Source organism: Saccostrea echinata, unplaced genomic scaffold, assembly GCF_033153115.1.
Source record: "Saccostrea echinata isolate AGI-Se365-2 ecotype Australia unplaced genomic scaffold, CSIRO_AGI_Sech_v1 ptg000012l, whole genome shotgun sequence".
NCBI classification, from domain to species: Eukaryota; Metazoa; Mollusca; class Bivalvia; order Ostreida; family Ostreidae; genus Saccostrea; species Saccostrea echinata.
In genome coordinates, this window is record NW_026889761.1 from 22,318,306 (window position 1) to 22,390,394 (window position 72,089).

Here is a 72,089-nt window from a genome sequence, read left to right on the forward strand (position 1 = left end):
TTAATGTAATTTATAGATTCTTTTCCACTTTATCGTCTGCACATGAAACAAACAATCGAATTCTTCTCTATCACCTTGTGTGTTATCCATGGATCTTAAGTGTAATATGAAGCACCCATTAAGGATTGCAATTGATTATCAACAATATTATCGATTCTTGAAGGCATCAAAATAAACTGATATATTTAAAGTCAAATTTCGTATTTGCCACAAGCAGGACCAACGATAATAATGGGCATGTACATTTGTATTTGTGGTATTTATACAGATGGTAAGTATGACAATTGTTCTTGCCTGTAGCCTTGTCTTTGAAAAAAAAAAATTGTCGAAAAATCGACATTTTTTATCGCATTTTAGAAACCATCAGTTCACATGTTCTAATCGTCAGATGTGCCTATCGGTGCATCATATAACAATTTTTTTTACATGTGAGATAGAAGTGTGTTGTCCACTTACCCAATAAATATAATACCACTCTTGAATCGATGCAAAACACGTAGGAAATACATGTATATGATAGTTTGTGGCCATGATAGTTCTTTCACACGCAATGATTTTTTTCTTATTTCAACACGGGCACACTCGTTACGGTTAAATATTTTCATTGGAAAACATTTCTCGAATAGTGATTGTTACTTTTCTGTTTTAATATTTTTCCGTAACGAATGTGCCCTATGTGTAAATCACGATTAATTGTGCAATTTTCGGCATTTTCCCGGAAAACCTCGAACCATGGTAAGGTTTAGAATTTAGTTTGACATCATTAACATCCGGTTTCGACGAAATTGTTACACGTGTGAAATGTGTCAGTGTTCTAGGGTGCGAATTACCAAAAACATTTATTCTAAAGCCCTCTTTAATTTTTTCATATTTGCTAGGCCATATAAGGCATATCGAGTTCTTTACGAGTACCATTTTAATTGAAAAAGCAGCTGTCAATGATAAATCAAAAAGTTTGAACTTTAATTCATCGTGGAGAATGGTTGTATATAAAGCTGATGTCCAAAGTTTTTATGTTGTTGATTTTGGTAAAATTTTGTGATTTCAAATTTTCCAAAAGTTCCTTGGAATTTTAAGTATCCATAATTGATTTACACCACTTCTCGAATATATTGTTGCACAGTACTCCTGAAGTTTCTCCATCATTACTGTTAATATTTTAGTGAGGAGTAAAGAAAGAGGCTTGGTAGAACATTTAATGGAACCCACTATGTATCTTCGTTTGTTTAAATATAGTGAATTTAATACCCTAGCTCGATCCATTTAATAAATGTGAGGCTCCATTTATAATTTCCAAACTAAAATCTTTATTTAGATATGAAATTTCTCTTTAAAAAGCAAGATTACACCCCCGTTTTGATACAGTGCATGCATAGTGAAATTCTCTTTTGCAAATGTATTAAAAAAATTTGGAACCTACATGTAACCAGTCGCCCACAAGATGAGATTTTTAAGTTTAGACAATTATACTTTTATATCAATCAAAAAATGTACGTTCAATTTGTAAATTAAAAACGTACAGAATGTGAGACGTGTATACCGTCATTGCTGAGATTGAAGCAGGACTTTTTCATAAGTCATATTTGATGCTTTTCAATTAAACAGCCAAATATGATCGTTTTTTGATCGGAAAATTTGGTGGAGACTTGACTTTAATGGATACTAAAATCATTTAATTTCTATAAAATAATTGATTCTGATTGGATAAAAAATTCTTTTGATAACTGCATCAATAGAATTTGGAGTTCGCTTGCACTTAGCAGCCGGAACTACTTTGCCTGTCTTTGCATGTATATTTTCCGCTTCCAGAAGTTCATGAAGGAACAATTGAATACCTTTTCTCTAATAGATATATTCCTGAATTTCGAAACTTGTCCGTTACGTTCCTGACTTATTGTCTACTTTCGTTTCTTTTTGAATTACCCCCCTTTGCTAAACAAATCAGATCATCTGCATGACAACAATACAGTAATGGGAAAGAAGGAAAGAAATCAGCATACCTATATTAAATGTCTGACTTTGAGATAACTGGTATGAACAATAGAACTGTGAAGAAATGTTTTTATGCTACCAAAGCGGGGAAATGCCGTTAATCTGTTAATTCTTAGGAATCGAATGATCGAGAAAAATGACACGGCATGAAGGGCGCTGCATGAATGAGGACGGAATTCTTTCAATTTTAAACAGTAGGCAACAGACTCTTTCAGATTTCAAAAGGTTGGTAGTGACACGACAATATTTGAGAACGTTGTTTCTTCGTTAGGCCTATCGCCATTTTGAATTTCAGCAACATTGTTGTGATATATTCCTACGCACTTTTTTTGATGCGTAAATTTTGTAGTAAACTGAGATTTTTAAGTTTAGACAATTAAACTTTTATATCAATCAAAAAATGTACGTTCAATTTGTAAATTAAAAACGTACAGAATGTGAGACGTGTATACCGTCATTGCTGAGATTGAAGCAGGACTTTTTCATAAGTCATATTTGATGCTTTTCAATTAAACAGCCAAATATGATCGTTTTTTGATCGGAAAATTTGGTGGAGACTTGACTTTAATGGATACTAAAATATAACAGTTTTTTTCCGAGTGTTTTCTTTTAACTTTCCTATTAAATCAATGAAAATACGGATTTCAAAATCCTTCGATTAAGATTTAATGATGATTATTAGAGGCCTTCACATTTTCAGATGATTTATAAAATTTGATATTTTTAATTTTTTTTTAAACTGCTTCTTTTGAAAAGTTTGCTTTTAAAAGTCCTATGTCCGAAGTCCGTTGTGTGATATACGCTATTTAGCAAATTTCAAGTAAAGCAATGTATGACTAAATGTGCAATTCCACTGTTCGTGAATATGATCAATTAAAAAGTAAAATTATAAAATATTTCTTTTCCATATATATATTTGTACTTGTTCGGAAAGCAAAGTAGTTAAACACTCTATCAACATGGAAAGGATATTTTTTTTTTAAATATTTGTTAGATTTTTACACAATTGCTTTGAAAATTTATATCAGAAACTGCATTTTATTATAATGCAGTCTGTTTTACAATCTATCTTTGGGATTACAAGTATTAAAATATCATTTGTGTTTGCAGTCATTTGTGTTTTTTAAATGATAATGCAGGAACGTTATTTTACGTCATCGCTTTTGCAAAGAGTAGACATATATAAAGTGGAATATACATAAAAAGCAACATCCTTAAAGGCTTTGGTCACAATATTAATATCAACTCTATATTTTGATTTACAGCTCAGCTTTATTAAAATAGCTCTCAAATAGTGTTGTCTAGATTGACAGTTAAGTTTAAATGCAAATAAGCGTTAGATATGACAAAAACTATTGAAAATAGCATTGGACAATCGTAAAAGCGTAAAATCTGTTTGAAAGACGATGGGAAAATGTTAAACAGTTTTTGATAATTGAATTCATACTCCTGCTGCTACTTTTTATATTCCTGGTTTTATTTGAAAATACAGCGGAGCAGCATCTACTTACTGAGAATGGTTATCATAGTCATAATTTTATGTCATTACTTTGAGGTAGGAGTTTCATTTTCGCAATTCTATACGGCCCTACCAGAGTCAGACATCAACGTTAAACGCAGTATTTCTCAGGTATATGCTAATTCTCGATTAACATGCATTGCAATGTGTCACGGCAGATGCACGTTATTTGGGTACAACGAGAACGAGAAAATATGTTACCTTCATATGCAGTCTCAACAAAACTTCTTGACAGGGTCCGTCATATGCAGTCTCAACAAAACTTCTTGACAGGGTCCGAAGAAGAATGGGCATACTATCAGAAAACAGAGAAAGGTAAGAAATACACTATACGGATCTGATACTTTATATTGCTTCTATTGAACGTTGGAGGAATACGTACCCGATAATACAAAAATATAGTATGTTTCAAATTCTTTAAGTTGGTGAGCTAATGAAAAATGAAGCTAACTAACAGAAATCAAGTTCAAGAGTCCACTGGAACAAAACAAATGGTAGCAGAGCAAACACGATCTCTAAAAATATCAGAGCTGGGATCAGGTGTCATGAAGAAGTAAGCATCTCCTGTCGACCGGTCGCACCTGTCTTCTGCATCTTGTCATAATCGGGGCACTGGAAAAATCCGAGCATAATTCAGTGTGAAAATAATGGCCTAACAATTTGTATGCAAAACGTCAGACAACATTTGACTTGACGATAGATTGTATTTGCTAACAAGGTCATTGTGCCGACCATAGAATTTGAAAAATGTCGACTTTATACAAGACTGTTAATAAGCGTGTATCATGAACGTATTTGTCAATAGCTTGTACCGTTTTAGATATTGTTTGTATGTAGAGCATGCTCTTGATATTGAATCAACTGGGAGAAATGAATTCCATATGCAGATTATATTTTGGTAAATTATTTAAGAATTCAGCTATCATTATGAAGACCAGATTAGGTTCTTTACCAAGTCACGTTTAAGGGTAAATTGAAATTCATAATTGAATGAAGAGATAAAACACATACACAGATCATTCTCACGTTTCACGTTCATATAATTAGGTTGTGATTCACCGTGGCTGGAGATACTGGGTCACTGCTACTTGCATAATAAGACGAAAGTCACATGGGTTGAGGCTAGGGTAATGTAAACCAACACAATGTTTTTTTGTTTTACATTTTTATATAAGATGATTCCCATGATACACAACGAAACTCTAAAAAATATTAAATTTGCAAACGGATAACAACTTAAGAAAATAAAATTTAATTATATACGAGGGGTTATCAAAAGTTCGTGGACTAGCGCCATAAAATTAAAACCGCTTTAGGTACATCAATGAATTTTAATACATTTAGTTAGCATCATATTTTCTATCTAAAGAATAAACCATAATTCATAAGTTTCTATAAAAAAAAAATTAAATTGTTAATGTTTTTGTAAGCAATGGTATGTCCAGGCGGCGCAACCTCAAATATGACGTTTTTTCTACCTGAGTGTAACTCATTTGATATGAACATTTGTCAAAAAAAAAAAAATCCCGTTAATTCAGGATTGTGGTACGACACAATTGTTCCGTAAATTACGCAATTTTTACCCCATTCTTAAGTTCTATGAAATTTTATTATAAATCTTATATGGAGTATCCAGACAATTAAGAGCTTGGAAATGACGTCAAAAGGGGGCAGGAGTTTTTTTTCCCAACATTCTATAAAGTTTCGCACCTGGAAAAACTGGTATAGATTTAGGGGATACAGAAAAATAAAATGATTCTAGAGTACTTTTGTTAAATGCCCAGAAAGATTCAGAGAGATGAAAGATGCACCGTTAATGTCGATTTGTAGTCAGGGTGTCAAAAGTCAGTCACGTCGAAAAGTGATGTGTGGTAGAAATTGAACTCCTAAAAGCTAAGTATTCTGGCATAATCAAGTGAGGATCTTTCCCTATGTATCGATCTATTTCCAATATCATTTGCATTGAAAGCAGGTGTTCATTACATTGTAAAGTCACATAAAAAAGACAGGCGTAAGTCCTTCCTGAAGTCCAGGTAATCTCAGTAACATAAGTGTATAAAGTATAGATAGCGGACAGCTGTCGGGCGTTATGAAATTAAACGGCGACAGCGCCAGGTGATCTTATGATGTCTTTTTAATTTTAGAATAATTCGGCAAATTATCAACATATCAAGCTAAAATTTTTCAACATTTCTTAAACTTTTGTTGTTTTATGTTCCGTATATATGTTGTAAGCATAGACTACATAGTATTAATTTTATTGCATCAGTCCACAAACTTTTTGATAACCCCTCGAATTATATATATTTTCCTGGTAGGAAAATATAACTTTTTTAGAATGATCTGTCGAAAATTCTTAGGAAAAAATAAAATATTTCGGATTTTTTTTTTTACAAACTATAAGCACCGACTGTAAAATATGATTTTATTGCCAACTAATTTAATCTTAGATATGGTGCGAGTCCAGAGATGCTTACCTGGTAGAAATAGAAAGTGTAGTGGAATCTTCATTTGTTGCCTTGACTGCGTCAGTTACATTAATTTTCATTACAATAATACACATTAAAAGTAAAAACATTCAAAATAACACTTTTTGAATCAAAATAAGTGCACAAACCAAATTGTTACTGAGAACTTGTAAATGAGATTACTCAATCATGGGTCATGGAAATTTTTAAAGAGACACCTTAAATTTATGTATACCATTAGTAGATTTCTGGCTTTGTCCTTTTGTTTTTATCTTATTCATATGTTTGAAACATACATTATGTATCTGCAATAGTGGCCACTAATCTAACAGCTTTTAAGCAGCTGTTTATTTACTGTCAAATTCAGAAGTTCGCTTTCTCAATTAAAGTCAGGAAAAAAAAATCTTTGTCTTGCTCATCCATTCTTGCTTCAAGTCTTTTAATATGGTGGATATATCTTTTTCTGTCTTGTGTCAAGCTTTAATAATTCATGAACAGTTCTCTCTAAAGTAAGAATTAGATCTTCACAGGTCTTTAAAGTCTCTAAATCGTGCTCCTATCATTTAGTTGAGGGAGTGCCCTGGAGCGTTTTTGTATGTATGAAATATGAAAATAACAAACAGTATTCAGGATCAAGGCCCATTAAAACAATACAAATTGGAGGCAGAGTAAACATGGACCTCAAAAAACATCAGAGGTGGGAACAGATACCACAGATGAGTAAGCACACCCTGTCGACTAGTCTTAACTAAAAATCTTAAACAGTTGTCTTGCATCAATAATTGTCTTTCATTTTCTAAGTTCATACCGATGACGGTAGCCTAGTGGTAGGGCTCTCGCTTCGTGATCGGGAGGCCCGGGTTCGATTCTCGTTCTCGGCGCTGCGTCAAACCTAAGATGTAAACATAAGTAGTGACTGTTCCTTCGCCAAGCGCCCGGCACTAGAAAAACACTGGTCTTTCGGATTAGACCTAAAGAAAAACCGAGGTCCCGTGTCACGGTAGGCGTTGGCACGATAAAGAACCCTCACTACTCGATGGCCCTAATTGCCGAGTATAGGTCCAAAATTTGAAGCCCTTCACCGGAATACGGTGACATCTCTATATTAGTGAAAAATTATCGAATGGGACGTTAAACAACATACAATCAATCAATCACTTTCTAAGTTCAAAGAGTTCAAAGTGGGAAGGTTTTTTTTAGAGCAATGTAAGGTATTTTTAGTGTTATTTCGTGAAATTAATACACATTTTCTGTTGTTTTACATGATGATAAGGACCTTTAATTGATTGCATTCTTTCAAAAATCTTGTTACTTGCCTTGATCTGTTAGACTATTTGCTAAAATAGCAAAAAAGGAGCTTAGTTTAGATTGTATCTATCAGACTAAGAAAACCTTCAAAGATATATATTTCTTTTTTTATATATAATTTTAAAAGTAAGAATTAAGTAAGAATGCTTTTAAAAGTAAGAATTAAAGTAAGAATAATAATTTGAAAAGTAAATGTTTAAACTGATCTCGAAGCTCAGAGTCCGTTATGTATATAAACAGAAGCATATAACGGAGTATGTACGTTGTTCCACTTCTAGTCTCAGCACTTCAAGTTGATATAATTAGATAGGAATTCAGTAAGGATTGGTTTTATATTTTGTCATTTTCATTCAAAAGAAGACTACACTGATCATTCTCAAATATATCTTGTTTCAAAATCTTTTCAAAGATTTCAAAAATTTATTAATTAAGACTAAAAGTGAATTTTTATCTGATTTATAACTGAAGTCCTGCTTCATTAGTTGGCTAAGAAAATTTTAATTTTTAATACTTTGGGATTCAAATCAATAGTTAAAGCTGAAATATTTTCTCTGTTTGCGGATTTTCAAACTATTCTGTGGCATTTGTTTAACAAGGTGTTCTTCAGAATAAATCGTTGTGTTACAAATATATAAATCGTTACAGAGAAGTTATTCCCTTCGCAGTCAAGATCATATACTTGTACGATTTGTGATAATCTTAATTTTTATCTAAACATTCTATCCAATCGCAACTATGTTTAGGCTTCCCAAAGCTTTAAAGTGCTTTTTAACGATAATATTGAGTTGTTAGTTAGTTTTTTATTTAATTTTCTAAACTATGTACTCAAGTACAGCCAATTCATATAGAGCCATCTTTAGCCTATAAATTAAGATATTAATATCAAATAACTTGGTCACCTGAGGGTCAATTATAATTTTGCTCATAAATCGTTTCTGTGCAGGTGATAAACATAATTACATGTATAATTTACTAATTGTTAAATAAATAAATTCATTATCCTTGTGTACCCGAAATGTGCTTGCGAAAAGCTATAGTATCATATTGGGTTCAAAATCTTTCATGAGAAAATCATCTCACCAACTTTTAAAGGAATGTTTACTCTATATCATAAAATAATCTGTCACACATTTCCCCAAACTAGATTTAATTAAATAACGTATTCGTATTATGGATTTCCAGAAAGATATTAAATGAATCTTTATAAATTATCTGCGGTAGTTTCTTTTATACACACATAATAAATTCTATTTCTAACGACATATATGTAACAGAATACATTTCAAAAGTATTATTATTTGAAGCATTTTGAACATGCTGAATTTCAATGAAGGGTAATTAAACGAAGTACAGTACCAACCAGACCCAACCTGACACCCAAGAAGTTCCAGAAAACAGTCCCCGGGACTGCTCTAGGACCGCTGTGGGATTGCCACACAGGGACTGCTGTGGGACTGCTCTTGGGCCGCTTTTGGACTGCTCTAGAAAGCAAACCCAGCAGTCGCGGCAGTCCCTAGGACTGCTTTCTTCGACTGCTGGTGGTGCTTTCTGGGACCGCTGGGACGGCTGTGGGACTGCTCTGGGACCACTATGGGACTGCTCAGGGACTGCTTTTGGACGGCTTAAGCAGTCCCAGAGCAGTCCCAGACAATAGTCCCCGGGACTGCTCTGAGACTGCTTTCTGTCAGGTTCGGTCTGGTTGGTACTATATTATAATGAAATATATGGAGATAACGAACAGTATTCAAGCTCAAAAGTCCATTAAACAATACAAAATAGGAGCAGAGCAAACACGGACCTCTAAACATCAGAGGTGGGATCAGGTGCCATGGAGGAGTGAGCATCCCCTGCCGACCGGTCACACCCGCCGTGTGCTCCTTGTCATGATCGGGAAATAACGGAAAAATCCGTCAACAATTCAGTGTGTAAATAATGGCCTAACAATTATTATGAAAAAACATCAGTCAGCATTTGACTCAATGATAAATTGTATTTGCTGACAAGGTCATTGTATCGACCATAGAACTTACGAAATGATGACTTTAAACGAGACAGCTGATATTTTTGTTTCATCAACTTGTTTGTCAATAATTTACCTCGTTTTAGAAATTGTTCATACGTAGAGCATGCTCTTGCGTATCGAATCAACTGAGAGATATATACCCCGTATGCAGGTGATGAAGGTATATTGCTGCATAAGTAAGGGAAGTTGACGATTGAAAAGCTAAAGTCATCACGTTTATCATAAAGCTTGGTTGTTAGATTACCATTAACGTCTTTTTCAAGTAAAATATCCAAATATGAAACAGATGTGTCAGACTCTGTGGTATCTTTTATCTCAAGCTCACCAGGATATATCGTATTGACATGAGAATGAAAATAGCCATTGTTAATTGACAATACATCGTCGATATATCTAAATGTCGAGTTGAAGGCCACAGCAAGTGTTTTCTTCTTTTCACGTACAAGATTTTGGACAAATTCTGCTTCATATGAATACAAAAAAAGGTCTGCTAATAACGGGGCGCAATTGGTACCCATGCGAATTCCAATAGATTGTTGAAAGACCTGGTCTCCAAAAACCACACAGATATTGTCAATCAGAAACTCAAGCATCTTTTTAATGTCAACTTCAGAGTACTTGTGTGTACAATCAGAATGTTTTTCAACAAAATAATTTTGCAAATGACCAAAGACAAGGTAAGTATAATTACGAGTTCCATTTTTATTGAAAAAGCAGCTGTCAATTATATCAAAAAGCCTGGACTTTAATTTATCGTGGGGAATGGTTGTGTATAAAGTAGAAAAGTCATAAGTTTTTAAGCTGTTGATTTTGGTAAAATCTTGCGATTTCAAATTTTCCAAAAGTTCCTTGGAATTTTTAAGTATCCACATCTGATTTACACCACTTCTCGAATATATTGTTGCACAGTACTCTTGAAGTTTCTCCTTCACCACTGTTAATATCTTAGTGAGGAGTACAGAAAGAGGCTTGGTTGAACATTTACTGGAACCCGCTATGTATCTTTGTTTGTAAGGATTTTTATGAAGTTTCGGAATCCAATATAAATATGGTAATTCAAATACATTTTGGTTGTTTGGAATATTAAAAATATTTAAAACTGACATATGATTTTGAAGAATTTCTTCCTTAGAAAGGGAACTGCGAGTATAAGTTGGATTACCACTTGTAGAATTAAATCCAAGTTCCTCTAAAATACATTTAATATAATGAGCCTTACAAACAAAGACAATGTTGTTACCTGCTTTGTCAGCATGGACCAGTACATATTGATCATGTAATCTATCTAATTCTTTTTTCACTTCTGGATTATTGAATACAGAAGGATAGATGGTTCTCATATTGCCCCTCAATCTTTTAACATGATTTTAACATGCATCTGATACATTTAATCCATTCTGACAAAGTGTCAAGGTCTTCTTTTTCATGTCTGGCCCATCGCTTGGCGTAGTCCTCTACAGAATCCATAATCCATAATATTTATGAAATTCCGACGCCAGTTGAAGGATCGGGGTTCCCTAAATTTAGGACCTTTTAAAATTAGTGATCTACAGTACCAACCAGACCCAACCTGACACAAAGCAGTCCCAGAGCAGTCCCAGCGGTCCCAGAAAGCAGTCCTAGCGGTCTCAGAAAGCAGTCCCAGCAGTCCCAGTGGGCGGGGTTAATTAATTTAATGGGCGGAGCTTACTCAGAAATGAGATTACCAATAAACAATGTAACTATAAAAGGCAGTTGAAATTGATTATGCATTTCTTTCTGAGCAGTGTCAACAAATGTTTACAATTCTCATGCGACAGTTATTTCTGAACTGTTAAAAAATAACACTAGGCGTATAGAAACAAATAATATTGAACAAAGATGACGTTCATACCTACTAATAACCTGAATATTTAAAATCAGTTATGTGGTATATTAATTTTTCACCAAAATAAATCAATTTCTTAATTTACTGTGATTGATATTGGTTTCCATATTTATTATTTTTTTTTTATAGAAAATTAAACTTGAGTTATTTATTTTCTATCAGAACTAGCTTTAAATAAATCTTATAATTATAGAATAAGGCCGATTCCCATACTATACTCTGAATGCATTTTTCCTAAGTACTGGAGTTTTTGAAAAATTCTTTGTTAAATTTTGCAAAGTATTATATTTCAGTTATGATTATTTTCACTGACTTTTCCAATTTTATTATCGTTAGATTCTCTATGTAACAGAAAACAATAATACTCTTATTATATAAACGTTCGAGTGTACATCTGTAAATCACGCGAATGGAACCCTCAGATTATGTTCAAAATAAATTAATCCCGAAATAAATTTATACACATTTATTGAAACAAAGATTTTGGGCAGTGGATAGATTGAAAATAGTGTCATTGTTGACCAGCGTGTTCACTAATGTGTAACACTAGCTGATACCCAAAATAACATGCATTGACTTTCTGCTAATCATGCCCAAAGGCGATTGAAACCTCAGGTATTGACACCATTTTATACATCTGTATTGCTTTTTATTATTTGGCCAGGAAAACACAAACAAAACAAATAAGAAATAAGTCACAATTCCCAATATTTTCAAATGTTTATTATTTTTTTAAAAAAAATTTACTCTTTTAATAACTGGTTTATAAATCAAAAACAAATTCATAAATAAATCCCCAAATAATTGTTCACATTGTTTAAATGACTAAAGAATGGTAGAATAATTTTATTTCATTGTCATTTAAAAAATTATTGGGTTTTATTTGAGGGCGGTAAAAAAAGAGCCTGCTCTTTTTTAGCATGGTTTTAGCCTTTTCAATTTAAAAAAAAAATCCAGTACAGTATGTCCCTCTGAATATCTTACTGTAATGACATGTTTGTTTGTTTTCTAAATAGTGCTTATGCAAAAATTGAGTACATAATTTGACAGCATTAATTTAATTAAATAGGCCTAGATTTTTTTTTTCAAAACACCTGTATTGAAGTTTTAATTAGCATTAATTAATTAAATAGGCCTAGATATTTTTTTTTCAGACACCTGAATTAAAGTTTAATTTAAGGAATAAAAGTCATCTCCTGACTTCCTTTTTTAACTACTTTCTTCCCTTTTTAACTACTTTCATTTTTTAAAATTAATTCTAGACTACAATTGTGTAAATTTACAGCCCCTGAAGACATTTAGTAATTACATGTAAATCTATCTCTACTTATTAAGAAATTTCTAAGAAATCCTTGTTGTTGTTTTTTTTAATTCTTTATCTTAAACACCTCTCTGCTGAAAGTAAACAAAACAACAACAGGGAGCCTGCAAATTCAGAATACACAAGGGGCGGAGCTATCATGTCACTCAGAACCTTTTTCATGCATGAGTGAACAAAGCAGTCCCAGAAAGCAGTCCCAGGGACTGCTGGGACTGCTGGGTCTGCTTTCTAGAGCAGTCCCAGAGCAGTCCCACAGCAGTCCCAGAGCAGTCCCACAGCGGTCCCAGAGCAGTCCCACAGCAGTCCCAAAGCAGTCCCGGGGACTGCTTTCTGGGACTGCTTAGGTGTCAGGTTGGGTCTGGTTGGTACTGTAAGAATTAAGATACGGCAATTTTGCAAGAGCATTATTTTGCATGTATTTTGAAATAAGTTGTAAAGTTTAAAGCACTTTAAAGTAACAGTGCAAAATTGCAGGGAGTTTGCATATTCCATTACGACGTTATATTTGGTAGTTCATAGAGTCTATGGGAAATCTTTACCTACAAATTTTTAAAAAACATTGAATGTTCATTTGGTCCCTTCATTAGAAAATTGAATGTTCATTTGATCCCATAATTTTTATCAACAAAATTAAAAGCGTCATGTAAGCATTAAAATATTTTTTACCACAACATTGTATTTGAATGCTTGTTTCCCCGATTTCACTTGTCTTTTCCAGCTCCTTGTCCAGCAGATATTTTTACAGAATGTGTAGCATGGACGGGTGGGAATGACCTTGTCATTGAAGGTCATTATCAGTGGAACGACTCACCCTTGGCCATGGTCTATACAAACTGGCTTCCAGGTGAACCGAGTACTGTTAATCCAGCACAAGGAGAATCGTAGGATTGCGTAGACATACTAAAAAATGGCCAATGGAATGATAGGCCCTGCTCGTTTTTAAACTCATTCATCTGGGAGATGAATTAAAAATTACACTAGTAAATTTGGGATGATATTTATTTCAGTTTTTTATCTGATGGCTTTCACTGTTTTTATTGTCTTCTCTGTAACACAATTAGATTCGTTGTCTTCAGAAACTGACTGATTTCAGGGTTGATGTATCGAACAAAAGGCTTTACAAAATTTTATCATTCCATATTTCGTAATTAATCAAACTGATATATTTAGACAGAAGAGTTTAGGATCGTCATTAAAAATGTTCCAATTACTTTTCCCCCTGGCGTTATCATTACAAAACACCGCTATTAGTTGAACACAAACCCAAGCCTTTTCAGGCACTGTTAACTGGTGCAAAAATTGTCATACAAGCCATCTTCATAATTATAAATATTTCCTTTTACTGATTTTAATCTTAATTTTGATTTCAAATGACTAAGTTAATCGCTATATACCTCCGTATCCACCGCCCGTAATTTAAATATTTAAGAAGGTTATGTACGTATATAGTTCGTAGTACACTTACTATAAAGATGATTAATTTGAATATGTATCTTTTTAAACTGCTATATACAAAGGGGCCGTTTTGCAGAAATTTATGCTTTAATACTTGGATAATCACTGGGCTGAAAAATTGCTTGTTAAACTTATGCAGTATGTGGAGATAACGAACAGTATTCGAGCTAAAAAGTCCATTAAACATTACAAAAGAGGAGCATAGCAAACACGGATCTCTAAAACATCAGAGGTGGGATCAGGTCCCATGGAGGAGTGAGCATCCCCTGCCGACCGGTTACACCCACCATGTGCTCCTTGTCATGATCGGGAAATTACGGAAAAATCCGTATATCAACTGCTTCATTGCTTCACTGTAACCATGGAAAGAAATAACATTGTTTTACAATAATTTTTTGCAGCTTTATAAATTTAGATACGTTTTAGTCAAGAGACATTTTATTTATTGACTCACCTTCAATTGTCCTTATCTGTTAGAACAAATAAAGTTGAATATCGTATATATTGATAAATTGTGATGAAGAAGAGAACACTTGCTATGGTCACAAAGAAGGGAAAGTGTTAAGTTTTTATCATGAACTGATCTGTAGAAGTTTCCTTTCATGCAACAGTGAGCTTTTCAGTTAGAAGTGTATAATTCTTTCCACAGTTTTCTTAACGAAAATATCAAGCAATGAGAAATGTACAAGATAATGAGTAATGAGAAAATATATTAGTAATTAAATTGAACGTACCGTCATTAGAAATAAAGATTTAGTCTCTTTCAGACAATCAGGACGTTATCTAACAAGTTTTTGAAGGTGCCCAAATCTTCTATATAAAATTAGCTTATTGTGGATTGAAATGTCTTGTATTAACAGTAGTAAATTGACATTGGTCAGCTCTATTTTTCTCTTTTTTTTCAGAATCTCCTCTAAGAACTGAATCAACCTTTGTAAGATTTTTATTTTAAATTTTGACTTCTACGTGTATTCTTGTTAAAGGACTTGTCCCATTTGATAAAAAATCAGTAATTTTATGAAAATCTTTTTCAATAAAAGTGGAACTCGTAAATATACTTACCTTGTCATTGGCCATTTGCAAAATAATTTTGTTCAAAAGAATTCTGTTTGTACACACAAGTACTCTGAAATTGATATTAAGAAGGATGCTTGAATTTCTGATTGACAATATCTATTCAGTTTTTGGAGATCAGGTCTTCCAACAATCTGTTGGAATTCTCATGGGTACCAATTGCGCCCCCTTATTAGCAGACCTATTTTGTATTCATATGAACAGAATTTATTCAAAAAACTTCTACACGAGAAGAAGAAAACACTTGCTAGTGCCTTCAACTCGACATTTCGATATATCGACGACGTACTATCAATTAACAATAGTTACTTTCAATCGTATGTCGACTCGATATATCCCAGTGAGCTTGAAATAAAAGATACCACAGATTCTGACACATCTGTTTCATAGTTAGATATTTTACTTGAAAAAGATGTTAATGGTAACCTAACAACAAAGCTTTATGATAAACGTGATGACTTTCAACTTTTCAACTTCCCTTACTTATGTAGCATATACCCTTATCACCTGCATATGGGGTTTATGTCTCTCAGTTGATTCGATACACAAGAGCATGCTCTACGTATGAAAATTTCTAAAACGAGACAAGCTATTGACAAACAAGTTTATGAAACAAGAGTATCAACAGATTCGTTTGAAGTCATCATTTCGCACGTTTTACGGTCGATAAGATGACCTTGTCAATACATACAACCTATCATTGAGTCAAATGTTGACTGACGTTTTTCATACTAATCGTTAGGCCATTATTTATACACTGAACTGTCTACGGATTTTTCCGGTTTTTTTTTTCGATCATGACAAAGAGCACACGGTGGGTGTGACCGGTCGGCAGGGGATGCTCGCTCCTCCATGGCACCTGATCCCACCTCTGAATTTTGAGGTCCGTGTTTGCTCTTCTCCAAATTTGTATCGTTTCATTGGAGTTTCGAGATTTAATTCTGTTCGCTATCTTCATATTTCATCTACAACCTTGTTTATTAAAATACTGAATAAAATAAAGGTCATTGTAAACATATTTTAAGAGAAATTTGTAGTTGAAATTCAAATACGGCGATATGCATATTACAATCGGATCTCGGTGCCATACTACTGTGACGTCATATGCGACAATTCATTGATAGGGAGATGAGAAACTGCATTCTTTTAATGAAGTAATCAACGACAAATGCGGGATAATAAGGAAAATACTTAAAAAAAATATCTTACATGCTTTTCAATTACTATAGAAGTATGAACTTGTTTAAGTATAAACATTTTTTTAAAATAATTTATAAATACATGTATGATAAACCAACTACGGTGTTGGTTTACATGTCGTAATGATATTAATAAGAAAATAGAATAGAAATTCTAAATCAAGAGAAAACATGGTGATTTATAGAGGAGCTTGTCAATTTTACCCCCGTCCCAGTCCCCTTCTGATTTCAATGTGGATACAGTCATTTATTCGCCAGTGCTTACATTACGATTTGATTTAAGATAATTAAATAAAATATATTAACAAAGTTCTGTAATTGCAAATTTGTGAATAAGGTTAGTTAATACGTGTGATTAGATGACAAAATATGCAATTATATTGTGCGGGCGATTTTCTTCTTCTTCGCCTCGCCCCCCTCGCTATCGTCACTGTTAACAGGTTAATTTACCATGTTTTCAGATTTTTTGGATTTTTTGCTTGCTAACATATAAGACTGAATATTCAACTTCAGTGATTTGGTCGTCCATAACGCAAAAAAAAAAAACCCAGTTTGTATCGCGTACATTTTAGTAAGATTAATGTGTACAGCTGATCAGCCATTGTCGCCTATGACGTTTCATGGTCACGTGATCACTATCTAATTAACTTAGATTTTTAACTGATTATGAGGTTTTTTTTTTATCTTGATCAATAATTTTTAATTACCACGCTATTTCCGCTGTAAAAACACGAAATTTTATACACTTTAATTATGAGGAACATAATACGCTTTTAATTTCAAGTAACTGAGAAACATGGGACAAGTCCTTTAAGTATATCATTTTAAAGTTAAAACAAAATAGTTTGCCAAAAATGGAATGTAAATGTAGCACTCAGCTGATTCTTCTAGTGATAACTTTAATGTTCTTCCTGCAAATCTTTTTTTTTTATTTTCTTAAATACAATTTAAAATAAAACCATATAATAAAACATTGGAATACATATTCATATATTTGATTGCATGTCAGTGTTTTCATGACTTTATATCAAACTTTTCGGAACAGTTTTTGAAAACAAAAGTTTTTCCCAGTGAAAAAATGCAGTTTTCACTTCAAAATTGAATGTTGTTCTTCAAACACGTTCATTATTATTAAAAAGTTTAAGGAACCCAAAGCGTCACAAACGTGGTCCACCAGGTTACCTTCGCTCCAAAGTTCCAGTTTTCAAATGAATCAGAGGATATTTTTCATAAGTAACAAACAGGTGAACATGCTTCACATAAGTGAATCGATCAATTTATCAAATCATACCCATCCAGAGGGAGTTCTTAGCAGATTCTTAGTACATTCCTGTTTTCATCAGGGGATGATTACTGCTCCTTGGCACCTGATCCTACCTCTGTTTTTAAGAGGTTCGTGTTTTGTCCTGGTAACGATTTGTTTTGTTCACTGGAATTATGAGATTGATCATTGTGTGTTATCTTCACATTTTACATTGCATGTCTGCTTGTAAAAAAAATTAATTAAACTTTTGCATGAAACTTGGCATAAATTCAATTTTTTTCTGTTCCTTCTAAGCCGTACTTTTTTTGTCTAGTTTAAGAACATATAATTGTTAACAGTTCCGTAAATTGTATCCAAACTGATATACAATGTCCCTTTTTTCCATTTGTTTTGTGGTTTGGTGTTTTGAATATGTAAGTGTACTGAAGCTGTAAATCAAAAGAAAAATAGTGATAAATAAAACTACCGAATGTTTCTCATTTCACATTATTAACAAAAATATAAGCTGTTTGCTGGAGTGTTCTTCCATGCAGCAGTGAGGTTTTCAGCTAGTTGATTATCAATTATTTTCACAACTTTTGAATGACAATATGTGACCATTGAGATATTTCCAAGATAATGAATGATTGGATGCGATATTGATAAGTAAAATGAAAGTACCATCCTAAGAAGTGAAACATTCCACCTCTTCCGGACATCCTCGTTATCTATTAAGTTTATGTAAGTATCCAAATATCAGAGTAGTACATTGTCAATGGTCAGCTCTATTTTTGAACTGAATGAACCTTCTTAATGTCTTTTTTCAAATTAAGATTCATATTCTTGTTAGGTTTATTATGTTAAAGTCAAAATGAATTCGTTTGTCAGAGAAAAGGTATGTAAATGTAGCACTCAGCGGATTCTTCACTGATGAATTTCTAGCAAAATTTAATTTTTCACAATTGACAACAGATTAACATGCTTCACACTAAGGTATCGATCAATATATCAAATCTAGTCTCTCCAGAGAGATTACTTAGTAGATTAATGTTTTTAATTTGAGGCTTCCTTTCATCTTCCTAAAAAAATTCCTTGTCATATTTTTACACATGATCAATTGCTTTGAAATTTGCAATCTGCTCGACAATCCTAATCTTTGTGATTAGAAATTTAAACATCAGTTTGTGCTTGCAAACAAAACTATACATTTTTAAAATCATAATATAGGATCGTTAATTTTCGTCATCGCTTTTGCAAAGGGTAGATATATACACGCAGTACAGTTAAGGTGCCAAATGCAAATATCGGCGAATTTTTTAGATAGAAAATACATTCTTTACAAGGATGGGCATTTCTTTTTAGGACTACTATTATCGGACAAATGCAATGTGGTTGAAAACTACATGTTGAGGACGATTAAATTTCATATTTAGACTTGTCACATGATGTGGCAGTCACGTGTTTTTAGCAAATATACCTGAAGTATTGAGGTCATCTATAAATTCTAATATTGCAAGGGCATAACCAAGTTAAAAATCTAAGTTTAACATATAATTATTTTCAACACTCTTTGTAGTTTGTGAAAAGTGCTGTGAACCTATATAGATTCTACTATCTAATTGCTAAAATTACATTTGTTAGACCGTATGTTGAATATTTTGCTGGTCAAGCACTTTAAATGTAGATATAATTCATTCATTTGTAAGATTTCAACAGGTTCGCAGCACTTTTCAAATATCTTCATACTTCTTGAGTTTATGTGTAGAAGCTTGTCATAATTCATTGACGGTATGCCCTTGCAATATATCGATTTATTACGACCCTTCTATTACCCTTCAATGACTCTGCATACAAATATACGACAGTATCGCTTGTCTAAGGAATGTACGGGAAGTATATGAATAAAATCATAAAACAGACATCGCATCCAAGTTAATGGCCTCTTATATATCTACAATTTATATTTTATTTAATTACAAAATACATTTTTTATTGTATAAATATAACTTGATCCGCCTCTCACTGCATACAAACTGCGTCAAATTTTACGATATGACGCCACATTGACAAGTGCATTGCGATCAGTGAATTGTTTATATATTGCTGTGTGGGATTTAACCAAGGACAATATTGCATGTACTAGTTAGTATTGATGTAGTTTAAAGCTATTCAAAGTATAAAATAGCAAATCATTTCATTTTGTGGTAATTTGAAGAACCTTTATTTTTGTGTGATGTCATAGTAAGCATTTCCCGTATAAATTAGGCCCAGCCTCCTTACTGCAGCCTTAACTGTGCTGCGCAGTGAAATATACATATACAGCATCATCCTTAAAGGCTTATGCCCAGAACTTAATATCAACTTTGTATCTGGATTTTAAATTCAACTTTTATATTAAAACTTGACTATTAAACAGTTTGGTCTGGATTGACAGTTCCTTTTTTGTAAAACATTGGATACCTGAAAAAAGTTCTGGATCACCGAATGCTGCTGTTATAAAATATTTTCCTGGCATTATCAAAAAATAACGAGAGTAGAAGCATGCCTGTCAATATTAGCTGTATCAATGTACTAAGAATGGTTATTATAACAGTAGTTTTATGTCATTGTTTTGAGATGGGAGCTTCATTATCGCAATTCTATACGGCCCTACCAGAGTCACACAACAACGTTAACCACAGCATTTCTCAGGTATATGTAAATTCTCGATTAACATGCGGTGCTATGTGTCATGGCAGATGCACGTTATTTGGGTATAACGAGAACGACAAAATATGCTACTTATACATGCAGTCTCCTCAAAACTTCTTGGCAGGATCTGAGGAAGAATGGACGTACTACCAGAAAACAAAAAAAGGTAAGAAACACATTATAATGATCTGATACTCTACATTGCTTTCAAAAATCTCATAATTACCTGGGGGTAATATGTATCAACTACTACAAACACCTTATATTTTGCAAATCCTTAAGCTGGTGAAAGAAATCGTGTCGCAAATATTTTAGGAGGTATTTCGAGAGTTGAAGAAAACGCTGCGATGCTACTCCAAGTAATTTTACAACATACTCCGAAACGTATCCAAATATTCCATTAGCTTTACTCAACATGAAAAATTTCTGCTCATGAGCAGTCTTAACCACTTTATGTTTAAGGCTTAATTTGAATAATTGAAAGGTCGTTTACATTAATGTGTTATCTAATGAATCGATGAAATATCTACCATTTTAGACCATTATCTTATATGATACAATTATATGAATAGGTTGTGACTCGCCGTGGTTGGAGATGTTGGGTCACTGCTACTTGCATAACAAAAAGAAAGTCACGTGGGCTGAGGCCAAGGTAATATAAAACACCCTCTTTTAAATTTTGCTTGAACAATTTACAAATTTTCATACAATTTGGTTATTATGATATGCAACAAAATTGTATACAATCAACTGATACATAACTGTAACAACTTTACAAAATAAAATATATTTGTGCATGAATATTTTCCTGGAAGGGAACAGTTAAATATATTTGTTACATTTAAATGTGAAAAAAATAAAGAGAAAATGAATGAAATTTTGTAGAATTTTTTTTTTAATCTACATAATAAATTATGATTAACCATTCAATATTCATTTAAAAATATGCACAGCAATTGATTTAATTTTAGATGTGGTGTGAGTCCAGAGATGCTTATCTGGTAGAAATAGAGAGTTTAATAGAATCTACATGGGTTGCCTTGGCATTTTTTCTACAGGGTTAGTTACAAACACATTTATACTCAAGAAAAAAAGTCATATTAATATTAACAATATTCTTGTGGATTAAATAAAAGAGCCCCACTTCGCTTTAAAATTTAGATCAATGCAAAAAACAAACAAACAAAACGGGAAAATGTTACTAAAAGCCTTTTCGGGTTATGATTTTATGGCATAGACATGATAAATTACTCATTTCTGGAAATTAAAAAAATGTGGCATTAACTTCAAAGGTAGAATTTTTAGTGGAAAATAACAAGTAATACACATTGAGATTTCTATCTTCAATCAATTTTAGGGAAGCTTTGTTTCAACTAGTGATTTAAAATAGTTGCATTGGATCAATACTTGTTATTCAATTTAAGAATTTTTGCACTGCAAAGTGTACCTATTTGTGATTTAAAGATATTTTTATAAACCTATATTGTGAATAACTTGCTGAGGACATGCTATTTGAGTGTTTTTTCGTCGATTTACCTGTCTTGCTTTGCTTTTTCTTAAATAGAAAAAAATAAGTTCGAATTCTATGTAGCAAAATATTACAACTCTCTAGAATGTCAAATCAAATTTCAAATTTATGAATATACAAAAAAATGTTCCAGCAGATTTAAAGCGGGATTTAAAGACAGTTTGTTAAGTGTATGAACAGCAACATCTAACCGATTTGTTAATTCTTCTACTTCTAGACTCGGCATTTCAAGCTGCTATAATTAAAAGGAATTCACTGAGTTTGATAAAGTTTGGTATTTTGCTAGTCCCATTCAAAGGAAGACTGCATAAAGTTCAACGATGACCAAAAATTGTTTTCAAATTCTGCAAACGCATAGACAATTTTGTTGGAAAAGACCTCTTTTCATCAATCAGACCTTTTGAGGTTCAAAACCATTGATAAAGCTAAAATTTTGTGGCCTTTTTCCGGACTTTCAAAATATTCTATGATATATATTCAAAATGGTGTTTTCTGACGTTATCCTTATCGAATTATATTCCCTTTGAATCACCTTTAATTTGTGATAGTCTTAAATTTTGTCTAAACATTTTATCCCAGCAAAGGAAAGTAAATATTTATGCAAACCAATCATCTTTATCAACACAATTTGAAATGTTAAGGAAGTTTTTAACACTAATAAAAATTGTTTATTTGGACTTTGACATTGATTCATATAGAAGTCTATATATTTCGATTTAATCTATTTATTTTTCAAAATTGGGTATCTTCCATATTTCCTCAGGATAAATTGTTTAAAGGAAATGGAGTATTAAGGGAATGAAGGACACATGGTCACATGACTCTGTTCAACTAAGTCATAGTCTTCGTTTATATTAGTGCAAAATGTGTAAACCGTCAGTTCTTGTATAAATTTTTGACAATTTGTTTTACTTTAAATACCATCTTATATTAAAAAAAAATAAAAAGTTTTAACATTCTTGTAAACATTAAAAAATTATAAAATAGATAGACCCGCTCCTCTATTTCTCTAAACTGCGCGTCCAATTAGTCGGTGACGTCATACACGATTTGTTAGTACAGCAAGATCATACTCGGTGAATACAGGGGTGGTACTATTATGTAAAAACAGGTCATAATCAGTATATGATGAAATACTTTGAGAAACGGGGAACACAAAAATTATTTTTACATGGCTGATGACGGAAATCTTACGTAGGTATATCTTGGTTTGCTTATTAAGCTTTTTATGATGTCATACTTGGTTTTTTCCGTCCTTGAGAAATGTGAACAGGACACGTTTTTGTCTTGCTTATGTCTTCTTTAACGATGTCCTGTGCAATATTAAGGTTAGTTTCACCATTCGAAAGTTTTACAGTTAATAAATGATATAAAAGACTTGCATTTCAACGTAAATTTAAAAATATTGAATGGTAGAATTTTTTGCAAATCAAGTTTTTTGTTGTTTAAGTTGTCTTAAAAAGTATGTAATTTTCCCTATCCAGACGCAGTATGATAGAAGAAATTTGCTTTTTCAAATATTAAACCCTATTCAAACTCTGAAATATTTTAAAAAATACATGTCCACTTACATATTTTTATCTATGCGTAAAAAAACCCCATGATTGACAGAGTAATTGGCCCGGAAACATTGAGAAATAAAATTATACTTAGGTACTGTGGGGCATAGTATTTGTTAATCAATATCTCTAAAATAAGTTAAGAAACCTAATGATATAACTGCTTTAAGATATATGGGACATACTTAATTAGAAATATACAAAATATAAAAAAAAAATTGAATGACAAGTATTTTTTTTAGCTCAAGGTCCTTACTTCCCCTTTATGAACAGAAATTACTGTTGTTTACTTATGTTGGGAAATACATGGAAATAATTTATTTATTTACTTTTGCTGGTCAAATAGAAGATTAAGTATATTCTATTCAAAGTGTTATATTAACTGTAGATTTACGTTTGTTCCATTTTCTGTCAAAGGGCAGCTCATTCTTACTGCATAAAAATTCCAAGGAATTAGAACTATCATCATTGTGCAGTTTTTTTTATTGCTTCCTTAAGTAAGCATTAAAGTATCATGTTTTACCAAAGCATGTTAAAAGGTTTCTTTCACCTATGTCATTAGTCTTATCCAGGTCCTTGTCCAGCGGATATCTTTTCCGAATGTGTAGCTTGGACAGGCGGAAACGATCTTGTCATTGAAGGTCATTATCAGTGGAACGACTCACCTTTGGCCATGAACTATACCAACTGGCTTCCAGGTGAACCGAGTACTATTTATCCAGCACAAGGAGAATCGAGGGACTGCGTTGATATACTCAAAAACGGCAAGTGGAATGATAGACCCTGTTCCTTCCTTAACTCATTCATCTGCGAAATGAATTAGAAATTACACTAGAAAATTTGTGATGGACTTTGTTTTAGTTTTCATTCCATACCTTTCACTGTTTTAAAGTCTTCAATGTGTCACAGATTTGGTTTAGTGGTATCAATATTTAATTGTTTCAAGATTTCAATTGATTTTAAACGTCATAGAGTAGATAGGTTCTTTTGAGAAGAAATCTGATTTCAAGGTTAGTGTATCTAGTGAAAGGCTTCACATATATATATATATTTCCTTGTATCAAAGCAAATTACACAATAACATTAAGAATTTTTCATAATATTGAAAAAATAACCGATCAGGACAAGGAGCACATTGCCGGTATGACCAGTCGTCAGGAAATGCGTAGTTCTCCATGGCATCTGATCCAACCTCTGTTGTTTTGGAGGTCAGTGTTTGCTTTGCTCACATTTTTATTGTTTAAATGGACTTTGATCTTGATTACTGTTCATTTCTTCATATTTCATTTTCATACTTATTGTGTGTATTAATGTGATATTACTTGGTATGATAATGGTCATATTTCAAGTCATCAACAAAATGCTATAAACCATCTTCCACTGGATTCTGCATTGAAAGTTTATGTTACAGAAAAATGTATGTCATAGAAAAAAAGCAAAGCATGTAGTCCTTTCATTTTGATAAAGACAAATCTTATAGAAAACTAAGTTTTTTGCTTTAAGTGATACCGCTTGCAAAACCACAATATCTCTTCCTTTTATATTCATAAATATGAAAATATTTTACATTACAATTTTAATTTCTGAAATAAATATACCGTATTTTTCTTTTAAAATCTGTCACTATTTCTTCCTTTTATGAAGCAAAAGGTTCACTTACGGCCTTTTTCGGCCCTGTGAATTGTTTAAAAATCAAAACTGTTCATTTTTAGTTGAACATATGTTAAATTTCACTTGAACCCTTGGTGAAAGCATATTAATTAAAAATGACGTAATGTTCTCTCTAGGCCATGTATTATGACGTCATGAATTTCGTCATTTTCATCAAATCATGGCTAAAAATGTAAGCTGTTTTTGAATATTTTGCATAGCCACCAACCTCTGATCTAAAGTGTTTAGTTTTATAATGAAAGAACTGTTTCAGAAGATTCTAATCCTTCAAAATTTTTGGATTTGGATCGCAGAGTGGGCTCATATTTTAATTGTTGAAGATGCTCAAATTCATTTTCTTCAAAATTCAAGAACATTGTAGTTGCACAAAGTCTGTTTTTCAATACTTGGACTTTCAGGGGCAATTTTTTCAGGAAATGAAAGCACTAAGTCTCTACTTTATATTGATGTTCGAAATGGGACATTGGAACTTGTTCAGTTAATTGGTATATGGACAGGGCCATTTTATGGAGTTAGTGAACCTAGCTCTTTAAAGGTACCTAACTTTTAAGTGTTTTCTTTAAGCTTGGACTGTACAGAAGCTCAGCCGCCCCTCTGTTTATTATATATAGTTTGTTTATTACAATAATCAATAAAATGATTAGATTTATAAGTGCTTCATCCTCAATTTTGAAAATAGTAAATCAAGATCAGCTAGTTTTCAAAGGGTATTATATAGGAGATATGTATTTTTTCATTTCCTTCATAATTATTTTCAATTGGACACTTTTAAATGGCTATAGAGTGTTATAATAATCAAAATATCTATTTAATTTGTTTCTTGTTCTGTCAGTTTGGATAAGTACATACTAAAAAGGGATGTCAATTTTGTCAGTAATTCATATATATTCAATGAAAGTATTCGAATATATTCGAATATTCGATAAAGTAAATAAATTCTGGTATATTAAAATATGCATCATCCTACTCTCATGAAGGTTAAGTGTAAGTATTCTTATATTTGAAATAAAATTGTATAAAGACTTTTGTAGGTGTACAATAAAGGATTCCATTTGATAATTGTCAATGTTTGAAATAAATAATTGACTTAAATGTAGAAAAGTATAATTTTTACAAAGCTCAAAGCCTAATACAAATGAAGAAATCTGTCTCCTTTTGTTCATTTCCGATAGATAGAATAGAAGAAACACAAATGAGACTAATTTCTATTCAACAATTTTAAACATAAATCTTATACTTTTATCGCTTCTAACATAGTGTCGAGGCCTTCTCTGTGACATTCAGCCCATCATCTGGCATAATCGCCGATAGAATTCGTAATTTTTTTTTTCAGAATAAATTATGTTGCTATTTAAAAAAAAAACACGCTCTCCACACATGTTAAACTTTCAAATGAGTGATGACGCCTCTTATTTTTAACTATATTCATTGATGCAACAATACCAAAGATTATTTAAGTTTACACATATAAAATACCTTATTATTGAATTTGGAGATAGTATCGACAGTAAAGAGGCATGAACAGAAATTCACCTCCTAAACTCTGTAGGAAACTTACGAGTTTTTATAAACTTTTTTTTACAGAAACACAAAGTAAATATAAAAGTGGATACTTTGAAAGGAAAAAATATGAAACGTCCAAAAGGTGTGATTAAACACAAGTTGATGGGTGTCAATCAATTACTTCTTTCATTCTATCAATAATAAACCATCATTTTAATTATAAATGATACAATATTCCATAATTATGCAAATAAAACAATTTATAAGAAATCATTGTCGGGCCTTCAACTAGACATTACGATATATCGACGTATTATCAGTTAACAATAGCTACTTCCATTTATATGTCGACCCAGTGAGCTTGAAACAAAATAAATTTTCAATCGTCAACTTCCCTTACTTATGTAGCTAAATACCTTCATTGCCAGTATATAGGGTTTTTGTCTCCCAGATGATTAGATATGCAATTAAGAGTATAATCTACCTATGAGCAATGTCTTAAATGAGGCAAGCTGTTGACAAATAAGTAAATGAAACAAGGATCTCAACCGTCTCGTTTGAAGTCATCATTTCGCAAGTTTTATGGTCGATACAATGACCTTGTCAGCACAAACAACCTATCCTTGAGTCAAATGCTGACTGACGTTTTTCATACTATTTGTTAGGCCATTATTTATACACTGAACTGTTTACGGATTTTTCCGGGTTTTTTTCCGATCAAGACAAAAGCACATGGCGGGTGTGACCATTCAGCAGGGGATGCTCACTCCTCCATGGTATCTGATCCCACCACTGATGTTTTTGGAGGTCTGTGGTTGCTCTTCTCCCGATTTGTATTGTTTAAACAACTGCATTGGAACAATTTTTGAAAAGACATGATGATATTAAAAGGTCAAGAGTATAATTTATATGCATGTACATGTAAAACCAAAGCTGTGTATGTGAAATTCGTCTTTAATCTGCATTTCTTTATATTATTTTGTTACATATAAGGACTTTTGGTATAAATTACCCGGTGATCAAGTCTATGCTCACAGTTAAATTTCTAAGAATGAAATTCTTCGAAATCACCTTAAGTTTATGTTTTCAATAGGTTTAACATTCCAACCAACGGGAGTGAGTTTGATTTACGGTACCTATTATACTGGATTCAAAAACTTCATAAAATCCTTACAAACAGATATACTGCAGGGTCTAAGTAAATGTTCAACCAAGCCCTTATCCTTACTCCTCACTAAAGTATTAACTGCCGTTAAGGAGAAACTTCAGACGTACTGTGCTACAACATATTAAAGAAGGTAAATATATTAAGTGTGTATTCTAAAAAAAAATCCTATGAACTTCATATGAACTTGATCTAAAATCTCACAACTTTTCAATAACATCAAAACATATAACTTTTCTACGCGTTATACAACCCTTCCATATGATAAATAAAAAAGCATGCTTGTTGATATAAAAAAAAAACAGCTTTCTTATTTAAAATGGAACTCGGTAATATTCATGCCTGTGATTGCGAAATTACTTTGTTAAAAATCATTCTCATTCTACAAAAACAAATATTCTGAAGCTGATATTAAAAGATGCTGAGGTTCCTTATTGACATATATATTTATATAGTCCTTGAGGACTGATTTTGGAGTTGCATTATACATTTCAACTATATTAAATTTTATAGTGAGAAATAATTTAAATTTTCTGATATTGAATCCAGTCACAAAATCAAAAGTTTTTAGTTAGAGTCATATATAGACCTCTTGACTCTGGGGCTGATTTTTCGGATAAACTTACAAGTACTATAGAAAGAGCTATAGATACAAAGATGATATTATTTTTGTTAGGTGATTTCAATGGAAACATGTTAGCCCCTGGGAACAATACATTTAAAAACCTACTACTACAACTTAATTAAAGTAATGGTGTCCTAGAGCATACAAACTTTACAACATATATTGGAACTTGTATAGAATTAGTGTTAACTAATGATTCAAACAAAGTTGAGAGTGTGATAGTTGATGAACTAATTTGTAGTTCTCACTCACCTGTCTCTATAGAAATTTCATTTCAAACATATAAGCAACACAACTAGAAAATATCAAAGACCCAATATGTACATCAAAACAAATCTATTGATTAATTTAATGATTTAATAAGAGTTGGCAGGTATTGCCCACAGTGGTCATAAATTTACAACAGCGGGACAGCCGGTGTAAAGACGAATAATGACCCCCATAGAATAATGACCGTAGGTCATTTTTCGACGTCGAATAATGACCCCCGGTCATTATTCAACGGCGAAAAATGACCCCCGGTCATTATTCGACGTCGAAAAATGACCCTTTTGCCCGTAGAAAAAGTGTCATTACCCTAAAAACATGCATACCCCACGTGAGGAAAAATGACCCCCGTAGAATAATGACCCCTTGTTAATTAAAGCGGATTAAAGTTGAAACTTTTAGGGGGCAAAATAAAAAAATAAATCAAGAGACCTGTTGGCCAAAATGCTCACTTGAGCTTCATTGGGAATAATTCGATGATATATTGATCTCATTACATTATACAATCATTGGTGTTTTAAGGTCAATTTAATGATTCAGAATCTAGAGGAGTTAAAGATTTATCGAGTCCAAAGGGCGAGGAGAGCATTGTTTTCCGATGGTGGAAAACCACTGATCGTCCTGACAGAAAAAACAGCAATAATTGTTTTATTATATGATTCAACGATTAAATTGGTACAAACTTATTAAGCAGACATGTCAAGTTTCTTGTTTACATTTGCTCAGTCCTAACCAAACACAGTGAAAGAATAGGAGTTAACATAAGCATAACCAGTATTAATTTTACATTTGAAATCTAGTTTTGGTGCAATGTAGAAAAATAAATGTCAGGAATGGCATCGAAAGGGGAAATGGCGCATTATAAGAGGCAAAAAATACTTTTAGTTAAAAATATCTTTGATGAACCCCTCAAAAAGTTTATTGATGTAAGTGGGATTTTCTTTTACTCTACTGTATCAAAAAGTTCGGGGCATGCATGCAGGACAACCAGACTTGCAATGACCATTTTCAAGCAAAAAAAAAAAAAAAAAAAAAAAAAAAAAAAATTCATGGAAATGGAAGGGGGTGGACACCCCATCCCTGATTCTATGTGCCTGAATGTTAGGTTCATCTTGTTCACTCAAGTAGGAGATTTTTTAACTATACTGTATAAGAAATAGGGGGTGGTTACAAGACTTTCAATGAACATTTTCAAATTAGAAATTGCTAAAATTTACATTCAGAAATGGGAGAACAATACCTCCCTTTTCTCCGATTCTTTGTGCTTGAATATTATGTTCACTTGAGTAGAATTCAGATGCAGGTGAAATAACTTTTCAGAACTGTTTTCAATCTATTTTTAGTTTAATGTAGGAAAAATAAATCCTTATACATGTATTCACTTTGAAGGTCAATAAAATAGTCTGTCTTTAATTATAAATTGAAAACATTAATCTACTACAATATACATTGTATTAAAATGTTTCTATATTGATTTGACAAATGTATCACTGTTTGAAAGTGGATTAAAAAATATTCCTCTTACATGTGTATTTCCTATTCTCAGACGACCATGTTAACAGACATGAATATACATTATACTGGGATTCTCCTGTAATACTTCTATATACTTGAAAAGAAATTCCCATAGAGTAGACCACTGTTTATAAATAAAATTGAATGCACATTATAAGATTGTATATATTTCAGATATGCAGAAATCTATGTCCTTCTTATGTTTGTCACGTCTGCTTCATATTTGGACGTTCTACTGACTATAGACGATAAAGACCAACTAACTACTAAATTGTCTGACAAACGGGATGACTTCAGCCTTTTCTATTGTCAATTTTCCTTATTTATAAAGTAATACTCTGCAATCATTTGCATATAATGTCTACGTCTACCAACTTATTCGATAATCAAGAGCACGATTAATTTTTAAATCGAGGCAGGCTACTGACAGATACATGTACATGTAAGTTGATGTTACAGGGGTTTCAACAACCTCGTTTAAAGTCAGCATTTCGTAGATTCAATGGTCGTATCAATGACCCTGTCAACAAATATAACCTATAATTGGGTCAATTGTTTTTATACTAAATTCGAAAACGGAATGTCCCATTTACCTGATTTATTCATAGCGCTCACGGCGGGTGTGACGGGACAACAGGAGATGCTTACTCTTTTTAGGCACCTGATCCCACCTCTGCAATATTTGGGGGTCCTTTTTTATGCCCTGTTAACAAAATTGTACTGCTTGTGGATATTTTAAAATCATCACTGTTCGTTATCTTCACCATTTTTTCATTAAGAAATATATATATCCACAGTATGTCGTTCGCACGAGTTATTACGTCATTTTCGATACATTCTACCTCATTTGCATGACTTTTTATGTCATTCAAAATATACATATATATATTACATTGCATAACTTTCCGTATTTATTTCTGAAAACTGATCTCATTTTTTCCCTTCATTTTTTTTTAAAAAAAGGTTCATGCTGTTTACTTTTTGTTTACCAATGAAAAGCCAGAGCATCCCGCTTGTCTGTTATTTAGCTGTGAATGTCTATAATCAGTCAAATATCCAAATATGAAACAAATGGAAGACAGTCGTACAGGGAAATTACGTTAAGAGTTATAACCAATAGTAGCCATTTTGCGATTTTCAATATGTGCTGAGAACATAATAGGCTTAAAAGATAGAAATATGCAGATATGCAGTTCGTCAAAAAGGGCATAAAGAAGAATATCAAACATTGAGGTACAAACCTTGGCATCAATCACCCGTTATAAATTTTGTATCATGCACTCTGTTGGAAAGGGGGTCATTTTTCAACGGGGGTCAATTTTTTATAGGACGCACACATAAAATAATGACCCCTAAGTCTCTTTTTCTACAAAAAATTAATTTTTTCTACGGCTGGGGGGTCATTTTTTGTCGTTGAAATATGACCCCCTGGTCATTATTCTATGGGGGTCATTATTCGTCTTTACACCGGCAAACTGGCACGCCCCCAACATCAACATTATGCTGTGCCCTCCCTAACGGGAAGAGTAGCAAGATGGGTTGACCTCAATCGTGCTACAGACACAATTCAACACAAAAATTACAAATATCTTTACATTACCTAATTTTGCTTTATATTTTATGTTAAATAGTTTTGCTTTACATTTACTCAAATCTCATTTAAAGTCAACATCACATATATCAATATTTCAAAATCACATATATAAATTCAACATCAACCAACAAACTCAATAATATGAACAGTTCCATGGTTAAATTAAAGGTGACGATTTCGCCATCCAGACCACCGTGAAGCTGGCTATTTCCTTAACTCTACCAAAGGGATGCCGAATGGAAAACAGGAAAATCCGTGATCAAACTCATTGGTTTCCATCCCAGCTAACTGCTGAAAAGACAAAACAAAACACCAAAAGCAGCAAACAATTCCAAAATACATTTCTGTAACTTCATAATTATGTAAATATTGCTCTAAACATGTTTTATCTTATGCATATGGAAACCTTATGAAGGGGGAAAAATTGGAAACATATTGGCCTGACTAAAGGGGAGTGGGCAGAGTGGGTATTTAAAATTTGCAAAATTGAAATCAGACACTTTTATCACCCACCTCTCACCTTCACTGATGCATGAAGAAGGGGAGATAACTCAAAACAAAGTGTGACTAAGTACTTCCACTACAATGGATGGTAACAAAATTACGGCTACTTAATATTTAAGATTTATTGGTGTTAATACATTATTACTAATGGACCTGCCAGGGTAAAGCTTTGATAAGGAAGCATATTACGAGACAAGTTCAAATATGCATGATTATGTTATTGCAAATTATCAAGGTCTGAAAGACGCCTTACAAAATGTCAGTTGGGATAAAAAAGTTTTTTTTATATCGAATAATATGAATGAAGTCTATCAAACTGTTACATACACTTACCTACACTTGGTAGATAAACATATACAAACAAGGCAAATTACAATAGGTCCATCAGATAAACCAAATATTACCAAAGAAATTCGTAGGAAAATGCGGCAAAGAATAAAAATACATAAAAAGGCAAAGCATACCAATTGCGCCCAGTTATTAGCAGACCTATTTTTGTATTCATATGAAGCAGAATTTATTAAAAAACTTCTACATGAGAAGAAGAAAACACTTGCTGTGGCCTTCAACTCGACATTTCGATATATCGACGACGTATTATCAATTAACAATAGTTACTTCCATTCATATGTCGACTCGATATATCCCAGTGAGCTAGAAATAAACGATATCACATAGTCTGACACATCAATTTCATTTTTAGATATTTTAGTAGAAAAAGATGTTAATGTAACCTAACAACAAAGCTTTATGATAAACGTGATGACTTTAACTTTTCAATCATCAACTTCCCTTACTTATGTAGCAATATACTCTTATCACCTGCACATGGGGTTTATGTCTCTCAGTTGATTAGATACACAAGAGCATGCTTTAAGTATGAACAATTTCTAAACGAGGCAAGCTATAGACAAACAAGTTGATGAACGAGGATATCAACAGTCTCGTTTGAAGACATCATTTCGCTACGCAGGTATGTTGAGGCAGTATCCAGATCATTTTTCGGCAAATTTAACCTTTTTGTAAAATGTTACATTGATAAATCGGAAAAGCCATAGATAAAATATTTGCTATTATTATCCATTGTATAGACGCCATTGAGTCTTAGGCTAAAAGAAGTACTCCACTACGACGACATCAGGTGACGCCTATAACTAGAAAAATGCCTTAATGAAAAAGTTAAAAGTTCAACACTACCCCGGGAAAATTCATTTCTTTTTGTGAAAATAGTTATGTAAAAACATCACTGTGCCATGAAAAGTGCAGCTAGAATCCTACTCTCCCAACACAGAAAAAAATATTCCAATGTTTCGCATGAAACCTTACCAATTTTTTTACATTTTGTACATTTTGTCATCAATCCATGTTAACCACACGATTCTAGCAGCACTTTCCAAACACTATAGAATACAAGCTTTCGATACAAACAAAAATTATGTTTCGAAGTATGCGGCGTAGTGTTGAGTTTTTGCTTCCGATCATGATAAGGAGCACGGGGCGGGTGTGACCGGTCGGTAGGGGATGCTCACTCCTCCATGGCACCTGATCCCACCTCTAAATTTTGAGGTCCGTGTTTGCTCTGCTCCAGAGTAATAGATTTTGTACGGAAGAGTAGGAAGGAATACAAAATCGCACTTGTTTCTCAACTGATTGATAAATCTGTTCCACCAGGAAAGTGGTGGCTCATAGCAAATTATGTTGCAAGATTAAAGAAACAAAACTGCCCCCTGTCCTCTATTAAATCAGAAGATGGTAGAGTATTATTAGTTATGTAGACACTTAGAGGGGTAATAAAGAAATATATTGAGTCCTTGAAAAAATGCATATTGGGCGAGGCGAAAGCAGAGATATACGATTTATATTTTGTGATATTTCCAAAGCTTTTGATAAGGTATGGCAGAGGGGAATGATTTTAAAACTTAAAAATCCTTGGTTTAAAAAGTAATGCACTGGGTTGGATTGAAGATTACCTTACTGAAAGACAACAAAGAGTAAATTTGGAGGGTTTTTCATCTGCATATAAAACTATAGAGCTGGGGTGCCCAAGGGGTCTGTACTAGGTCCCTTCATGTTTTTGTTATGCATAAATGATATAGCTAAAGATATATATCAAGAAAGTTTCGATTGTTTGATGATATTTCTTTGTTTGCTATTGTAGACAATGATATTAGTAATCCAACAATGTCCCTTACTAAAGGCATTGAAAAAATAAGAAATTGATCCAAAACTTGGACTGTAGATTTGAATAGTGAAAAAGCTGTTAATGTTGATTTTACAAGAAAACACATACGTTATTCTAGCACTCAATTTGGATATGGAGGTGATTATAAAAGGCAATTAAAGACTTGTTCATTTAGGAATACAATTCCAAGCAGATGGTTCTTGGAATAATCATATATCAAATATATATGAAAAAGGCATGTGAAAGATTGATTATACTTAGGTTATTGAAACAAAGTAATAGAAATTAACTAATAAAAAATTAGTTTGCTTTCATAAGACCAATTTTAAAATATGCAGATATTGTGTGGGATAATGTACCCCAAAAAATGCAGAATTGCTTGAAAACGTTCAGATAGAAGCTGCCAGAATTATTACTGGGCTTAGAGTTTATTCTTCAAGAACTTGTTTGTATGGTGAATATGGATAGGGAACCATTATATCTTAGAAGAGAAAAAAAAACTTCAATTGATGTATAAATTGATCATTGGCTCTGCATCTGATTATTTGTATGAATTAATTCAACCCTTTTTTCAGTTCAACATGCATACAACCTAAGGTCTGGATAACTTATGTATACCAGTTTGTAAAACAATGTCTTACTATTATAGTTTTATTCCCTTAACTATAATGATGATGTCAAAAACTCTCCATCATCATCTATCTTTAAAGCAAAGCTTAAAAGTTGGGTAGCAACTAATAAACCATGTAGGTGCTTTAACTTTGGTAATAGAAAAGAGAATATCTGACATTTAAGCATTGAATCATTATTTTTTGAAAGATATAGTCTCATAACTGCAACGGTGTGTGCAAACAAATTGAGTAACGCGCGTTCAAAAAATAATGATTCAATGCTTATATTTACATTTTTTAACTCCTTGCCTTGACTACAAAGGTGTTTTTTATTTCAAAATCCTTGGGCGACTTCACTTGGAACTATTGTACATGGTTAACTGACGTCATCGGTCTAAATTTAACCCAAATTGGATAAAATCAACTAAACAACGATAGTAAGTACGCGTGTTTGTTCCAAAATGGCACAGAAAAAGATATTATGCGTTTTTATGTTTGAAAGTTTATTGGATGACAGAGAGGATGAATTTTCTTACGAATATAGTAACTTCTTACCTCATACGGGGGCCTTTCTCCACCATTGCACAAAATCTGTGTCACCACGAGTACCCGGTTATGTTGAAAATGTTATTCCTCTATTTTCTACGGATAATTTGCATTATCGTATAAGTAAAGAAATGTTCGAGGAAATACTTAACAATATCGGTGCCTACCTCACATCAAACCACGGTGGGGGCATTGAAGGAATTCCTCCATCTAAGCACTACTTGTATTCATGTGTTATATGTCAAATAAAGTGACAATGCGAGAAATTGGACATTACTTTGACATAGGACAATCCACAGTGCATGGTGTGTTGAAAAGGGTCAACAGCGCATTCAATGAAAACTTATCATAAGTATTATAAAAGATAGGCACCTGAATTTTTTCAGTAAGTTTCCCCACCTCCACCAATAAGGCATATACATAGATGTTGCATTTTTTATTTAGCGGATTAACTTATTGCTTATTGCTAAAATATTAGGTGCAGAAGGAGTTTGAATCTTTTGATCTGGGGCTTTTAGCAAATAATTGGAAAAATCTTAGGTTCCTGTGTTTAATGCATGTAATGGGAATGTAGATGCATGTATTCAAGTGAGAGGGACCAAAGCTTAGTTCAAAACAATTCTGTGCTCTGATCTACCTTTGAGTTTGATAAACACATTCCCTCTTTCAATGTCTTGACATCATTGCGATAGATCACCCTTAGCAGGTCATTTTATACTTGTGATTTCTGAAGCACAAGGCCATGTGTACATATGAAAAAATTTGATTTTGACCCAGAAGTCTTGAGCCATGTGCTCTCCCCAAATAAGCCTTTTTTGCCTTCTTAAGCCAAGATCACACACCTACATCTCTACATGTATATAACTCTCCTCAAAAATCATTTTTTTAAGCTTATCCAATGGCCTAATTTTATTGAGCAACAGAGGATTGCACAGCACTTTCAGCTTCAATCTGGGCTTCCAGACATAATTGGTGCTCTGGATGGGACGCACATCAGATTATCTTCTTGTATTGGTGGAGATAGTGACTATATTAACAGGAAACATTACCCCTCGATACAACTCCAGGTGATGATAGATGATATTGTGTAATTTACTACTTTGTTAATAAATAACACATACTAAAAATATATAATTTTTTTTAATTACAGGTAGTAATAGACGCTGATTTAATGATTTAATATTGAGGGACATATACACAGGTTGGCCAGGATCAACTCACGATGCTCGCGTACTACGAAATTCAAGTCTTTTTACCAATGCTACAGCTGGACAGTACTTTGACGTGAACAAGTATATAATAGCAGACAGTGCATATCCGTTAAAAGCCTGGTTAATCACTCCATTTAAAGGCAATGGTCGCTTAAATATAAGTCAGAGGAGGTTTAATCGAGTTTTGTCATCTGCTCGACAAGTAGGAGAGAGGGCTATTGGTCATCTAAAACAACGGTTTCGGCGACTGCAGGAAATAACAATACACGATTCAGATGACATTGTCAGGACAATTGTGTCTGGCTGCATACTGCACAATCTTTGTATCTTGCATCAGGATAGTGTGGAAGATTTCTTAACAAATGATCATAACAATGGCAATGGACACCCTAATAATTATCCGAATGTGTACCCTGATGGAAGAGACGGAGTGCAGAGGAGGGATCTGCTTGTTCGTGGACTACCTTGAATTTTTGCTTGAAGTTGCAAAAAATTATCTGATTATGAAAACCACCATTGTTTTAGTACAGAATAAAAAGGCTAGATAATTAAATTGTGTTTTTCATTGAATATCTTTCTTCAGAACAACAAACATAACAAAATTAAAATATGAGCAACAAAAATAACAAAAAATAAACAAATAAACCATTTCGCTCTTTCTGATTTACAAACAAAAAAAACATATGATCGTCATATTTTTGGTAAATCACATACCGGTACATATGTATCAACAGAAAGTTCAAACTAACAAAGGTTGTTTATCTTTAACAGATAAAAGTTTATCCTTTACTACTTGTAAAAATACAAAAAAAGAAGGCAGGCAATCAAAACTTTCAATTCGATTGAGCCAAACATGTAGGCAATTTTAGGACACTATACAGTTCAGTTTTGATCAACAGATCTCTCAAAAATATCGATTAGTCTGTCAAACCTTCGCACCTTTTCTTCTTGGTGCCTTTGCATCTGTTCCCTCATGTCTTTATGCATACTTTCCATTTTCATAATCATGCTTTCAGCAGAGAGCTTTTTAGGTTGACTTTTTTTTTTCATTCTCTTTCTTTTTTTCTGCTGCATTTACCGGTACACCACTGTCAAATGACACTGTTGCTTTTGTGGATGCCTTGTGGCCGAACAAGTTATCAAATTCTCTTTGGTATTTAAATTCGTGCTTCTCGTTTCCAGTTTGCTTATTTAAGTCGATAGTTTCTTTGTATTTTCTTTTCATATTTCTAAATTTATTATGTATTTGTAGCTTAGAAACCTTAATTCCTTCAGCATTCATGTTTTCAAAAAATTTTTGCCATAATGTGTCATGGTTTTTATTTTTTTGGAAGGCTTCATCCATATTTATTCTTTGGGAAATCAGTTGTCTTTCTTCAGTTTCGTCCCATATGTGAACCTGAAAAGAGTTCTTTGTGAATTAAATTTATCCTATAAATGTAATATCAGTTATGCTATTAAAAAGAGCATTTCATATAAACAGTGGTACATGTAATGAATCGGCTATGTAGACTATACACTATTGCAAGTCAATGTAAAGATGTAATAGTTAATTGATTGAAGAAAATACACAGCTTATTAATATATATATAATATTATATATATATATATATATATATATATATATATATATATATATATATATATATATATATATATATATATATAAGAGCTTACAACATTTAGATTCTTCCTATTGTTTCTCTTGTTCTTCTTTCCATAGCTTTTGTAGTCTTTTAATTTCAAATTAATATTTGATTGAAACTCCTCTGGGGTGAGAAATGTTTTAGGGCCCACTTGAATCAAGTTATTTCCTGTACATAGACAAGGAGAAGATGGAGTGAATAAAGATGACGTAAAACATCTTGTTGAAGCCAAGCATGACGGTGGAAAAGACCCTGATTCAGATGATTCAGAATAATATATCTGTAAGAGTTTGGGGGCATAACAGTTCAGAATTTTGTCTCCGTCATCCAAGTTATAATTAAGGCCAAAATGTACCTTTTGATCACCATCTTCCATAGGAACTGTCTGTGGCAATGAAATGACAGATGGTACTTGTGCATTTGCAGTAGGTGATTCAGGATCTGACTCAGGTTGTTGCATTTGCATGGCAGGTGATTGAAGGTTCTGTGCAGTTGTGGCAGTTGTGGCCAGTGATTCTGAAGGCGACTCAGACTGAGTGTCAAAAATGAGTTTGAAAATAGATTCCTTAGTCTGTGGATCTGAATAATATGAACATTAAATATAAATACAATGTGAAAGCTACAGATACCAGGAGTACTTCTTTAAATATTTTTTACCAAATGATAAATAAGACAAGCATGAAGGGAGAAAAGAAATGATTGCACAAGTTTATTTCCGTTAAAACCTAAGACTTACGTCAATTGGCATAATTTATTAAATATTTATGAAACAATGAGTTTTAGTAATACAATTATGCTGTAATGAAAAATATTACACTGTACCTCCATTGGGATCATTCAAAAATTTTTCAAGATCCTTGGACATTTCACAAGTAAATTCTTGTCCTGTATTCTTTCTCCTCACTTTGATTTGAGCTCTAAATTAATATATAGCATTATTATAAATTATAATTTAGTACTTTATAAGATCTATGTGTGAAAGTAAAACTTTTAAATAGTGAACAGAAAAAATTGACACGTCAAATTGCTAGCAATTTGGAAACCTGTGATTACTTTTAAAATTATAGTTTCTAAAAAAAAAATTCATATTGTTGTTATATTAATTTTATTCAATTATTTTTAATTATGATAACATGCAGATGTACTCAGTAGGAATGGTTATCATTCTGTGTCTTTGCTTGGAGACGGAAGCTTCATTCTCGCAATTCTATGTAGTCCTACCAGAGACAGACAACAAAGTTAATCATAGCATTTCTCAGGTATTTCCATTTTCTCGGATCACATGTGGTGCAATGTGTCTCAACAGATGCACGAGATTTGGATACAACGAGAGAGACAAACTCTGCTACCTACACATGCAGTCTCCATATAACCTCTTGTCAGGGAACAAAATTGAGGGATGGACATACTATCAAACAGAAAAAGGTAAAGTACTCATTATAAGAACCTGATTTTTTACATTTTAGAAGTGACTCTTAAGGAATACATACCCATACATACAATTCTTAGCATCATTTTCATAATCTTTTTTAATGGAATTTTTTTTTATTCACTTTAAAAAAAAATATTTGTTTTCTTTATTTAAAAAAAGTGTTGCATTTCTGTGCAAAGTAATAGACATACATATAATACGACATACTTTGTACAGGTCCATATATATTTTAGATATATGCGATATAAGTGCTTATGATTAGATTGTAAACTCTAAAAGAACCTAATTACATGTATATATGTAAATCCATTATTCACCTGAAAGAGATGATTAATGTGGCGACATAACATTGCATTGTAATTACTTTCTTTGAGACCGTTATGATATGAATAGGTTGTGGGTCACACTGGTTAGTGTATTACAATCACTGCTACCTGCATCAACCGTCACAAGTCACATGGACTGGTGCTAAGGTAATATATTTACACTTGCAAATGTTTCCCCCTATATAACACTATTTGAACAAGGCGTTTTTACATCTCTATAAAAACAAGTTTGGGTTCAAGAGGTCACATGCTAATTAGTGCGCATGAATACATTGACCTCCTGGGAACTAGGTCACTACTTTTACTACGAACGTAAACAAAACCGGCTGAAATCAAATAAAAGGTGTTGTTCACACAATGTCGGATGAAAAAAAAAAATCATTTTCGTAAACAAAATAAAATCTGTTCAAAAACAAACTTTTTTTATTACAAAAAACTTTTTTTATTCATTTATCATAATATACGTCTGCTTTCAACCCCCCTACCAAAACATAACTATCATGGCTGAGTTTGGAAATTTTGATCTCTGTGATGACGACCCGTTGCTGTACCTTCTCTTTGATAATGATATCCTGGCCGCATTGGATCTCCCTTTTATGGCCCCAGCAAGCGTTGAAGAGACTGAAGAGGTCGAGAAGGAGCTGAAGATGTCTGATATGGAGGGACTTCCTAGCCCTGGTATGCCCACCCCCCCCCCCCCACCCCCTTCTAAGAGATTCAAGTCAATGACTGAGGAAGATCTGAAACAGTTTGAGGACTCCAGACAATCCATTTCAACAAAAAGAAATACTCAGTGGGGAGTGAAACTCTTTCAAGGTACATATGTTATAAGTACCTCTAAAAAAAAACTACAAACAAGGAAAATAAATCATAAACAAATTAAACCAATCAAAATTCAAACAATGCCGATATCAATATATCCTTGTAAATAAGGCAAAGGTATGTTCTACAAGTATATTTACAGTATAACAATACATTCACCAGCACAAAGGCATACCGTATTTTTTCTGCAGTTTCAGCAGGTGATTCTAATTAAAGAATTCACTGTATTTCAAACAAACAAACAAAACAAAACAGAAATGCAGTTAACTTACAAAAATAAATTATAATTTTTAAATCAACATAAAAAAAAAAACAACTAAACATGCAAACCAGTAAACAGAAAAACTACAAACAAAAATTTAACTATAAAATAAATAAAAATTAACATGATTAATGCAATCAAAATCAATGATTTAAATAAATCCCCTTTACAATTTATAGATTGGCACTTGGAGGTCTTTTCTGATGTTCTTGATTTCAAAACTGTCACTTCTGAGATCCTTGCTGAAAAACTGAGGAAATTTTATTGCGAAGCCAAACCCAAATCAACTTCAGAAAGGACGGCAGAGTTAACAGTTGCACAAGCTGAAAATTATCACAAAAATAGTTTAAAGAATCTTCGCGCTGCAATCAATAGGCACCTTCAGGATTTGGGTAGATCCATCGATATTGTTCGAGATAAGGAATTTAAAACAGCGAATCATACTTTAGATGGAATGCTCAAATCCCTGACAAAAACTGGTGCATCAAGGACCACCAACCATAAAACAGTCATTCATCCTGAAGACCTTCAGCGCATCTCTACATATTTTCTTTCTGCTCCGCATTCTCCAATTGTCCTTCGCCAGTGTGTTTGGTACAATTTGTCTATTCATTTAGTTACAAGGGGTTTAGAGTTTCATCATCAATTACTAATGGATTCTTTTCAATTTCACAAAGATGAGAACAACTTAGAATACATAACTCTTCGTCACGAAACACAACAGAAAACTTCCAAGGAGGTATTGCATCTGATGAAGCTCCTTCTGGAAAGCGTATATACGAGGTTCCTAGAAGTGAAACCTGTTGCGCTTGTTAATGAGCAAGACAGATCCCAGTGCTACAAGTCTATTTAATACATGTTTCAAGGATGCCCTATTGAACTATGGATCTGACCTCTGGTACACTTCCAAACCTTTGGCAAAGAGATCATTCAGTGGCTATATGTCCGATATTTGCAAGTCATCTAAATGTCTGAAGTCTTACACCCCTCACTGCTTGAGAGTCACGGCTATTACTGCAATGAGTGATCATGGATTCGAGTCACGACAGAACCTACAATCGAAATTTGTCAAATGAGCAAAAACGATCCGTAAGTTCATGCCTGTCTCTGCTCACAAATCCTGATCAAAATGGCAATCACAGCAACACCAACCTTTCATGCAGTGCATCCACGACGTTCACTCCATTAGCTTCTTCCTCCGTTTCTCCTCGTGAATAAGAAAAGCATTTCTCTGAAATTCCAAAGGAAAATCATACTGCTTTTGATGCTAGTTCTTCCGTCAGCACCTCCATGTCGTCTGATTTCCTCTCAAAGTCTGTTTTCAATCACTGTGTTTTTAAATTCAAATAGACGCCTTGGGACCTCTTTACTTCAACGGAAGTAGTGACATTCCGCAAAGTTTTTTCCGATTTTTTCAAAATACATAGTAATTCTCTTGTAGTTTTACTTTTGTAGAAAATACAATGTTCATTTAACTTAAACTACTGTTTATTTTTAATCAGTGTTAATTAAATAGTTGAAATATAAGGAACTACTTTTTGTTACGTCATTTTAACTGAAGCGCTTATCTAGGTCAAATCAGAGGAATGTATGGAAAAGCGTTGTAGGCATCCATTCGCAACAAGTGTAAATATAAGTAATAAGGTATCATTTTTTGAGTTTTATTGGGATGTAAAACGGGTTGGCACTTGATCAAATCTTCCATAAAGCCCTTCGGGCTTTATGGGATTTGATCACGTGACCAACCCGAAGGGCTTTATGGAAGATTTGATCAAGTGCCAACCCGTTTTACATCCCAATAAAACTCAAAAAATGATACCTTATTTCTTAAATAAGTTTTCCGTTTTATACTCTTTAGAAATTTTGGAGAATATGAGTTGAAGATATTCAATTCCTTTTTAATGTCTATATGTCTACAAAGCTATTGCGAAACTGACATTAAACAAAATTTATTTGATTTTAGTTAAGGTGCGAGTCCAGAGATGCTCATCTGGTAGAAATAGAGACTGTAGAAGAATCTCTGTGGTTTTCCTTGACTTTTCTTTATAATGGTTAGTGACATGCAAATAATAATCAAACAAAGTAAAAATTCACATCAATTGAATAGAGTTGAATATGAAAACTATGACATTATTTTTAGAAATAACTACTACTACGAAAGCATTCTACTTAAGGCCGGTTTGGACTGATTTAAGGTCACAAAAGATGGTGCAATGGGTAAATGGTTGTGGTTTTTCTTCGATGAGGAACGGAATATATGAGGTTTGGGGCCAGAAACCAGAACGCTTCAGATTTTTTTGTGCATTCGTAAATTTAGATATATGGTGCTCAGGGGGTAAAAACAAAAGCGGACAAATAGCAAACTCATGAAATTGTAAGGTATAAGCCTTACACGAGCCCAAACAAAGGCGCCATTGTAAACCCATTATCAAGGAACGATGTTTGGAAGAAACTCAGCCAATAATTTTGGGAAAAAAACACCGGGTATTTAAGTTAGAAATTGTCGGCTTAAAGCAGGAGGAGTCCATTGTTAAGAAATCATAGTCTAGTTTGTTGGGTATGCCAGGACATTAACGACAGTTGGAAACGTGAGTTCATTTGCATAACGGGTGAAGCATAAATTATTCCACGTTTTCAACTTTCGTTTGATTTCCCTGTCATATCCAACAATCTAGACAGTGATTCCTTATATTTACATTTAAATCTGAAATAAAATGAATGTAAAGATAAATCTCGTTTAAAGTCATCATTTCGTACGTTCTATAGTCGATACAATGACCTTATCAGCAAATACAATCTACCATTAAGTCATATGCTGATTGACGTTTTTCATACTAATTGTTAGGCCATTATTTACACACTGAATTGTCGATTGATTTTTACGTTTTTTACCGATCATGACAAGGAGCAAACGGCTGCTGTGACCGGTCGGCAGGGGATACTCACTCCATGGCACCTGACCCCAACTCTGTTTTTGGAGGTCCGTGTTTGCTCTGCTTCTGATTTGTATTGTTTTAATATGGACTTTAAGCTTGAAAGCTGTTCATTATCTCCATATTTCATCCAAAATGCTGTGTAATAGAATTGAAATATACGAAGCATTCTATGCTTATCTCCAGATTCCCTGGTATTGATATTTTTAAAGATATTGAAAGGGCAAATAGGATCCAAAAGCGAAATGATGATTCACCCTGTTTAATAGTTTTGAAATTCAGCTCTTTCAACGTAAGAGAAAACGTACACAAAACCGAAAGAAAACAGGATGGAAGAAGTTTCGGTACCCAAGAGCAATACCCCAAGAAAATAAAAGAAGAAGGGGAAAATCATTTACTGTCGTAAAAGAAGCTAGAAGGATGAGATGGAAAACATACTTGATTAAGGACGACTTAAATAAAGATTGCGTATAGCACTCACCTGATTCCAAAGATGAAGTTGGTGACTTCTAGGAAATTTTGGAGAATAAAACACAAAAATGAATCCTTTTTGCACATATTGGAATGCAAATGGTGGAATTTCTTCTAAATAATGTACTGAGTTTTCAAAAAATTAAATAATTATATGATGTAACCGCATATACAGAATGACAGACAGTTTGCTGACTTCGTCTCAACTATTTTCCAAGGCTTAAAAGCCGAAGCACACAAGGGTGTGTACTCCAATTCTTATACTGCAATTTTGACGGCGGGTGTTACCGGTCAACAGGGGATGCTTACTCCTCCCAGGCTACTGATCCCACCACTAGAATTTCCGAGGGTCCGTGTTTTATGTCCTGTTCACAGATTTGTATTGTTTGTAGATTTTTTGAGATCGATCATTGTTCGTCATCTTCACTTTTTTTCACTACACAAAAAAAAATCCAAGGACACATAACCTTTCAGAAAAAAAAAGTACCATGCAATGAAGTGTTAATTGACATCTTGTGAGTAACTTACAAGATGGTTTTTATTGGTTGTATATATTTACCACCTTATAACTCTTATTTCATGATTTGTGTGACTGTGGTGTGTTTTCCGGAAATTTGAAGAATAGGGTGCATCATAAATGAGAAAACAGGAAGTCATATTGGTTGGCGATCTAAACACTATAACTCCAATTCATTGTTGCTATGTCTAACTATGTAGATAGATCATGTCCCACTTCTACAATTCATCTACAAAAGCTTACAGGAGTATAGGGTACAGACGTGTACATTGATGAACATACTGATCCATTCAGAGTGAATACAAATTATCTTGAAGATGCTCAAAATGCAGTCCAAACATGTCAAGAGGAACTAGGTGCAGCAACAGAAAATACATAGGTCTTGCCAGAAAAAATGATTGTTGCAACATAGTTATTAGTGATTATGTTATGAGCAGCACAAACTGCAGTGGAAAGAATATAACGACTATGCTTCTTAGCCCTTCGAGCAAATTATCTTCGCTAGCCAAGAATGACGACTCACTCCTCCTCTTTTTCACCTTTGGTATATTGAGGCGATATTTGTACGTCTAGCCATCTGGACTTTCTTTATACTTGATCCTTCTTAGGCCAAAAGAGCAATTATATAAGAAGGCATGCCTAGGAGTAAATGGCTGGTGTGACCGATAGCTAGGGGACGCATAATTCTTCATGGCACCTGAAACCAGCTCTAATGTATTTAAAGCCCATGCTCTGTTCCAAATTTGTACTGTTTCAATGGTCTTTTGAGCTTGATTACTGTTTTTTATCTTAGTATTTCACGCATATTTCTATTGAAAGTAAAACTTAAATGTAATACTTGATTTTAATAGTATCGGCTAACAATGTCTGGATTAATTGATTAATTGTATGTTGTTTTACGTCCCGTTTGAGAATTTTTCACTCATTTAGTGACGCCATCGTATATAGGTGAAGGGCTTTAAATTTAGACATTTACTCGGCACTCAGATCGATTGAGCAGTGAAGGATTTTTATCGTGCCAATGGCTATCGTGACACGGGGTCTCAGATTTAAGGTCTCATCCGAGAGACCTGCATCTTCCATTTCAAAGTGCCTAGTGCTTAGCAAAGGAAGATTTGCTTCGACCTTAGTCTGTCGCGACAGGGACTTGAACCCACGACTTTCCGATCACAGAACGAGCGCTCAACCGATTGAGCAACCGTGACTGTGTGTTGGAATAACGCTGGTCGAAAAAATATCGGCTCGATTTTCCAAGGGTGAAGGTAGGAAAATGGTGGATTGCCAACCTTGGATAGGGAAGATGCAAACTGAAATAATGAAATATGAATGCATTTAAGATTATGATTTAATAGTTTAACCAGAGAAGACTGCATTAGTTCAAACTTACTCTAAATTCCTGATTTGATAGCTTTCAAGGTAACGAACATTTAATTAGTGCAGACCTTCCAGAGTTTGAGATTAAGGGGGTTTTCATTGTGCAATACTTCGCGCAGCAAAGTAAAATAAAGCGTATTTACTCATTTAAAGCAATGAAATATATGGAGATAACGAACAGTATTCAAGCTCAAAAGTCCATTAAACAATACAAAATAGGAGCAGAGCAAACACGGACCTCCAAACATCAGAGGTGGGATCAGGTGCCATGGAGCAACTATTTTTAAATAGTTTATGAAAATCAACAAAATTAAGAAATAACAGGATTTTTGGCGTTATGATTTATTTAAGTTCCTTAAAAGGGGTCATTAAATATGGCTTAAAATAAAAGATATAAAATATATTCTCTTAAAATTTAAAAACATAGGAATTTGAGAATCTGTAGTATCAGTCATATTTTGTAGTACTCCATATAAACAGTAAATTATCGTAAATTTTGACATTTTGAGATGTCCCTTTTGAATTTTGTGCTTCTTGTATAAAATGTAAAATGTAGTATTACTCTTCAAATATTATAGTTTTAGCGAAAAGCCTATTGTAGTATTTGTAAAATTTGCTTCAAAGTGTGAAAAATTAGCATTTTCGTATATAATCTTATAGTAAATGTACCTGTATTATGAGACGGTCCCTTAAAGATACTCAGACGGTAGATTTTCCCTTAACTTGCAACTGGCATGTACACTGAAGTTAATGTAAGTTATTTATGGTATAAAAGTAAAGAGTTTCCTTATCATAGCTTTCACACAATAAAACCGCGGTAATCTCCCTTAAATGTTCTGTTATTATAATATCAATTGATTAATAAAATCTAAATGAATCTTTAAATCAATCAGAAATCATTTCAAACTTTTTAATACATCTAGGTCCAAAACATTATATCAATCTGAAATTTTGTTGTCTTTTCCCATATTTTTTATATCATTCAATCTAGTGTGAATGGAAGGTCATTCCATTTGAATTCAAGATCATTTACCATCTGTGATAATTCAGATCTTGCCTAAACATTCTATCTAATTAAAGAAAAATAAATGTCGATGTGAAACTATCATCTTTATCTACGAGATTTATAATGCTTAGAAAGCATTCATATATCATTTTATTTACGTGTCAATTCTGTAAAGGATTTGTTTCAGCTATTTAATCATTCTTTTCCAGACACTTGTCCATCAGATATCTACGAAACATGTGCAGCTTGGACAGGTGGGAACGACCTTGTCATTGAAGGTCATTATCAGTGGAACGACTTACCCTTGGTCATGAATTTCAGCAACTGGCTACCAGGTGAACCAATTGCGATAACCCCCACACAAGGAGAAGCAAGGGACTGCGTTGATGTACTCAAAAATGGCCAGTGGAATGATAGGCCTTGTTCTTTCCTAAATTCATTCATCTGCGAAATGACTTAGAATCATTCCAGTGAAAAGGCTTTATATCAGTTAGCGTGTCAGAGTGTCTTAATGTCTTAAGTGTACACAAACTTGATATCTAGATATCGACATTTTTCAAAATATCAGTTGGGTTTTAAAACATGAATGAAAATAACAGAGTAATGTTGTGCCGTGAAATCGGTTGTTTTTCTAAGGTTTCTGTTTCATACAAAGTATATATATATATATATATATATATATATATATATATATATATATATATATATATATATATATATATATATATATATATATATATATATATATATATATATATATTTATCAAAGACGGGCACAAAAATGTTAATAATGTATCATATTCCTGAATGAATATGAAATATTCATACTTCTACTCGTATAAATGTGATAGAAAAAGAGTCTTAGACAAAAAAAATTACAATGCTCGACTGGATTATGAATGAAATGTTCCTCTTATAGATGTACGAAGGAAAAAAATTTTGTTTAATTTTTTTTATTTGTTATAAAAAAAATAGTTTTGGATTTTTCGGGAGTTGAACCGGGGGCCTTTACCTACGAACATAGCACTGTTACCACTGGACAAATTTGGTTTGTTTAACTATATTATTTTACAAAACACTGGAAATAGTATGGGATTTAAAGTTTTGGTGTTTACTGAAATGGTTATATATATATATATATATATATATATATATATATATATATATATATATATATATATATATATATATATATATATATATATATATATATATATATTAATTGTCATTATTTTCAATTATTAAAAGTAATGCTAAATTATGAAAAGTTAAGCTCTGAAATAATTTTAAATATTTTTAGTGATGTCACATGGTACATTGCATGATGTTCATTTCTTGTGCTTTTCCTAGCCATTGTTGGCAGAAAAATGGCAAGATGTAAGTAGAATTTTGTGAAAATTTGTTATTCATTGTTGCAACTAGCATTGTGTATTTAACAAACAAGTAACAAAGTTTGCAAATGTTTATAAGCATGCAAGTTAAAGTATTTTGAACTTAATTTAAGATATTTTATTTTGTAAACAGGTCTCTCCATTGAAGTCTAAAAGTGTTCATTGTATATATGCAAGTTTACAGTACTCATGAGGTTAAAGTAATCACATAAGTTTTTCAGTATGTAGATATCTATATTAGTGAATCTATATTTGTGAATTTTTATTCTTGAACAGGTTTCAGATATGAGCCAGATGTGGTAATCATGGTAATGTTAGTATGCTTTAAACGTCATATGTCCCTTGCTTAGGGTATGTGTTGCTTTATTTTATGTGAAAGCTGTGTGTATCAATTTTTATATTATTTATAATGAAATAAATAACATAAAGGGTAAATAAATGTAGAGAAAATAATTATTGACAACTAAATGAAATACTTCAAAGATTTGCAAGCATGAGATTTTTAGATTAAGAGTTGTACAGAAATTTTAATTATATAATATTATTTCTGGAACATTGTTAACTTTATTTTTAATGGGAAATGAATAAAGAACATTGAACACAATCAGCATGTTACAAAGAGAAATTGAAATCTGGTCCCTACATAAATATAAGGTGAAATCTGATAAGAAAATCTTTAAAAATCTAATTGGTAAACCGAATTAACTGCTTTAATTGATAGTAGGTGCAAAACAACATTTTTTACTTACTATGTATTTCTTTTCAACACTTTATACAACCATTCCCCACGATAAGACCAAGTCCAGACTTTTTTACATCGTAGACAGTTGCTTTGAAATAAAAGTGGAAATCGTAAATATACTTACTTTGTCATTAGTCATTTACCAAATTATTTTGTTTAAAAACAATCTGATTGTACAAACAAGAACTCTGAAGTTGATATTAAAAAGATGCTTGAGTTTCTGATTGACAATATCTATGTAGTTTTTAAAGGTCGGGTCTTCCAACAATATGTTGAAATTCCCATAGGTATCAATTGCACCCCATTATTAGCAGACCTATTTATGTTTTCATATGCAGCAGAATTTATTTTAAAAAACTTCTACATGATAAGAAAAGAAAACACTTGCTGTGGCCTTCAACTCGACATTTAGATATAGATCAATTAACAATATTCATTTTCATTCTACGTTGATTCGATATATCCTTTTGAACACAAAATAAAAAATACCAAAATGTCTGACATTTTTGTTTCATATTTAGGTTTTTACTAGAAAAAAGACGTTAATGGTAACCTAACAACAAAACTTTATAATGGTTACCACTTCAACTTTATATCTTCAACTTCCCTCGTTCATGAAGAAATATACCCTTCACAACTGCATATGCAGTTTGTCTCCCAATTGAAGTGATACGCAGGAGCATGAGCAAGAGCTAGAGCTATGAGCTTACAATTTCTAAACCGAGGCAAACTATAGACAAATAAGCTGATGAAACAAGAATATCAACAGTCTTGTCTATGATCGATACAATGACCTTATCAGTAGATACAATCTATCAGTAAGTCGAATGCTTTTAAATGACTGATTATTTTTCAAACTACATGTAATTGTTAGGTCATTATTTACACACATAATGACTGACAATAAGCTAGATTCACGATCACATCAGAAATATGGATTTTGTATCTTATCACATATTCGTGCACACACGCTACTTTTTCTTTATTATGCCACACTACGAGGGGTGTGCGATAATATTCACATATAGACCAAGATTGAGTGAATTTGTAAAATTCACAATCTACGAAATTTTACGAGCGTCAAAAGTATTAACGCTTAGTATTTACAGGCTGCACCGTCATGTCCAACATTGTGCTAGATTTATAACAACGTCATGAACAGGGATATCCTATTTTCATCAAGTAACAGTAGTTTTCCACTTCGTCCCCTGTCTTTCAAATTGCCCAATCCGTTTAAAATTCGTACAAATTTGAAATTAATTCACTAAATATTTAATTCACTAAATATATTCTATTAAAACCAAGTTGTTTGAATAACTAGTTTGCCTATGACGTCATTTTTACCATAAAACCAAATTTTATGACTGGATGCTTTCCCATTTGGATCACCGATGTCACTTTTTTGTCAATTTTTGAAACATATTTTTTGCAATTTTTTCTTGACATTTTACTATTTGTCAAATACATGTAAGCGATACTTCAGATATCAGAAAATGACGACAACCGCTTATTTCAGACACTTTGAATTTTTATTACGTTTTGGCTCGTTTTATCCAAAAAATAATAATTGTAATCGGAAAACTTTATTTCAAAGTTATGAATTTGTAACCCTTGGCGATACCTACTTTCTGCACACATTTTACAGAAATATTAAGTTAAATCAACCAAAACCAAACTATTCCGATTTGGAATTCCATTACAAATATTTTGGTATACAATAAGCATATCTAAGACCAATCAGTTTGACAAAAACATCATTTTCCATGAGCGTTATGCAGAACCCCCTTATAAGCGCTTTCAGTTCTTCATGGTGTTTTATAGTATACTCATGGAAATATTTATTGTGACGCCATATATAATAACGTTTACAAATCTCTCATTGACGTCATATTTCCTCCGTAATTCTGACAAAGTAATACAAAATCAAAGAGATAAATTTGACTTAGTAAAATATTCTTCATTGGCATATATATTTTCTTAATTTCGTCTTTTAATTGCATTGGAGTTATGCAATGACCTTGTCAGCAAATACAATTTATCATTGAGTCAAATGCTGACTGACGTTTTTCATACTAATTGTTAGGCCATTATTTACACACTAAATTGTCGACGGATTTTCACGTTATTTCCCGATCATGACAAGGAACACACGGCGGGTGTGACCGGTCGGCAGGGGATGCTCACTCCTCCATGGCACCTGATCCCACCTCTGATGTTTAGAGGTCCGCGTTTGCTCTGCTCCTGTTTTGTATTGTTTAATGGACTTTTGAGCTTGAATACTATTCGTTTTCTCCATATATTTCATGCAATCTATAAAATGGAAAAACTGTAAAAGTTTCATGTCTGCATAAATCTAGATGTTCACTGACTTCACTTTCACGGAATTTTGAAACGTTTGCACACCAACTCTGTTAAGATTTCAGGGAACGGCATATAACTGAGTAAGGTCTTAGGTAATAATTCTAGAGTCAGCACTTCAAGCTAATATGATGGACCAGGAATTAATACAGGTTGTGTCTTGGTTTGGTGTTTTGCATTTTTTATCTACAGAGAATGATGCATTTAGTGCGTTCACCCCACAATTTTTGTTTTAAAACCTTTTTTAAAAGGTTCAGAATTTATAAGAATAAACATTTCAATATGAGATGTTTTTGACAACAGGTAATAGTATCCTGCAATATTACTTGGTTATTGACATATGAATAAATTTTCATCAATCAAAGATAATTAAACTTTTTAATTCTCAGAGGTTTAAAGCAATAAATAATCAAAGTGAAATTTTCTCGTTTTTCTCCGGGTTTTCAAATTATTCTATAGTATATATTCAGACTACTGTCCTCCGGAAGAAATTTCTTTATTCAAATATTTGCATCTCTGAATATCATTCCCTTCAAGTCATGATCAATATCTACAATTCGCGACATTCTTTCATCTTGCTTAAGCAATATATTTGATTAAAAAGTTAAAAATCTGTGTGAATCTATCACTTTTATCTATAAAATTAAAAGTGCTTAGGAAGCATTAAGAAAAAAATTTATATAACATAACACGTAAATAATAGGTTTGTTTCACTTTTTTTCGTAATTCTTTTCCAGATACATGTCCGGCAGGTACCAAAAATGTAGCTTAGATAGGTGGCAATGATGTAGTTATTGAAGGTCATTATCAATGGATCCATGTATCCTTGACCATGGATTTCAGCAACTGGTTCCCAGGTGAACCATGTGCGATTTCTCCAACACAAGGAAAATAGAGGGATTGTTTTGATATAGTCAGAAATTGCCAGTGGAACGAAACGCTCTGATGGCTATTGACAAATAATTTGATGGAGCAAGAATATCAACAGTCTCGTTCAAAGTCAACATTTCGCATATTCTTTGGTCGATACAGTGACCTTGCACAAACAATCTATCATTAAGTCGAAGTTTGACTGACGTTTTTCATACACATTCTTAGGTTATTATTTTCACACAGAATTGTCTACGATTTTTTTGTGTTTGCCCGATAATGACAAAGAGTACATTGGCGATGTGACTGGTAGACAGGGGATGTTCACTCTTCCATGGCACATGATCCCTACTTTGATGTTTGCTCTTTTTCCGATATGTAATATTTAAATGGACTTTTGAGTTTGATTATTATTCGTTGTCTTCAAACATTATTTCAACAACTTTTTTTTAATAAAAACCAGATGCTGTTTTTTTTTTACCGTACACTGTATTTGTACCAAGGTTTATTATTATTGGGACAAGTCTCTTGATTGAGTAGCAAGCATTTTTAATTTTAAAAATTTTATTTTAGTTATGATTTTTAGAATAGAGGCCTTAACAACACGGAAATACAAAAAGTGAAATACAAAATTTTGTGCAAAATTTTTTATTAAAAGCGGACTAAGTCTGTAAATGGAGTAGCATTTTAAAAGAACTTCAAAAAATTTCTATTTTAAAACAAACTAAAGAAACACTGATATCTGAATTTAAAAAAAGAAAAAAAAATATTTCACGGAATTCCATCAAGTCAAAGTGTTCACACCTTAAATAATTTAAAAAAAAAAAAATCCTTTAAGAATGTCAGCATTACACTTGCAGTCATGAAAATGAATAAGTTTGAAAATATAATATAGATCGATATCTTTAGTCGTCACAATCGCGACATGTTTGAATCGGTACTTGGCAACGACTATATCTTACTGAATAAATATGTAGTGGTATTTAGGATCGCAGGCTCAGAACCAAATACTATTATTATTTCTGTACCTGGATTTTCAGTCCCGCTATAAACAGTCAAGAGATAACTTTAAAACAGTTGTGAATCATTGAATTCATACTACGACTGTAACTATTTACTTCCTTTGTAATGTCGTAAAAAAACTGGATAAGGAAGCATGTTTTTCATTTCTGATTTTATCAGTCTAATGGAAAAGATTATGATTTTATATCTTTGTGTTGAGACAGAAGCTTCGTTTTCGCAGTTCTATGTAGCCAAACCAGAGGCAGTCAGCAAGGTTGACCGCATCATTTCCCAGGTGTTTGCAAGTTCTCGATTAACATGCGGCGCAATGTGTCGCAACAAATGCATGTTATTTGGTTACAACGAGAAAGATAAAATATGCTACCTACACATGCAGACTCAACAAAACTTCTTGACAGGTTCTGCGGAAGGATTGATGTACTACCAGAAAACAGATAAAGGTAAGAGACAATTTATATAAATGCTATTTTAAATTTTCTTAAATGAGGTATTTACCTACCATTAAATACAAAAAGGACTATATTCTCGTATATTTCAATACCCTGCTTTCAAATCATATTGTTTGGAGAAATCTATAAACATGTCATAAACCAGCGGAATATCTGAAGACTTCAAATCATTAAATATTTTGATGTCAAGGGTAAGATATGAAGTCATTAAAATGACGTTAATTCAAAATTTATTTCAAGGATTTTGAGAGAATATAGTTTATTTAAGACTATTTTGAAGGAAAGTCTTCGAGCACTGGTCTACTAAGACCCGATCTTTCGATGTAATATGCAAAACGATAATATCAATGAAATATGTTTATATTATACCTGGGCAAGTTAACGCATTCAAAAAACTTTGTCCTCTTTCAAAAAAAATAACAGAAAATCCAAATTGTTAATGACATCACTGCGACAAATATTGTCAATAAATTTTGTTAATTTGGATTATTTATACAAATATAAACTTTACACATTTTAAGATATTTTTTTAAAATCTGACGTTTATCAGGGCAGAAATATGTCTTTACCGAGTATAGTTTTTGGTTTGAATTCCCTAAGCTGATGACAAAGATCGTGTTGCTAATGTCATTAGGATTATACTTTTTTCTTTATGAAGTCGCCCGAGTGGCGCAGTGGTTAGAGCGTTCGCTCTGGAGTCGCGGAGTAAGGAGTAAGGAGTTGATCCTTACGTCGCAGGTTCGAATCTCACTGTGGGACGTAGAGACCGGTCCTTCGGATGAGACTGTATAAACCGAGGTCTCGTGTCCCAGTCGGCGCTGCCACAAAAAAGATCCCTCACTGCTCAATGGTCCTAAGTGCAGAGTAAAGGTAAAAATTTGCAGGTCTCCACCGGCAAGTGGTGGCGTCTCCATATGAGTGAGAAATTCTCGAGAGGGACGTTAAACAATAAACAAACAAACAAATTTTCTTTTAAAATATATTGCTACTTAAGGTAAACATTTTCGATATATATTGAAGAATCTTAATACAAAATTCAAGGGCAAAATACGAAATATCCGTCCATCCGTTTTCAGTAGACCGGAAGTGATAAAAGAATTACCTTTGAAAGACTACATGAAAAATATGTTTTGGTTTCAGCCTACAAAGCTTGTAACTTTGTAAGGCTTATCATTTCAACTGCATTTTAGAAGAACTCGCTTTTAATTCATCATCTGGTAATCCAACCTCTACTCAGAGTTCAATTATAAAAGATGCAATTCTTCAAAATCACCTTTCAGTTTTAAATACTTTTAACATTCCAGACAGTGAAGTGAGTTTGATTTACCATACCTAAACTGAATTCCAAAGTTTCTTAAAAATAATTACAAACCAGAAAATGTTCAATTAAGCTGCTATCTTTATTCCTCGCCAAAATATAAACTGCAATGAAGGAGAAACTTTAGACCTATTGTGGAACTGCATTTTACTGGAGTGGTGTAAAACAAATGTGATCAGGCTAAGCAGTTGGTGATGAAGAAAGCGCTTAATTTTGAGTGCGCTAATTTATGTACGTTTGCAGTACTTTCAATTTTCTATAAATTGTGATATATCTGCTTATGATAAGTTTGTAGATTATTTATTAAATCACAGCTAAATGTAACATCGCTGATCGACTTTCATCTAAATGTACTTTCTTATCTGATGATTTCTCAAACTAATATTTCACATTGATAAGTATGGGTGTAATATAAACAGGTTGTGGCTTGCAGTGGCTGAAGTATAGGAATCATTGCTACTTTCATAATCAGATGAAAGCTTCATGGACTGAGGCTAAAGTAATGTATGAATACACATTTCTTTTTTTCTTTTTTTTTCTTTTTTTTTTCTTTTCTTTTTTTGCAGTATTTTATTCAAAGCCTATCATCGTAGCAAAATTCTACAAAAGTTGAATATGTATAACAGTTACATATAACAGTAAAATGAAATATATGGAGATAACGAACAGTATTCAAGCTCAAAAGTCCATTATACAATACAAAATAGGAGCAGAGCAAACACGGACCTCCAAACATCAGAGGTGGGATCAGGTGCCATGGAGGAGTGAGCATCCCCTGACGACCGGTCACACCCGCCGTGTGCTCCTTGTCATGATCGGGAAATAACGGAGAAATCCGTCGACAATTCAGTGTAAATAATGGCCTAACAATTAGTATGAAAAACGTCAGTCAGCATTTGACTCAATGATAAATTGTATTTGCTGACAAGGTCATTGTATCGACCATAGAACTTACGAAATGATGACTTTAAACGAGACAGCTGATATTCTTGTTTCATCAACTGATTTGTCAATAATTTACTTCGTTTTAGAAATTGTACATACGTAGAGCATGCTCTTGCGTATCGAATCAACTGAGAGATATATACCCCGTATGCAGGTGATGATGGTATATTGCTGCATAAGTAAGGGAAGTTGACGATTGAAAAGTTAAAGTCAGAATTTAAGCTACGTTTATAAACATATCGTTGAGGAAAATAATATTTAAATCATACGTCATCATTGCCATATATATTCCATTTTGGATATTCAATCCACGTGCATATAATTAATAATGCTTATATACGATTTGAGTCATTGAGAATAAATTAAATCAAAATGATTTTATTTTAGTTGTGGTGCGAGTCCAGATATGCTCACCTTGTAGAAATAGAGAGTAAGGATGAATCTGATTGGCTTGCCAGAACGTTTCTTTTAAAAGGTTAGTTGCATACAAATTTAAATTAAATTGTTCAATTCACATCTAGTAAAATAAAACTCTTAAAGATTGTTTCAAAATGTATTACGAAAAGAGAAATGTTCCAAGGGGATTCTAACTTCCTCTTTCTGTTCAGAGTATAAACTGTTTTCACTTATTTTTCTACCGTGTACTCTGTTTATAAATCAAAAATATTGGAAAGGAACAATGAGAGTAGCATGCTTCATTACATCAAAACATTTTCCAAAACAAGAATGTTTAAAAAACTTTTTCAAAGATACCATTCTGTCATTGCGAAAAAAATCTGAAAGTGCTATATTTATTGGTTAATAAATCAAACTAAATCATCAATCAGAAATATTCTGAAACTTTTTAATACTTCTGAGTTCAAAGATTTTTATGAAAGTAAAGTAAAATTTAGTCTTTAGATTTTTAAAGATTATTCCATTATATATATATATATATATATATATATATATATATATATATATATATATATATATATATATATATATATATATATATATATATATATATATATATATATATATATATATATATATAATTATTATTATTATTATTATTATTAGGCTAGTTTACCTCAGAAGATATCTCTTATTCTAAATATCGATCGCATCATGAAAATAATTACCTTTGAAGTTCATCTCCAATATTTCGTTGGATCTTCGGATTGGATTTTTTGATGCTGTATTTTGTTGTTGGCACCACTGAGGTGTAAACCTCTTACATTTTCTTCTTTAAAATCACTTTTTCAATTTAAATCCAATTTGGCACAAAAAAAAACCTTTAATTAGGAAATTCAATGAGTTTTCACATAAAAAACAATGCCCCCTCCAAGGACATTATCAAGAAAAAGCTATAACAGTGTGATGGTCATTTAAAAATTACATCCTCAAGACCCACTAAATAAGAAAATAATGAATCTTATGTGAAAGCTTTCCAACAGCTGATTTACGGCTTTTCAAACAACTATCCTCAAAATGTTAGGATCAGAAAGGAGGAATTAAGGTTAATATTGCATATACACATGTATGGAGTACAGAGGGAAAACTTTCAAAAACATCTTCTCGAGAATAGCTTTCATGTCCATGTTTATGTCACTGCATTATTTGGCGAGTATGGGTCGTAATTTTTTTAAAATGATTTTCAGCTTTTTTCTCTCGAAAAAAAACCCCATTTACTTTCAACGAATTTTGGTGTATAACATGGAACAAAACGTTGCACCTCTTGGGCCTAATGGTTAGGCAAAAACCATTAAAATCAATGCTAGTTTCCACATTCTTCTAAACAACTGGACATTAAACAGTTGCATTCTTGTCATTATTGTTACCTGCGTATAAGTAATGCGCTCTTCGCCAAAACTGTTACATCCAAGGTCCATGGTTCAGGAATCAGGCTCCAGGACAAGGTTGGCCATCTATTTAAATTCTGTAATATTTTAAAAACCCTTCATTTATTCATGAAAATTTAGCAGACACACTGTTTATTTGAGTTGCAAAATTCATGGCTCCATGGCTCATTGTTCAGGCCCAAGGGTAAGTCAAAGTTGATAATTTATCAATAGAAAATATTTTTCTTTACCTAAGACATCTAGTTGAAAAACCATGTAAGTGTTTACTTAACTATAATACGTTCTTAACTGTTTCACAAAATTGTAAAATTCATAGCTCTTGCTGCCATGAATCAGGCCTCAGGATGGGGGCGAAGTTTGACATACATTAAAATAGACTACATATTTGAAAATATACAATGTTCAGTTTTTGCTGAAAAGCAGTTGATTATATGATTACCATAAGGGTTTTATGCTCGACCAGAATTGTACATTCGAAGTCCCCTCGGCTCAAGGACCAAACTCCGGGGTGGTATTACGTGGGTCAAATGTTGATATTTTGTTACATCTTTGAAATTCTTTTTTTTTATGGAAATCTAACAGACAGTTTTCATGATTATGATTTCAGCCCTTCGCCAAGTAAAGTGAAATATGGAGATAACGAACAGCAAATCAAGCTCAAAATCCATTTAAATAAGACAGCAGGCCAGAGACGGACCTCTAAAAACACCGAGGTGGGATCAGGTGCCAAGCATCCTCTGTCACACCCATCGTGTGCTCATTGTCATGATCGGGCAAACGGAAAAATCCGAAGACAATTCAGTATTTCATCTTCTAACAGTATGAAAAACGTTAGTCAGCATTCGACGTATTGATAGATTGTGTGTGTTGACAAGGTCATTGTATTGACCTTAGAACTTGCAAAATGATTACTTTAAGGAAGATTGTTAATATTCCTGTTTAATCTACTTGTTTGTCAATAGCTTGCAGTTGGCATTGTTTTAGGAATTGTTCGTACGTGGAGCATGTTCTTGCGTATCGAATCAAAAAGTTTACACATAAAGAATATTACTTGTATTAACTGCACCCCTGGAACATGGTTCAGTTCAATTGTGGAGATTGGTTGGTCAGATGTTGAAAACTCCTTATATCCTTGAATTCCTTCTCTTATTCGTTTTCTTATGAACATAAGAACTGAAAAAAATTAACACATGAACAGGCAATTTTTTTTTTGGCTTAAGATAGCTATTTTCAAATATTCTAAAAAAAAAAAAAAAAAAAAAAAAAAAAAAAAAAAAAAAAAAAAAAAAAAAAAAACTGCCACCAGGGTCTATGTTGATAATATATTTATAAAACACTGTACATTTTTACTTCTTAACTTATAGGAGACCAGTTATGACTTTGCATTTGATAATAAATAGAAAGGCGTCGCCATACTGTATATATAGTATTTGTAAGATGACACTTCAGGTGGGAAAAATATATCAGGAGAAAATGCGTGATATGCTTGTGATTGTCAAGGTGATATGCTTGTGATTGTCAAGGTCCACGAAATATTGTTTTATGGACCTTGAGATAAATCATGGGGATCATATTTTACAAGATGCATGTACATAAGAAAATATTTTTTCTTCAGAATCCAGACATTGCTCGTCATTTTGATACTGAAGCATTCCCATGTTGATTGGATTCAATTTCCATAACGTTTTCACCTTCTTGGGCTATTGTTTGGCCACAATTTATTCACTGGAAAAAAATTGGGGGAAATATTTCAAAAACTGAAGAACAGCAGCGTCAAGTAACTCAGATGAGCGCTGTGGTATATGAACTCTTTCATTAGCTTTATTTTTATTCCTAAGTCTATAGTCTAAACTTCATATCCCAATATAGAGAACTGCATCGGTAGAAATCCATTGTTGACCCAATTTAAAGTGCTCAGTAAGTATAAAAATATCATTTTATTATTTCAGTAACATGTGATTAAATACTTTGTTAATTTTCTTTAGATACTTGCCCATCATATATCTTTGATATATGTGTAGCCTGGACAGGGGGAAATGACCTTGTCATAGAAGGTCAATACCAATGGAACGACTCACCCTTGGCCATGAATTTCAGCAACTGGCTTCCAGGTGAACCCAGTGCGGGCTATCCCGTACTGGCAAACTCAAAGGACTGTATTGATTTACTCAAAAACGGCGAATGGAATGATAGACCGTGTTCTTTCCTAAACCCATTCATATGTGAAATGACCTAGAAAAAAACTTTATAGATACACAGGTGACCGGCTTCTCTCTCAGCCATTGTTTTACAGTTTTCACTGTTTTTTATTTTGTTATGTATTACGAACTGTAATGTTTTTATTGATATCTTGATATTTGTTTCAAGATTTTTATTTATGTGCAAGTCTTTAATGAAAGCAACAGTATCCCTCAAGTTTCATGTCTAGAAAAACTTATTGTTTTCAAAGGTCAGTGTACTTTGCTTATTTTGATTGTTGAATGATGAATACTAAAATTTTATGAATTTTCATATATTTGAATACAAATGGTTGTTATTTTATAAATATAAATCTGAGAGAAAAAGAGCTTGAGTAATGACGTATATATTCTGAAACATTAATATAAGGAATAAACTTCGTCTTCGATTACATTTTGGACCCAATAAACTAAATTAATATCCTGGATCATACCTATTGATAGCATTAAACCTTATTTGAGAATTAAGTTATTTGCTATTATTTATTATTTGTGCAAAAACTCTTTTACTTCATGCTTTTTTCTTTATATAGGTAAAATATTTCCTTTCTTTTTTTGAAATTTAATTTAAGTATACACTTTAGCGATATTTGCAAAATCAGTTCAGCCGTTCAGCCGCCCCACTTTATTGTGATACAAATTCCGATAAGTTGTGTGATCATTTCATGCAGTCATTTCATGAAGAATGTGAATTAAAAAATTGAACTACTTCACTTAAAACGATAGAAAATGAGCTTTAATTTGAAAGAAATGAAGTTTTTATATCATTTCCAAACCACTCATACTACATCATATCACGAAACTTTAAGATTAAGATTTTTATTGACTATAAAATATTGAAAATTAAAATGCTCCATATCTTTGGTTTCTTGTGACAGTAATCAATTTTTTAAGGACAGTGTTCCTTATTAAACGTAAAGAGATAGTTTTAATATTAAAAGACAGACACAATAATATGAAAAAATATTCATTTAATTGGGTGATAATGCTTCCTTTTGTTTCTACTGTGATAGAAAATGGGTTTGTGTGAAAAATGGCTATGTCTTGTCTCTACCTAGATTCTAAATCAAAGAAGTATCTTAGACCAAACTGATTTTTAAAAATGATTTTCTTTTCTTTTCCTAGCGTTTTACAGTTCCTTGATTTAAGTTTTTTGCTTATAACTTCTGTATTGATCCACCAAAGTCAACACTTAAGAAGAACTCAGCCGTTCCTGCTAATTAAGTATCGATTTCCAATATGTCTTTTGCAAATTTTTAACAGTCATTTCATGATAAATGAGCGTTTCAAATTCACTTTCAAAAGTTAATAACTGAACTTTACTTCAAACAAAATATTTGAACATTAAAGTTCTGCTATTTCAAGTACAACTTAAAGTGTTAATTTTAAAACAAACTAATTAAACTGGATTTTTATTATTCTTCGGGGGATTTTCAAAGTTTAATTTCAGCCATTGCAATCAAGAGCAACGAGAAGTAAATAATATTTTCAGTATGCTACATGTACCTCATCTTTTTTATTTAAAAATTTTGGATTTCCAAGGTTTTGGCTTAAGCATCAGTGAAGAGACATAATTTGTCGAAATGCGCATCTGGTGCATCAAAATTGGTACCGTATATGACTTACTCATAAAATTACAAAAAGTAAAATAATAAAGTAACAAACATATTTATTTTTATCAGTTAAATAATTAATAAATCATATTTAGATATATTTGAACTGAGAGGAAATTCACAGGAATCTGACGAAGAACAGGTTAAAATAATACAAGGTCAACGGAACCGGATGTTCACGCAATGTCTTCAGGGTATCATTAAACTTTATATCTTTGCTTATACGGTAAGATGTTGATCTTATATTTTTTACATCCTCCATACAAACACCTAAAAATGAAACATTCCCAAAAAAATATACCACAACAAAGACACTAGTGACGCTACCCATGTCTGAAATTAACGCAATAAAAATAAACAGACAAATTTATAAACTGATTTCATTTGACAAGAATCTGTTACCGAAAAACCATTGAATCGAAAAGATAATTATAATGATGATTTTCTCTTTTAGATAGAGAAGAGAGATTGTTTTTCATTCTTGTGAATGCAAGATAGATCAATTTTACCTTTTAATAATGCATGTAACTTGCATACAACATAGCAAACCTGGATTGAATATGTCAGTTATGAAAAACAGCCTAATACATCTTCATGACAACAAAATTTGATTTATATGCATAGAAAATAATAATAGAACTATGAACTGGAACTTTGAAACAATTTTTTTATGACATTTGCAATATGAGAAATGCAGATATTGATGTTATGAGGTTTAATTTCTAAAATGTCAATTCTATGCATGATAACAAATAACAAAAATGATGATAATATACATAATAGCATATAACAAAAAAGTAGTATGATGGGTGTAAAGACGAATAATATCTGCGTAGAATAACGACCTCATGCGGAAAAAATGACTCTTTTGCCTGTAGAAAAAGTGGCATTAGCCCTTAATTCTCCATGCCCTACCTGAAGAAAATTGACACCCGTATAATAATTTCCCCTTGTAGATTTGATTAGAGATGTATTTTTCTTTTTGGTTAAAAATTCCCGTGAGCCAAAACGCTCACCTGAGGTAAACTGAGGATACAGCAATGATAAGATATCTCATTAAATCTTTTGAATGGAATGTCTTTTATGATAAATTGATTTATCAATCGATTTCAATCTGAATTATGTGGAAATCTGACAAGTGTATCATTGTTTTCAAAAAAGATTTTTCTCTTATAAATTCCTGAGAGAGAGAGAGAGATAATTCTTTATAATGTCCTCCGTTCCTAACTTCTATTTAAAAGTTTTTTTCAATCAATGATTTTAACAGTGTACTTACGAGGGCTGTTCGAAAAGTTCGCGGACCATTTAATTCTTTGTTATACATGTACTATTTTCAAAAAATTACAAATTATCTCATTATCATGTGTAAAAAAAATTTATTTTGTTGATGTATGAAATTTCATTCCATGTGATATAATAGAAAATATTATAACTAAGGGCATACGCAACGTACTTTTAACCTTTTTCCCCTTCTTTCTTATATTATTTAACATTTTCAAGAACTGAAGGACCTTTGTGCAATTTATTGTACCTAATAATACTATACGCAACCTTTGAAACACATTTTGAGGAAACAAACTAAAAATATGTATTGGTTATGCTATACACCTCTTCTGTATCAAACTTTGAGGAAATATCAGCTAAAACTATATTTTGATTAATTTTTCTTTAAAAATCTAAGGATTCACATCATTTGATATCTGTTCAAAAATCCTGGTACATGTACTTAATGTTGATTTTTCAGAACATCTGATTGTACTATAACTTTAAATTAAGAATATCTTGGAAAATTATATATACGAAAGATAAATTGTAAAGGACATGTACATGCACATTGCGTATGACCTTAACTTTAAAATCAACATGTTTCGTAACCAAGGAGCACCTGTAACAACAGAGTAAAGTCAAAAGCATAGCACTGTTCCAGTAGAATAATTTCGTTTGTCATTTTTTTTTTTTACCAAGTTATTGTGTTCCCAAGATCAGCAATTTTGAAATGCTTAACACTTTACGTGAATGACGATACTAACTTTGAAAAGTTTTTGATCAGATCCCCCCACCTTTTTAAATTTTCCTTTAAGTAGAAGCTGGTTGTCCCTCCCCCAACCTTTTGTAGCTGTATGGTCGAGCACTGGTAAATTCCAGTTACTTCCCCCCTCCAACTTTTGAAACCGTTGCTACGGGCCTGTTCTCTATCACATCAATTTCAATACTACCTATGTCCATTACACACAAATGCATGAATCAGTTTTGACATGTTTCCTGCTTTCTCCAGCATTTTATGAATTTATTTTTATAGTTTTGCGGAGAACAACACACAATTGTATCGTTGGTTGCTGCTCAGCAACTGGGTTTTTTTTTTCTTTTTCAATGGGGACTTACTTAATTCTGAAATTAATTTGTTTTCAGCGAAACAAAATATTGTCATTTTTTGGAATATTAAATGAAATGTAACAATTCTCAATTTGAATGTTTAGGATTTTTGGCTTTTTTGCGCCATTTTAAAGAGATATGACTACCGACATTTTCAGTGTATTATTCATATATTACTAAATACTTACGTGCTCTGCTATCCCATTTTCTCAGTTTTAAATTTTAAATAAATTTAAAAATATATCATGATATTTTTGAAATTCTTAATACACATCATTCGAATTTGATTTGTTAAAACATTTCTACCAAATTTGTATATAATAAGACGTTAGGTAAAAAAGGTATAACAGAAGTCCGCGAACTTTCCGAACAATCCTCGTACATGTACATGTAACTTTCTGACATATAGCAAATGTATCTTTAAAATGGAGAATAAAGAGTCACGTAATGTTTTAGAGGCTTTTGGTACACTTTCGTAAAAACCAAAAGAACATGCATTAACTAACTTTCCAGTAGTATATATGGCAAATAATCGGAAATACCGAAAAAAACATCAGAAAGGAAACTTGTTCAGCTTAACTTACACAATGTTCCAGAATCAGTAAGACAGTCAGTAATGTCCGATAAAGCGTCCACTAAAAAACAGAAGCGAACAAACAGTTCAGACATGGATTCCCCCTTGGGTACCCCCACAGGTGTGCCAGGAATTTCAAGTGATCTAAAGATAATTCAGGAAAGCTTGACTCAAATTCATGAGGACAGTGGTAAAAAACAGAAATGAAAGAAATGATATCTTCAATACCGGAAGATCTGAAGAAGGAAATTAAACAAGAAATTTTGGCAGACGTAAAATCCACAATTTTAACAGAGTTTAGAGAAAACATTACTAAAGAAATTAAAAATGCAGTTAAAGAAGAATTCGAACATAAGATTGAAGAAAAAACAATGGAATACAAAACCAACGTCAAAGAAATTTCAGATGGCTTCAACCTTGACTTTGAGACTTTACGGGAAAAAATTAGTGACCAAGCACGGGAGTTAAGGGACATGAGAGAAAGTTTAAAACGAAGTCAATTTATGGCAGAGAGTGCTTTAACTCTAGCGAATCAGAATCAACAATACTCTCAGAAAAACAACATAAAATTTATGAAATGGGAAGAGAAGCACAACGAAAATCTTCGGGATGATTTATGCAAAATACTCAAAGAAACTGTAAATATTGAGTTGGCACCAACTGATATTTTGGCGGTACATAGAGTTCGAAGTGGAGTTCGGGAGGGCCCTAGACCAGTAATCGCTACATTCCGTGACACGGAGACAAAAATCAGGGTAATCAAGAACCGGTCACAGGAAGAACTGAAGAAACGATTTATTATGTATGACCATATCACAGCGATGAACTCAAAGTTAATACGCGACCTGAATGAAGATCCAAGGATACATTCGGCATGGTATTTTAACGGCAAAGTGTTCGCCCTTGATAATGACGGCAATAGACATAAACTTGATATTTTGGACAATGTGAGTGCAAAACTAAAGTTGAAATGCGGAGCAAACAGTCTTTTATTGTTATATTTATATTTCAATGTTATGTGTGACCTTGTTTACATGTGGTGTGGAAGGTGCGTGGGAGGGAGTGAGAGTCTTTTCAGTTGTCAATAAATTTAGTAATGGGTCCAGGATGTATTTCCTGTTGGTAAGTGGTGGCTTACAATGTAATTTATTGTCTAAAAAGCTTCTTCTGATAGATATACTTACTTTTACTTTTGAAAATGGCTGATTCTATAAAAATTGTATCTGTAAATTGTCAGGGTTTAGCAACGCTATCAAAACGCCAAGATGTTTTAAATTTTTATCGGTCAAAAGGATATTCTATTATATGTTTTCAGGATACCCATTTTATTCCTGATTCAGAACCATTTGTTGAAGCCATGTGGGGGTATAAATGTTTTTTTTTTTAATTCCTTTAAATCAAATGCAAGAGGAGTATCTATATTCTTTAATAATAACTTTGAATTCAAAGTGCACCAAGAAAGGAGAGACAATGAGGGAAATTTAATTGCTTTAGATTAAGATATAGAAGATAATGGGGTTAATCTCATAAATATATATGGTCCAAACACTGATAGCCCTGGGTTTTATGAATATGTTCGTGATATGTTTTTGGAACTTGATAATGAATATTATATACTCTTAGGAGACTTCATTCTTGCTTTGAATCCTGAGCTAGACACAAAAAATTATAACTCAGTTAATGATCCTAAAGCTAGGGAAAAGTTGTTGGAAATCATGGATGATCTTCATTTATTAGACTACTTTAGAATTATGAATCCAGATAGGAGGGTTTATACATGGCATAAAAAGACGCCCCTAAAACAAGGTCGTTTAGATTATATTTTGATTTCTGAAAGTTTGTTCAATTCCGTGGAAACTTACTGGATTAAACCTGGTTACAGATCAGACCACTCAATTGTTATTTTAGAATTAAAATTTAATTCTTTTAAAAGGGGACGCGGACTTTGGAAATTCAATAATAGTCTACTTTCTGACAGTGAATATGTACAAATGGTGAAAGAAACTATTAATAAAACTTGTAAACAGTATGCAAAAGGGGACACCGATAACACTAGAATTGAAGATAATGTTGATGATAGCTTATTTCTGGAAGTTTTACTCATGGAGATTAGGGGTGTTACTATTTCATATTCTTCTTATAAGAAAAAAGAAAGAGAAAAACAAGAAAAGTTACTTTTAGAAGAGATAGGTAAATTAGAGTCTGAAGAAAAAATTGATTTGCACCTAATAGAACAAAAAAGATTGATATTAGAAAACATTAGAAAAGAAAAAATGGAAGGCCATGTTGTAAGATCAAGAGCTAGATGGGTCGAGGAAGGGGAGAAACCCACAAGGTATTTCTGCAACTTGGAAAAGAGTAATTATTTAAATAAAACTATTAAAAAACTGGAACTTGAGGAAAACTGTAATATATATGACCAAGCAAGAATACTTAATGAAGTAAAAATTGTCTACCAAAACCTTTATGCAAATAAGGACTCTGAACTCCTAGACTTACACCTTGAAAATATTATTAAAAATCATGACATTCCAAAATTAGATAAACACCCTTCAGAATCAATAGAAAAAAATATCTGAAGGTGAAATCTTTGAAGTTTTAAAAAATATGAAAAACAATAAATTCCTAGGAAGTGATGGTTATACAGTTGAATTTTTAAAAAAAATTTTGGAGAGATCTGAAACAAATTATATGTCAGTCAATAAATTGTATCTTCGTCAAAAAGGAGCTCCTTATTTCTCAGCGATTCGGATTTATTTCATGTTTGCCAAAGGGAGACAAACCTAGACAATTTTTAAGAAACTGGCGACCCATTACACTATTGAATGTTGTTTACAAATTAATCTCAGGTTGTCTAAGTTTTAGAATCAAATCCACATTAGACTATCTTATTTCAGACACTCAGTCAGGATTTTTAAAAGGAAGATACATCAGAGAAAATACAAGATTCATTTATGATTTAATGGAATATACTGACCGTAAAAATATACCTGGATTACTAGTGTTACATGTAATTGATTTTGAAAAGGCATTTGACTCAATTTCTTGGACCTTTATTTATAAAGTATTAAAATTTTTTGGCTTTGGTGATTATATAATTGAATGGATTAAGATTCTAAACACAAAATTTAAGGCTTCAGTGTTACAAAGTGGGTTTTTATCTGATCAGATTGACATTGAGAGAGGATGTAGACAAGGGGACCCTGTCGCACCATATTTGTTTCTTCTTTGTGCTGAAATTCTTGCAATCTTAATTAAGCAAAATAAAAATATAAAGGGTATCATGATAAGTGACAAGGAACATAAAATAAGTCAGTACGCTGATGATACATCTCTTGCTCTTGATGGTTCACCTAAATCTTTGTTTGCTGCCTTGGATACCTTAGATTTTTTCTCAAAAATATCTGGTTTAAAAGTAAACAGCTCTAAAACAAAAAGGAAGATACATCAGAGAAAATTTTCAAGTCAGGTTTTTCATCATTCTAGATGGAAACTCGACCGGGGGTCCACAACTTTTATTAGGTATTAACTTTTCAGTTGACTTACAAAAAATTACAAATTTAAATTATGGCATACAGATTCCAAAAATAAAAAGCATGCTACAACATTGGAAAATAAGAATTCTAACACCAATTGGTCGAGTTACTGTGGTAAAAACTTTAATTATTCCAAAAATTAATCATATGTTCATATCACTCCCTACTCCAGAAGGGGAGATAATCTCATCATTATGCAAAGATATTTTTGAATTTATTTGGAATGCAAAATGTGATAAAATTAAACGTACAGTTTTAATTCAAGATTATCAGCATGGGGGATTAAAAATGGTGGAAATTAGCAATTTTATTATATCTTTGAAATGTTCTTGGCTGAAAAGGCTAATAGTAGATAATAAACCTGGGGTAGATATTTTTGATTCTATAAATGGAACAGATTTTGTTTTATAAATTACTTGATTTTGGTGATGCATTTATCTCTGAATGTGTAATCCCCCAAAACAACTGTTTTTGGCAAGATGTTTTTAAGTCTATGTTTCATGTTATTTAATCTTTTGATAGTAAATACTATATGGAAAATTTTCCTAACATCCCAGTGTGGTACAATACAAATATTAGGGTTGGTACAAAAACACTTTTTAGAAAAAGTTGGTATGAAAAGGGTGTGAAACTTATTGAAGATTTTTTAGATGAGGAAGGAAATTTTCTACCACATGACATTTTTCAGCAAAAATTTGGTATTCAAGTATCCATCATGCAATATAACAGTGTAATGAGTGCAATATCAAAATACATTAAATCTTTTGTAAACAAAGGTTTATTTAAAAGATCTAGTCCATAAATTCCATTGTATTATAAATCTTTTCTTTTGCAAAATAGATGTACTAAAACTATATACAAACAGTTAAATGCAAATACTATTATTCCTACTTCTGTACGGAAATGGAATTTAGAACTCAGCCATTATGGTGTAGAGGTTTGTGTTCAGGATGTTTTTAATGTTTGTTTTAAGACAACTTCAAAATTATTCAAAATTCAAATTTAAAATAAAATTAACGATAAAATTTCATAGAACTTACAGAATGGGGTAAAAATTGCAAATTTTACGGAACAATTGTGTCGTACCACATTCCTGAATTAACGGGATTTTTTATGACAAATGCTCATATCAAGAGTTTTTCTCAGTTATACTCAGGTAGAAAAAAAAGTCATATTTGAGGTTGCGCCGCCTGGACATACCATTGCTTACAAAAACATTAATAATTTATTAAAAATTAAAACTTATGATGTATGGTTTATTCTATAGATAGAAAAGATGATGCTAACTAAATGTCTTAAAATTCATTGATGTACCTAAAGCGGTTTTAAACTTATGGCGCTAGTCCACGAACTTTTTGATAACCCCTCGTATATATATATATATATATATATATATATATATATATATATATATATATATATATATATATATATATATATATATATATATATATAGAGAGAGAGAGAGAGAGAGAGAGAGAGATAGATAGATATATTACCACTTATACGAGCCTGGTCTCGGATAAGTGAGTTTATTTCAGTAACCCTAGTAATATTTATCTATTCCGGATAAGTTACGTACATTCGGACAAATATAAATTTTCACCCTTAGTCACAAGCTATCATTCCGGATAATTTAGGTCCATTTGTATATAGTCTAATAATAAGTTCTTTTCTACCTCCTTTCTAGAAGAATCAATTAAACGGTAAGGTCATGGAAAATTTTTGGGAGTTAAATTGTGGCAATGTTTTAAATTTTTTAAATCAAATAAGTTTGATTTTTAGTATAACTATTGAGGTTTGTAGTTTCAAAGCAAATTAGACGTATCGATGGCGAAGTTTGACTTTGGATTTGGCCTGATTGGACTTTTTCGCTTATTCTGTTATTGAAATAGGATGAAAACATTTCTTATTAATTTTGCAAGCATTTGTCTCACAGTGAGCAGTCAGACTGCAGCAAAGCTGTGGAAAAGTATTCTTCATATGCATTAGAATAGGTAGGCAAATTTGCAGGGTTCAGGCACAAGCAAGGAGCAAATTATATTGGTACAAAAGGCAGTAAGTACATAAAAAACCTTAAGTAATTGATAGTGATTACAGATGTATGTTACCATGATTATTTATTTTCAGGTACATTACCAAAAACAGGTCAACATTTTTAATTTTATTTTTTTAAGACAGCTTTATCAGTGAGTCAACAGCTGCAATGGGCACAACATTCCTTTCCATCAAAGCATGACCTTATCACTTCCCCAGTAATTCATTAGAATAGTAATTAAAGCTTTGCAAAAAAGAAACAAGTAGGAAATGTTGCAGTTGTGCTAATACTAGATATAAAAGTGGAATTGGCAAATGATATAGATCCTAATCCAGCTTCAATTAATCGTAGCTATTAGATTACATTCTAGGGAAAAGTATAATTTGGTTAAGCGAGTCTTTGTGTGAAGGGGGGGGGGGGCATATTTCAAATAAACTGGTAATTTTTTTTAAAAAGATGGTCAAAATCAAATTGATTCCTCGTCTCCGTCGGATGGACTAGTTCTGATATTTAGTTAAGCTATTAGAGCACTGTGATAGGCAGATTAATAAAAGTGATTGGTCAGGAGTCTCACTAGGATAAGCAGCACCCAGTACTTGCTCCGTATGTTGCTTATCAGGCTATCTTTGAATGGATAGTCTGCTAATGTGTTCGACGAGACGGGGAAACAAAGCTTGTCAAATAATCAGTTAAATTATATATGAATCAATTATTATTATTATTTAAAGATTTAATAGGTTGATATGAAATTGCAATATTGAATTTACTAGTACATAAGAAAAGTCAAAACCAAGGAGTTAATAATGTGTTGTCAAAACAATATTGATCCATTTATTTAAGGTACACTGACATTCAATTTTAAGCTAATCTGGTAAGGGATATCCAAGATATCTCCAGAAGTATGCCTTATAAAGTATACCAGTTTTTTTTTTTCCACCGCACATACCCATAAACAAAGAGTTGCAACGTACTCAAGATTTGTTTTCTCGGATATTTTATTGTGTTTATCTATTTTATTGCACACCTATGTCAGTGTCTAATGGGGATTTAAGCCTTGAAACTAGTTTTATCATTCTGTTTAATTTTTACCAAATACATGTATAATTGTGTGTAATACACAATGGTCCACGATTATACCTTAAATTTCCCAGAGATAAAACTACTCCCTTACAGATATTTTTTGAATGCTCAGAACACTTAGTATCGCAATTACCTCGAATTGTATAACTTACTGCGGCTGTTTTGCAATAAAGTCAAGAAACTTATAAATCTCCATTCATTTTCGGGGCATAACATGTTGTTTACATATATTGTTTACGCTAGTGACAATTGAATGATACGAACAATA

At 32.5% G+C, this 72,089-nt stretch overlaps 2 protein-coding genes and 1 pseudogene across 2 annotated transcripts; all 3 read left to right on the forward strand.

Moving 5' to 3' along the window:
- The first annotated feature begins 20,256 nt into the window (after window positions 1-20,256).
- LOC133185141 (C-type lectin domain family 17, member A-like) lies at window positions 20,257-24,070 on the forward strand. Its single transcript, XM_061320199.1, has 4 exons — window positions 20,257-20,326; window positions 20,733-20,812; window positions 21,132-21,219; window positions 23,820-24,070. The coding sequence occupies exons 1-4, from the start codon at window positions 20,257-20,259 to the stop codon at window positions 24,068-24,070; spliced, it is 489 nt and encodes a 162-aa protein (XP_061176183.1).
- An 11,275-nt stretch (window positions 24,071-35,345) lies between these two features.
- LOC133185547 (uncharacterized) lies at window positions 35,346-37,110 on the forward strand (annotated as a pseudogene).
- A 3,435-nt stretch (window positions 37,111-40,545) lies between these two features.
- LOC133185142 (uncharacterized) lies at window positions 40,546-41,982 on the forward strand. Its single transcript, XM_061320200.1, has 2 exons — window positions 40,546-40,861; window positions 41,309-41,982. The coding sequence occupies exons 1-2, from the start codon at window positions 40,546-40,548 to the stop codon at window positions 41,980-41,982; spliced, it is 990 nt and encodes a 329-aa protein (XP_061176184.1).
- The last annotated feature ends 30,107 nt before the right edge of the window (window positions 41,983-72,089 follow it).

What these genes read in the sequence shown, in the direction of transcription:
- LOC133185142 (XM_061320200.1), top strand. Translation starts at nt 40,546, where the DNA reads ATGGCTGAGTTTGGAAATTTTGATCTCTGTGATGACGACCCGTTGCTG. An exon ending in GGGAGTGAAACTCTTTCAAG is followed by an intron (nt 40,862 to 41,308) that starts GTACATATGTTA and finishes TACAATTTATAG; the next exon opens with ATTGGCACTTGGAGGTCTTT.
- LOC133185141 (XM_061320199.1), top strand. Translation starts at nt 20,257, where the DNA reads ATGCAGTCTCCTCAAAACTTCTTGGCAGGATCTGAGGAAGAATGGACG. An exon ending in CTACCAGAAAACAAAAAAAG is followed by an intron (nt 20,327 to 20,732) that starts GTAAGAAACACA and finishes TTATATGAATAG; the next exon opens with GTTGTGACTCGCCGTGGTTG. An exon ending in CTTGGCATTTTTTCTACAGG is followed by an intron (nt 21,220 to 23,819) that starts GTTAGTTACAAA and finishes AGTCTTATCCAG; the next exon opens with GTCCTTGTCCAGCGGATATC.